Raw genomic sequence first — 65,144 nt, 5'->3', positions numbered from 1 at the left:
AGGGGACGAGCGCGGGGCGCCGCGGCCCCGCCCGGCCCCAGGTGCGCTGAGCCCGGCCGCTCCTCGCCTCCGCCCGCCCCTGCTCGCCTTCCCCAGGGCTGCCGAGCCCCAACGACCCCCGGGAGAGCTCCTCGCCTTCCTCCTGAGCCCCACGGGTGGGAGAGCTGCGAAAGTCAAGGTCTCGTGGAACGGGACCGGGGCACGGCACCCCCGGCACGGTCCAGCGCCGGTAACTGAGCCTCAGGGACTCCACGGAGCGCTGCCCGGGAGCTGCTTTCCAACCCAAAACCCAGTGCCAGCGCTGACGCTCCTCCAATCTCCTCGCTCCCTAGGCCCTAACGTGTCCCTCTCCATCCCTCTGTCCCGCGGTTCCGGGGCCTTGGGACAGGAGAGGGAGCTCTCGCTGCACCAGCCTGAGGAAGAGCGGCAGCCCAAGAGCGGAGTTCCCACGAACCGGGAAAAGCAAACCCAAGGCGACTGCAAAGCCGAGGTGACAGAACAAATGCCATCTGCCATTGCACAGACACGTCAAGGAATGATTCCTCTGATCCCTGCTGGAGAAAACCCAGGCACGCCAGGATCCCAGATGTGTTTCAGAGGGGAATTCTTTGCCCCAGCAATAAATGAAAAGCCTCAATGTAGGTAGTTTGAAGAACATTTTCTCGCCACTACACCTGGTTTACACACACAAATACTGCTTAGATTTTTATCTTGTGTGAAACTGACACTCATTTTGATGTCTTCTCTTAAAAACATAGTCACTCAGCAGCTTTTTGATAAATTCAGATTATCTTTAATAATGGCTAACACTGCGAGATGCGGCTACTTTTGCCTACTTAAATCTATCCTAAACCAGCACTGTCTCATTTTTGTGGAGAGGCAGAACAAACCTAGAAGAAGAACAAACAGTTTTTGGCAAATTAGACAAAGATGAGACTCTAGGACAGGGGTCACTTCCCAAGGAAATTATGAGCTAGGAACTATGAGAAGGAACTCACTAGAAAGTACATTAAAGTGGAATGGTTTGTGTTTTGTTTGTTTGCTTGCTTCTTTGGAGTTTGTTTGTTTGTTTTTGAGACAAACTGAACCAGGCAAAGAAAAAAATCTGGTAACTCCAAATTGTTCTCCAGTTTCTTGCTATTCTCAGCTACAAACACAGAACCCTGCCTGCCTCAGTGCTTCCCTGTTCTGCAGAGCAGCCGTGTTGATCCAGCCTCTCCTCAGGGTGACACTTCAAGGCATGTTGGGATCCTTTGATTAAAGATTAAAGGAGGCAAAATGAAAAAGAAGCACCTTTGCTGTTCTCATAGCATGGCAGAGATCAGGTATGTTTGGGCTGAAACAGCATCATGCTTTCAAAAATATTAATTCTTTAATTACCTCTACACCCCATAGCTTTCTAAAGCAAACCACAAATGGTTCATTACAGACTCAAACATGAGGTCTATGGGGAATCTACCAAAAAAACCAAAAAATGCTACTAAACACCCATCCTGTCAACCACAGGAAAGAGCTTTGGAAAAGCTCTGAGTAAGGGCTTTGAACAAGCAACAGGATTCAGCGATGGACTGATGAATGCAGCAAAGTGCAGTGCTAAAATGGAGCTCCACTCTCCTCAGAATAAGACATAAATGTGTATTTCTACATCTCAAAAAGCACAGATAGAAATCACCATTATGTAAAGTCCAGCCCTTTTGAATTGCTCACTCTTTTAAAGGAGAGATGTCTTCTAAAGTGAAGATTTTCCATTTGATATTTACTGACTACAAGAAATCTCAGGCAATTACAGCCTCTGTAGACTGCAAACCATCTTCTAATTATGAAGGTATGTGCAATCCTGTAAATAAGCCTGGAATCAAATTGGTCTGGGAAAAAAAAAAAAAAAAGGAGGCTTTAGATATAATTTCAAACTATTTACTTACTGAAATGGAATTTTCTGTGCTTGCCAAAATGAATCCCATTCAGTGTGATGCAACAGGTGTTGGAATTCCAGCAGCCGCCTGCAACCCACATCTGGTAATGGTTAGGAGTTAAAAGGAAGTTCTGTAAGAACTGCTCATGTATAAAAACTATTCATCAGTCAGATCTATGGGCCATATTCACCCACCCGCTTGCACTGTGCATAGTTCAGATTTTTATTTCGTTTACAGAAAACGTAATTCTGCTCCTCATAAAGTCTTAGGAATCTCAGGCACTTGAGAGCATGTGGGGGATTGGTGTTGGCCATGCTGGTGGCAGAAAGATGAGGGAGGGACAGGGGTTTAGAGAACAAGGTGTGAATACATCTGTATTGGTTCTGACCAGCTCTAATTCACACCCTGATCACTTGTACAGCCTCACCATCACTCTGCAGGAGAAGAAATCCTCCCCCGTGTCCCAAATACCTCATAAAAACTGTGCAATGTGAAAATTATCAGACAGGGATTTGTCAAGCAAAAAATAATAATTCTCAAGTACTGCCACTCTCAGCTTTTCCCCCCACCTCAATTGCCAGATTGAAATCAGTAAGACAACTCACAGGAAACAAGTGCTAGGACCATGCCATCAATAATTAGCCCTTGATAAGTGTGTGTCACTAATGTGTTACTCAGATGATCAGATCCAAAGGTATAAAAGGTAATTCTCACTTGTTTAAAGATTTTAATACGTGTAAACTGTGCACATAAAAGATATGGTACTAAACCCAAGGCTATTAATCATTGAGCTTTGTGTTAAGTCCTGTACACACTAGATTTCAGTAGAAGGTGGGTGAAAAAGAATAAAACTCATCAATTTCCAGAATATTTTCTCCTCCTTTCCCAATTGAAAAACATTCATCTCAGGCATTACACACCATTAGACAAGAACAAGGCCTTAGTTAATTTTTGCAGCATTATATTCACAGTAATTTTTATCATATTCTGGTAAAAAACCCACACCTATTCTTTAACTCTTGAGTTTTGTTCTCCCTTCATGTTTCTGTGACAGCCAAACAGAGATAGCAAAAGCAGAAAGTGATAACAGCAAAATAAGTGTCCAGGCTTTGCCACACTCCTGCACCTCACTAGCACTGAGGGAAATAGTTTAACAGAAACTACATCAGTCCAGACAGAGTGGCAGAAACCAGACTGATCCTGCCCCCCAGGAATACAAACATCTCTAAAAGAAATTATAAGGAAAGGATAATTAAAGAGCACTTTTCAGCTAGGACCGTAATAGCATATAACAGGATAATGATATTGAGAACATAATTATTAAATAGTTCTGTCAAAAATGGTTACTATTCATCCATAGAGCAGGAGAGAGTGATCTTTCACAGTAATATAACATTTTAATTCTGGACAAAGTGACTGAAATAGTACTGGGAAAGCATTCAAATGGAGGATTTTGAATGATTTAGAAGCAAGAGTGCTGTGCTTATGAGAAGGGGCTGTCATTCACACATTTAGTCAGAAATAATTTCCCAATTCTCTTCTTAGCTCCTACATGACTGGTGAAATACAATTTGTGCATAGTCTGATGGAACTTTAGGGCCACCTCCCATATGCAAGAGATATTAAAAAAAAGAAATTAAGTTTTTGTATCCTGCAGGCCATCTCCAAACATACATTGTCTGTATAAACTAAAAAATTAGTTCTATCTGAAGGGGCAATCAAAACATAGAAAATTGAAGATCTTGAATTAGCAAGACACTCGGTTGTTGCACATACATCATCAGAGAAATATTTTAAAAGAAACTGTTCAGAGGCTTTTGAGCCCACTCTGCAAACCTCATGCTTGCTGTACAGACCACACACAAATGCAGCGGAAGAAACAACCTAAAATAATTTCTGTGAGTTGAACAGGAATGCTCACATAATCACTGGAAATGCTCTTAATTGGTGTGGCTCAGTGGTGCATTTCAGAGCTGTTAGATCTTCTGCCGCTCTGGAACTCTTTTCATGTCCTGGCAATCCCAGCCCAGCCAGCAGTTTGTTTATCATATTCAGTATGAATTTCCGGATCTCCAACAAAGTGGTATTTACTCCGAGGCAGGGAAGACTGCAGTAATCCAATAAGTTCTCATTAGCCTAAAATGCAGAAACATCTGCTGGGGTCATGAGCTGCTTTGCTGGCTGTTGATGAGCACAGGCTCAGCTTCGTCTGCAGCTCCTGTGAACAAAGAGTTGGGGGTTTTGGGTTTGGGGTGTGGGGAGGGGACAAACGAACCTCGGTGATGTCCAGAGCTGCAGCTCCACTCCCAGAGCACCCGGGACAGGAGGGATCCTGCCTTACCTTGACCCCGGAGCCCCCATTGAAAGCAGCACAGGAATTACAGCAAAAAATGCCTTGGCTCAGCCCTCCCGAGCTGGTGGTCAGGGTCTGGCACTGAGAATGTGGCCCCAGCTCCCCCAGGCACACCAGCACCCAGGCAGGGCAAGCTGCAGGGCAAAGCCAGACCTAAAGCTTGGCCAATCTGTTCTTAAACAACCAAGGGTTTTGCAAGGGACAAATACTTCCATTTCTGAGCTCCCCCTTCCTCCCAGGCCTCACCCACCTGGCTCAATTCACAAATGCTTTCAGTTTTTGGAGGAAGAAAAAAAAATCCCTTTCCCCACAAAAGCACCTTAACACACAGGAATATTAACAACTGGTCAAGAAGGACTTCTGGCCTAAAAGATTAATAAATAGGTAGTAAGTACTGCACAAGTTCAGGCAAAACAAAACTAAATCTACGCCGATACAAGTTACAGCAGGGAGAATATTATTAATTCCACAGGAGAAAAAAAGACACAAAACCTGAATAAAAAGAGCCCTTAATTTGTTTAGGATTCCAACTGATTTAGAGCATGTGACATTATCAGAAAATAAGTGGAAAAGACAAAACAAGTGGTGTCACATCTGTTTAGCTCCTGCTCCAGTGATTCTGCAGTTCTTTGTTGTTGTTTGTACAGTGTTAAATGACAGCAGCCAATGCTGTGGCTATTTCAAGGTGGAGGAGCCAAAAAACACTTCTGCAAAGAGCCAAAACAGGTCCACTTAGGAAAAAACATTCACGAAAATCAAGAAGAAAAAAAATCTCTGCTCAAACTAGTTTAAAACCCTTTCCTGGAGAGGCTGAGCTGCTTTAGCTAACACTTGTTGTACCGTGTGTACAAAGAATTACACAAGTGCTCAGTTTAAAGAATGGCCAGAATGCTCAAATGAATGCCTCTGATTCTTCTGAAACAATGAGTGCACACCCCCGGGCACAGAATTGTTCTGTAGCAGCAGTTTGGCTTCAGCCCCAGGACTCCCCTTTGCCTCGTGGGAGGACGAGTGCAGCGAGTGCCGCCTGCAGCAGCGGGGCTGAACTACTGCCCCCGCAAGATTTACAGCCTGTCATTGTGCTCACAGCAAGCACCTCCCCGGGGGGAGAACCAGCAGCATTCCACTGCTTTTCGCAGGGAAAATTTGCATTGCTGGCTGTTGCTTAAGTAACGTTTGGGTGTAGGTACACGTATCCAATAACATCTCAAGGGCAGAAAGTCACTTGACTGAAAAGGATGGGTTTAATTTAAAAGTATTCCTTAAAAGAAAAGTACTTTTTCAGCTCATCAGTGAGGTGTACCATTAATGAATCCTAGGAAAGACATTCTGATATCCCTGTGCAGAGACATTATTATCAAGACACCACAATACTGATTTCAATTTCATCCCTCCCCTCTCCAATGAAAGGGAAGATGACCCTTCCCAACTTTCAGTCTTAGAACTGACACACTGATGATAAAGAGGTTAAAAGTGTGAGGACACACAGCCCCGCAATAATCCAAACCAGTTTCATCAGATTGAAGCCTTTCTGTCCACATCTCCATCCACCAAAACTAAGCAGCTCACACATTTACAGCCAAGCTGACTTTGGTGGGCGAAGTTCCCCATCCAGCGGCCAAATGTATGGATGCAGCTCATGCTCCTGCCCCAGAGCTTGATCCAGCACCTATTGCTGATGTGCTGGATTGAACTACCAGGTGCAGATCATGTGAGGAAAAAGAAATAACAGATGGATATCCTGAAATAACACTGGTTCACAGAGAAGCTGCTACTAAAAAAAATTGCACTGTGTATGCAAAGGAAGGTCTGAACAGTTTGTTTTATGGGTGTGGGACATCTACTGATCCAGTCACTTAATTTACTTCTAATTTTAAAGAAAAGGAGACAAGAAGCTAGATAGACCTTTAGAAGTGCCAGGAAGAAAGCTTGAATGGCACCTGAAGGAGTGCAAGGACAATACTCCAGGTATCTTAGGAGTAGGCCAAAAAGCCCTATAGACACAGCTTAAACTAGAACTGTGAAAAACCATCACAGAACAAGGTTCCACAGGTTAAAACTGCAGGTTACAGCACGTCTTCAGAGAAACATGCATTTTTTGTAAGAAAAGGAAAGGATGCTGAAGAAACATTTGCAAGATGTGGCTTGGATGTTCCTAGCACAGCACATGCACTCAGTAATCAGGTTTGTGGTTTCTTTCCCCATTCCCAATCCTTTGGCCTCAGCACTTGGGGTGCTCATGGCTGACCACTGGGACCACTTGGTGTGTACAAGTGCATCACTGGGCTATGCAGTATTAGCCCTAAGTAAGCCCAGATGGAAACAAAAGCTGCTGTAGGAGATCAGTGGACATTCAAACTTGAAGGCTACTGCTAAAGCAATGGAAAATAGTCTTTATTATTAACAAGAACAAAATCCTTAAAGAGGAGTCAGGTTTATACAAAAGCATTTGTCATTTCAATAATTTATTTACAACTCAATTAGGCAACCAGTTACCAAAACTTCTCACTTGCTCAAAGTGATCAGGCTTCTTCCAAGTACTTAATACCCACCCAGCACACCCAGAAATACGGGACAAATCAAGAGTTCCTGCAGAAGTTGTTCAGTGAGCAACCTCAGGCTGTGGATTACCACACAGGTCAGATTTGGCAGGAATAGCACTTCTGATCATTTACCTTTCAGTACTGTCAAGGCAGAAAGTGATAGAAAACCTGTCACAGAAATCCCCTTTTAAATCGAGCAGCCATGTCTCCCTGTGGGACAGCCTGCAGAACAACTCTCCAATTCCTGCATCAGTGAGCACCCCTGCTGCTGGCTTCACTGGAAAACTGGGCAAGTTGTATGTCCACACAAGAAGTAAAAGGCTAACATGTCTTCTGGCTTTGAGTTAGTACCTACTCAGTAGTAAAACAATGTAGAAACTCAGTTGAAATACCAGCGTTTCACAACATCTGCTCCATGTTTCTCTTCACACACGTTTTGGTTATGCAGAGAAACTTCTTTACAGGCTTCAAAGGACAGATTCTGCACATCTGTGAAACTCCTGGAACACACGAAGCTGAATCAGTGACTCTGAAGGACAGTAATTCTGCTTTAGTCCAAAGACTACATGCCTGGACATCTGCATCTTTCTCCAACTTTGGCCCCACCAGAAGAAAACAAATGTAAAATGTGAATTTTCTTCTCAAAAGCAAGAACTGGGAGGAGAGATGGGGCAGTTTTCAGGAGTGGGGGATTAGTGGCTTAATGGTCTATCAGTCTTAAAAGATTTTAACTCCAATCTCTTCTGGGGCAATGAAGGAAGAGAAGGACATTAGCCATACTTTATCTCTTCCTCCTCCTCCCAGTGATGCTTTGTATTTGCCATCACAATGGTTGAGGAGAAAACCCTTATCTGTGCTCCTTGTGCCTTCTCAAGGATGACACATTTGCAGGGCTTTATTTAAAACAGTTTACAGCTCACTTTTCTGTCTCCTGGGTTTCTCTACTCCTACATACTCAAATTTACCAAGTCTAATCTTGCTCAGTAAAATTCTCAGCTGAAGTGTCAGAGAATGGCACACTGAAGAGGCTCACCTGGAGTACAAACCTAACCCCAAACATCCTACTGTGACTGTAGGCAGGGCAGGGACAGAAATATAGATGACTGCTACAAAGAGAATTACCCTTAGTGCTACAAAACCCTCAGTTAACCCTTCTCCAGTCTGAGTTCTGGATATATTCTGGCAAGGGCTATAGGTTTTCCTCCAAATACTTAGTCAACAAATCTTTCCACCCAACTGTTGTGATTACCTTTGAAGACCTTTACTCAGTTGCTGAGACACTTCTTTAAGTTCTTTCACTGCACCAAGTACTTTTGCAGTATCCTCTGAGTGTTTTGGCATAACTTCTGTCAGAAGCTCCTGTGTGATCATTAATTGCTTTCCCAATTCATCTGCAAGATGAGAAGTTAAAGGTACTATTAAAAATGAGAGTGGCACCAGTTAATATAAGATATTAACAGCTGGAGTAACCCAGAGACAGCTGAACTAGACAAAAAATATTTTTCAGCTTTCATAAAAACACCATGAAACGGTGAAAGCCAAATTATTTTTCATTGCTGTGACTAGCACTGGCAACAGGCTATTAAAATTTCTCATCAGGCTCTCATTTAGAGTATGTCAAAGATTTTTAAGAGAAATGTAAGAGAAAAAACAAGTTTTAGACACCCAAAATTCCCTGACCAGTTTCATGTACTTCTGTTGGTGAAATGTATTCAATCATTTCCTTCAACATTCACAAACAAGAAAATGGAGTTACTCCTTTCTAGTCTTCTTACAAGAATTCTAAGCTCTTCAATAAACATTTTCCATTTGTCTTAAAGTGCAAGATTATTGTAAATGATTTAAGAATCTTGCTTCTTGCAGACCAGCAGTTAAAAAATGTAACTTTTTGTCCAGACTTCAATATAAAATGCATGTACTGATTTATTAAACATTCTCTGGGTCAAGACACAACACAATAATATTTAAGCTCCAGTTCTGCAAAGAAACATGAGCAAGTCTGCCCAAGTGACTCTGTCCCTCAAACACAGAAACAAGAAAGACCACAGCATTCCTACAACTTGTTTACACAGTAGGAAAAATTAAAGGGGAGGAATGCCATGAATACAGCTAAAATACATAGAAACCTGCTAAAGAAGGTGTATATGAAGACTGAGCTAACTTATAAAGCTGATTTCTTCTCTGCTGCGAGGTAAAACACTGTGTAGTTACATGTTTAAACAGAGATAAGAATTACACACAGGACAACATGTGATTTCTGCTGTAGCCCAGTGTCCACACGGGCTCTAAGAGCACACAAAGTTCCTCTAGTGGCCACAGAGAGATACAGCAGTAACAACGTGAGAAGCTTTTTCAGCATAAACCCATTGTAACTGAAAGCAAATTTGATAAAATTGAATTTTCATACCAAGGTAGGTTTTCTTATCTCCTTCTATGTGAATATTCTTTATGGGTAATTCGTGTCTTGTAGCATCCAGGGAAGATGCAAAGCTTTTGTATTGCTCTTTAAACTGCTCACAGACAGCAATGAGGGGAGTCAGCACTTCTATCTGAAAGAGACACACACTGAACAACACTTCTCCAAAAGCACATCCTCTGTCATTACACACCCAGCTCACTACAAAAAACTCCCTTATGATAAAACCAAATATTGATCTGAAATGCTCATTGAGAGAGGAATTCAAGAAGCCTGAGGAACAATAATCCTATCCAACTGTTTATTATGTTTTTCTCTATGTCCTTAGTACCAGTTCCTTTGTTTCTGTAGCTCAGAGATATTGGCAACATAGCCAGCAAAGGGTTTTAGATCAGATCCTTTGACTGGAATTAACAAGCCTGTTCTCCAAAAGCCTTGTTCAATTTTTGTGATGTGTATTTGTTAAAAAGCAAAGAGATTCAGTTTTGAAAATTCATTATTCAAACATTAACTATCCATCAGAAACCTGTCTTCTTACAATTAGGCCAGAACTACTTGTGGCTAACACATACAAACAACAGATGATGTTCACTTCTCTCTAAAGGGGGCATCTCAGCTCTAACCATAACTGGAGTTGCCCAAGTGCAGGATGTTCACGTGCCTTTGGGTACTTTCACCTCCTGTGCAACACCCAGACCCTGCCCTGGCAGCCACTGCAATCTCTGCCCTTGCCCAAGAGCTCCAGCTTCTCCTTCCTGCCTGTCCATGAGAGGCAACTCAACAGTGACAAAGGCACCTGCTCAGGTGCTGCAGGCCTCAACAGGAAGGAGAAATTAGTTTGCTTTAAGATGCACAAAACTGTAGCCCTGGTGGCCACGGAGGCAGACAAATGTCCCCGGGGCAAAGGACTATTTCATAAATGAGTTTGTGTAACTGTCAGAGAAGCATTAATCCTATTAAAACTTGCCTGCTTGTCTAAAGTTTCGTTGAGCTTCTGCTCTCGCTCCTTAAGCAGAATTTCACGTTTCAGCTCCCAGAGCTTCTCCTGTTGTCTCCGCTTTTCTTCACACAACATTAGCAGGTTTTCTTCTGCTTTTTCCTTCATCTTGGCAACCTTTTTTTCTGTCTATTACATCCCAAAAATATTCACAATTAAAGCAATGCTACATCTGAGCAATTAACATGCTCTGAAGAAAGAAATGCAAGCCTCAGACCACAGCAAGAAGTTACAATTAATGAACAGGAGACCTCACACAGTAAGCACAGAAAATCAGAGTTCAAGACCCTCTCAAGACTCTTGCCCCACCCCTGCTTCTATTTGCAAAGGAAAATACACACACGGAGCACTGAGGGAACAAAGTCACTGCCACAACCTTCAACTCCAGACAGACTCACAGCTCTCCCAAAACTTCTGCATCCCCCTAATTCCTAAGAACCAGCACTAGCTTAATCAACTGTCACTGAGTCCATGCTAGGAGTTTCCATAGCAAGTATTACAGTTTTATAAATTATAAACATATACAGTCACAAAAATCTAACTTTTACAGGTCAGGAAACATTTAAGAAATTGTACAACTCCTCAATATCAAGTTCTATCTGAAACATCAAATACTTGACCAACTCTCACCTTTATTCTTAGGTAAGTTAAAAGTAGTGTCTCAGATTCCAGCTCTGCCATCAGATCCTGAGAATCAGTTTCCTTCAGAAAAGAAAAGAAAAGAACATTCTACATCAAGTTTGGTATTTAAACAGTTGCTTTTTCAGTGGTCAAATTAATTACCAACAATCCAATTTGTGCCTGGAGTCATCAAAGCCTAAACGTGAATTACAACAAAAAGCCCAATGAGAGAAGTTTGTTTTTTAAACACTCATGTTCATGAAATACCATTCATTAAATTAATTTGTTCCACCACCTTTTATAATACTTTCAGCAGATTTTCATAATTCTGGTAGAGAATTAGAAGTTACAGTGCTACACTGAATGAAATCCCCAAATAAATCACTTTATATTATATTGAATCAGTGTTAGTTCTCAGATCAAAAATGCCAGGAAATACTTAAAGATAATGTGATATAATTAAAGAATATGGGCAGGAATGCAAGAACAAACCACCTGAGGAGATGCAATGATAGGAACAGATTCTTCATCATGAAAAAAGGAAGGAAAGTTCTGGTCAGTGTCCAGATATCTGATCAACACACCAAACACTGCAGCAGTAGAACTGACTGTGCAAGGAGGCTTTACATCCTCCCAGGACCTCCGCTGTAATTCAGATTAAAAATCAAGAGAAAATCTTCATTTCAAAATAAATATCCTTACCAATGTAAGCAGTGAGACTCACCTCATCAGTCACTGTGCTTATTTCCTTTGTCTTTGAATCTCCTCCTGAAGCAGATTCTGAGTAAGAACTCTTCTTGGGACCACTTTTATCTGTATCCCAACAACAAAGTTAGTGTGCTCTTCTGTTGAGGTCTACAGAATAGACCACCAGCTTCTTTAAAGGCACAGATAATTTCAAAATTATTGTGTGTACCAGTAAAAAAGATCTGTGCTCCCTTTCTGGCTCTGATATACTCACAAGCAGATATGGATCACGTGAGCACTTAGCTTTTAGAGACAAACAAATGTGATCCACTTTTCAGAAGGTCTCACACCCATCCCTTATAGGAACAAAGACTCAAGAGTACCTCATTCTTCACTTTTTGACTTTAAACAAAAACAGAGCACCCAAAAGATACTACAAATTGAGAGGTTAATTTAAATTCCAAAGCTCTTAGTACCTCTGCTTTAAATCCTCTTGTGAATATACAAGGATACAACAATTTCTTATCCGCAAGTTTCAGCACATACATTAAAAAAAAAACAAAAACAAAAACAAAAAAACACCACAGAAATTGCATATGAGTAGAAATATACCAGTAATAGCAGAAATATCAAGGTCTGGTAGCTTCATTTTTTCTTCATCTAATAACGTGGACTGCAAGTCATCCTTCTCAAAACCACTCTGGTTTAATGTGCTGTAGTCAGCACCTGTAGAAAGAAGCTGTTATCAGACTAAAATAAGAATGAGGCTCAGCACAAGGTCATAATTCCAAGCTGTAGAGGCCCAGGGAAGCTGATCTGGTCACATCCCTCCTCTCACATCCCACTATGACCTGAGAAATGCTCCTCAGCTGTCAGCCTTGATGAACTGAACCTGGACAAGGCCCCCTCTTGAGCTTATCAGAAACACTCTCTCTTCCCAGGAATGTCTAATGAGCACCTGTTTTCTAATAACCAGCCTCAAAAGCTTGCTTTTCTTGAACCTCTGAAGAAATCTACCAACTGGAATTGTGCCCAGAATGGAAAATTATTATGGCTAAAGCCCACTCTCTAACAACCCCATAAAGTGAAACCTTCTGGGGTCCCAGTTCACAGAAAACAAGGGAATAATTTGTGTCAGTAACTGGGTATCTGTAGAGACAACCAAGGACTGTTAGTAATACCAGACAGGAATCATTGGTAATAACAAAAAAAAAAAAAAAAAAATAAATATGGACTATTTTGCAGACAAAGATTTTCAGTCACTGATGTTTGGTTTAACAGAAGGATCAAATTTAAAAGAAGCAGAGTAATGGTGACAATATAGAAAAAGAACCATTCAAAACCTTGTGCATAAGGATGGAAAGACCAAATCACTCAACTCCAGAAGGACCTGATTTGTCTCAGTCCCACATAAAGTTTCTTAATTTCCTTTGCATACAAATAATAGCTGCCAGTGATACAAGTCATTAAAAAGATCAATATCTTAAGAGTCTTTAAAAGTTTCATGGGCTGGAAATACAAAACAATAGCTTTTAAACACTGGCAAAACCTACCAGCATGAGTTTCACGTTTCTGAGAGAGAACCGATGGTGCTTTAGCTCTAGAAGATTGCAGAGAAGTATTTGATGAAGAGGAACTTGATGAAGCATCCTGAAAATACAGAAATAGCTAAGAGAGAACATAAAGAGCCATATCTTACCTTCAACTTAAATGCTGACAATAAGCAACTAAATCTCAAGCCACCTTGGTGTTTTGCAAGTTACCCGAGTTCAGTCCCAAGCTCCTACCAAGGAAAACATCACAATCCCCACAGACCCGAGCAGAGCCGGGATTCCCCCAGGTCCCGCTGCCCCTCGCACCTTTTCTGCCTTCCGCTGAGCGACGCCTGAGCTCGGCTTCGGTACCTTCTTGCCGTCTTTCTTATCGAACTGCAGGTAGCGAGACTGCACGATTCTTCCTCCTGAGAGAGGGGCAAAGAGAGCTCAGCCGAGCCCACCGCGGGGCTTCCCGCCTCAGCTCGCATCCCCCCCTCAGCCGGGCCGGGCTCCTGCCTCAGCCGGCGCGGCTCCGCCCTCACCCCACGCTACCTTTCCGCTTGGCTTTAGGCGTTTGTCCGGCCGCCACCACGTCGTCGCTGCCCTCCGAGGACATGGTGCCGAGGCAGCGGCAGGCGGGCGAGGGGCAGGGCAGGGCGGGGCGGGGATCGCTGCCCTCATCCCCGAGCCGCTCCAGCCGCCATCGCGTTTGAATCACCGCGCGTGCGCGCGCTGAGGCGGGAGCGGTGGGGGGGTGGGAGCGCTCCCCCTGGCGGCGCGGAGGAATGAAACGATCGCGGGTCCCGAGGCTCAGCCCGGGGGGCTGCGCTGCCTTTTAGATAAAGAGATTAAGGGAGGGTTTGGCAACTCCTGCAGCACGGCTGGCCCTAAAAGTGCTCCTTGCCTCAGGCCTTTAGTGGGAGACGGCTTCGGCTAGTGAAGCCTATTCTGGGCTCCTCAGTTCAAGAAAGACAAGGAACTACTGGAGAGAAGCCAGTGGAGACCACAGAGATGATGAGGAGTCTGGAGCATCTCTGTGATGAGAGACTGCGGGAGCTGGGCCTGGTTAGTGCAGAGAAGAGAGGGCTGAGAGATGATGCCATCAATATAAATATACTAATATCTCCAGGGCTGTCCAGAGGATGGTGCCACTGCTCAGTGGCGCCCAGTGACAGGACGAGGAGTAATGGGCACAAACTGAAGCACAAGACAAACACCTCAACATGAGCAAGAAGTTCTTTACGTTGAGGGCAGCCGAGCGCTGGAACAGCTGCCCAGGGAGGACGTGGAGTCTCCCTGTCCGGAGACATCCCAAACCCACCTGGACGTGTTCCCGTGTCACCTGCTCCAGGTCACCCTGCCTTGGCTGGGGGGCAGGACTGGTGATGTCCAGAGGTCCCTTCCAAGCCAAGCAATTCTGTGATTCTGTGAACCACAGCGCCCCAGCGCTCTGACAGACCGAGCACCAGCCACCCCACCACCACCGCAACGGCGGGCGGGGACTCCCCCGAGGTTCTTCGGTTTTGACAAGAATCCACCCCCGCTGCCTCAGCCAGCCAGCACCTGGCTGCTGCCGCCGCCCAGCCGTGCCGGGAGCTGCGGCGGGGGCGAGGAGCGGGCTCGGGTCTCGAACTCGTGTCACCCGGGTCACGCCGGTCCCCTCCCGCCGCTCCCCCTCCGTTCCCGCGGCCCGCGGGCGCCTCTCCTGCCCCGCCGCGGGATGGCGCATGCGCAGAGCGCGTGCGGCGCTGAATGGGCGCGCCCCGGTCCCCCTCCACCCGGAAGTGGCGCGCGCGGGGCCTGTGGCGGCCGCGGGGTCGGGCGGCCGCGCTTCGACACCGGCGCAGGTAACGGGCCCCGCGCTCCTCTTCGCCCTGTTCCACATCCCTCCCGCTCCCCCTGCCTCCTGCTCCTTCGCTATGGGCGACGCAGCGCTGTGGTGGCGGTGCCTTGCAGGGACCGGGTGTCGCACCGAGCGCTGAGGGGCGTGTGGGGCAGTTCTGAGGGGGTGTGTGGGGGTCGGCTCTGAGGGGGTGTCTGGGGGTCAGCTCTGAGGGGATCCCTCAGGAGCTCGGGGCTGGAGCGGCTCCCCGGGACGCCCTCGGGTGTGCTTGGGGCCGGGGGCCGTGGCCGGCTCCGGGCTGTGCCGGGCGCGGGGCAGATGCGGTGCTGCTGACTTTGTGCCAGCTGTGCCCCAGGAGCTGGACGTGCCCAGGGGAGGGGAAGTGTCCGACGCCCGGCTGTGCCTCCCGTCTCTCGGGCAGAGCCTGAGCAGGGCTCGGTGTTTGTTACTTCCAGCTCCTGTTCTTTTCCGTCTCCTGCTTGTGATTTTTCAGTCACACAGTGTTCTGCTTTCTCGTGTGATGTCTCAGACTCTCGGTATGAACAGCCTGTAATCTTTCAGAAGAGTATCTCACGATCTTTCAAAAAACTCGTTAAAACTCTCAGGGTTCTTTTGTTTCTGTGTTATTTTGGGGCAGCTCTTGGCGGTTGGTGCTGCTGCTGTGCTGAGGTCGTGCTTTGTCGTGATGTCTGTCACTGCCCAATTGAATCGCGCCTCTTGCTGTGTGGATGTCGATAGTGCTGTCTTTTTGGCAAGCTTGGTTTTGCAATCTCTGGGATGCAAAACTTTTGCAAGCTAGGAACATCCTTTGTTACATGTTTCTAGACTAAAAGTATCGGACTCGTATCCTGACTCATGACGAGTCTGACCATAGGTCTGATACAGGTATGTCTGATCCTGGTGGAAGATGAATTCCCAGTATCATTTTAACTTTGTTTTCTGTTGCTCTGTAAGTATTTTGGCAAATTTCTTGCCCAGTTTTATGTGCAATTCGTGTTTGTGAAAAGCGAAGAAGCACTTTGGATGCAAATGAGCTCAGCATTCTTTGATTTCACCTTCTGGAAATGGGTGGCAGTGGAGCAAAGGGCTGGAGATGATCTCAAGCTCCCGGCAGATGCAATTAGCCTTTCAAAGATGTCATCAGCATCCTCCCACGGTGCTCCTAGAGGTGGATCAGTATCGGTTCGTCTGCCAAGCTGTTTGCAAATAAGTTTGTCATGGGTAATTAGGAGCTCTTTGATTTCAGGCCTGTTAGCTGGAATCCAGGGCTGAAGAACTTGCCCTAAAGTAACAGCGTGGAGCAGCCTTACATTCCAGTTTAGGATGTTGGTGTCACACCCAGCAAGTTTTAGGGAGCCCTGGGTGTCTTTAAGGCAGAATCTTGTCAGGAACAAATCCATTAAATGTAGGGGAAACAGCTTGGGGTGCTTTTAATGTGTACTTATATTAGTTCCAAGATTCATTGTGACTTTTATTTTTTAAAGAGTTCATCTTGCGTTTTTTTTTTTGTCTTTGCACTGCTGTGGGGTTTTCTGCCTGCCCTACATCTGAATAACACTGTGCTTTTCAGGATGATGCATCCGAGGCCACTTCCTCAATCTTTAATCCTTAATTATTCACATAAAACTCGGGAATTACTGCAGTAATGCAACGTGTTTTGTAGAACTGTACAGTTTTGGTGGGGTTTTTTGGTTGGTTGGGTTTTTTTTTGCTGTTGCTGTTGTTATTGTGCTTGAATGTTTGTTTCAACAAAAAGCTTTTTCACAAGTTGAATGTTGTAGCTCCTACAGTGACAGCTGCCTGCACAAACTGTGCATTCCCAGTGAGAAGACTCCCAGGTCTGGGCTTTTCTGTGGAACCCAAAACGCCCATGAAACTGAATAATTTAGGAAGAGTAAATGCAACTGATGAAAAATTTAAACAAGGTTCACTTAGAAAAGAATACTCTGTGCAGACAGTTTTCTGACCCACAGTGATTCAAACATTAGACTTCTTGAATAATCCCTGTACATGAATAACATGTTTGACTCACACGCACACTGAGGCTAAATATGGCCTTTCCTCAGCTAGAAGGTCAAAGGGCAGGATTTGCATATCCTAGGCATTTAAGAAGGAAGAATTCCTAAAAATGCATCAGTATTGACTATCTCAACAGTCAAGGAAAAGAGTGAAAGATGCTAATTCAATGAAACGTTTTGGCTTTTTTTGTGAATTTGAAGGCTGAAGGTGTTTATCACATTTCTAACAAACAAGGCCTGTTTATGCTAATATCAAGGAGAAGTAAAGCCCGAGATGCTGATAAGGGTTTATTTTTCTGATAGGAAGGACTAGAAATGTCTTTATTTCACAAAATGAAAATTCAAAGGTTTTGTCTGTAGAATATTGTGTTTTCTTGGCGTATCAAGTGACTTAAGCGTGGCTTGTGGAGTTGGTTTTATCAAGGCTTATTGTGTTGTGTGTCTCTGATTACCAAATGAAACTAAATTCAGATTCCATAAAAATCTACCCTTTCAGTGAAGACCATTGATATTAAACAAGAGAAGTGTTTTTAAAGCTGTTTTTGATATGTGTACATTCTATTCACACAAATGTTCAGCCTGAAGTTTCTTTAAGAAGTTTCTCATCAGTGTAAGTGCAACATTAGAGCAGTGAAACTTTTATTTCCTTTGTTGACAGCTGTAGAGCTGTTAAGAAAAAAATAAGAAAACTACAAAAGGTGGTGGAATGAACCCCAAGGTTCTTCTGGCTTGCATTCTTTACCTCTGACCCTTTCAGTTGCTTTGCCCTGATTCCTCAGCTGGGCCACATTTTCTGAATTGTACTCTGGTGCATCTGTAACTCTGTGACATCACACTTTTAATAAGGTAATAGCATTGAACATCACTGTAAAGCCTGATAAGGTATCTGTGTTTTGAGGTGAGATTGTGCGTTTGAGTCATTCAGAGGAAGTGGAGGCTGCATCAGGGGTGGTTTGGGTCAGGGATTGGGATCAGGCTCCCAGGAACAGGTAGCTGAGAAGGAACTGCCTGCAACAAAAGTGATTTCTTTGACTTTTTCCTGTGTTACACCACGTTGCAGCCCAGCTTCTCCTTTGTCAGGCACTCTGGGGCAGTAACTTCCCTGCAGGGTTGATTGCAGAGAGTAGTAAGAAATGTGTTGTAATGTTGTGTGGTCCATTCAGAACTCCTCCTTTTGGAGCAGAAAATCCAAGAGTTTTAGTTGAATAAAACCAAGGATCTAAAATTGCTTAGTCCAGCTGAATTTTTTACAGCCAAGGAAAACACTGAAGTGTGACTAGAACATGAAGTAATTTTCAGGTAATCTACAAATATCTGGAATACTGAGAAAAATTAAAATTAATTATGCTCAATTAACAGCACCTGTCTTTATGACATGAGGTAGGACAGGTATCTTTACCTTACCTGTTAATTGCACAGTTAATTGTGGAAACTTTAAGGTGTCTCTGTAGCCTGATTTGCTGGAATTTCCTTGCTTTGGAAATCAAGGTCAGTAATAGCTGAATGCTTTTGAAATTGCTGAATGTTTTTAATTTGAGCAGATGGATTGGTCTCGTTTGGAGATGGTCACCGGCAGTTCTGGGGTTTAAGAATATCAGAGCTCAAGTACCTGTGTTACATTTCCACTTTTGTGTTGAGAATTGCTTCATGAGCAGTGGGAGAAGCTGGAATTTTTCCCTTTGAGGAATGCAGTGGAAATGCACATGAAAATGCAAGGAACTGGGATATTATACTGTTCATCCTCAACAATTTTACTGTAATGGTAGCTTTCCCTTTTTAGCTCCACTATGATTCATTGACTAAATATGTGACTTCACATTATGGCCTTATTTAAACTAAAGAGATGCCCTGCACTGATTGGGGCAAAGCTCTCTTCACTCTGCTACTATGTGGACACTGTTGGCTTTAATGCCTATTAAAAAATTAATTGGCATAATGGAGTCTAGAAAAGCCTTACAAAATACCATCAAAATTACCATCTAGAATTTGAATTTTTTGGGTTTGTTACTGAAATTGTCTGAGCAAAAAGTAAAGTTACAGATGTTTTTCCTCTTCCATATATTGAAAAGTGATTTGTTATAAGAAAGGGTATTGAAAGAACTTGAGGTAACTGCAGAATTTCCATATCCAGACAGAACGCAGCAGTAGTGGTTGGGCTGCAGGGTTTGCATGCTGACCTGTAGGGTTTCAGTGTTACCTTCTTTCTTGAATACTTCCAGTATTCTCTGCATCTGAATTCAGGCTTGTCCTTCCTTAATGAGCCAAATCACAATAAATATTTAAATTGCTTAAAAATAGTCTAAATAATTTGAGATCATAAAATGAGAAGGAATCATTGCAATCATCTCTTCAGACTGCTCTTGACATAAATAAGAGGGTGGTACCTAATTAACTCTTCTAATTGCCAGGCAACTTGGTTGCTGGGGACTGGCTGATTTTCTAAAAAGAGGTTTGGCAAGCAGGACTTGTTGGTGTCAGTTAAGTTTTTGCAGTGCAGTTTAACGTTCTGGTGATGTCTTATGTTTGCCTGGGTTTGTTTAGCTGTGAATTCCAGCCTCTGCCTTGTGTTGTGGCTTTGTCCTCCAGCCTGGTGATTGTACCCAAGTGCAGGTCCTGTGCAAGGCCTGCACTGATAACAGTGTCCTCTGTGTGCTCCTTGCAGACAAAGCTTGCAGAGTGTTTGGCTCTAAGGGGGGTATTTTCTAACAGATTTGGGTTTGTTCTTGTTGTTGCTGCCCTTAGCTCCTTAATTGAAATTTGGATTTATTCTAGATGCTGTGTTGGTCATGTATCTTCTGAGCACAAGGGTAATATGCCTGCCTAACAAAATATTAATTCATGTTTATCTGGAGATTGCATTTACTGTCATGCTTGTGGGGCTATGAGAGAATACTGTGTTCAAATAATTCCTTGCTATGCTTTCAGACCTATTTCAGGATAGCTCCCCTTCCATCCCTCTGATATAGATCAGTTCTTGGATAAAGCTGAAGTTTTATATATCTGTAAACTCAGCTGAAATTTGTTTAGCAGTTGTTTTCTTGCCCCTATATTACTGAATTACAGAATTAATTTAACTTCTTGCTCACTTGCTGCTTTCTCAGTCTCTCTATGATATGTTCTTTATCAGTAACTCTTTTTTTTTTTTTTTCTTTTAGAACCACCATGAAAATGTTTACTTTGATGCCAGGAATCCAACTTCACTAGGAACTTATCCTCCAGTTGCTTGAAGATACCTGTCCTTAGTTCAATACTGGGACTCATTAGGTAACCAATATATAATCTGTCTAGTGAATGCTATTGTGCTTTTATGTTCTAATTTGTGGCTTGAAAAATTGTTTAGTGGGAAGCCAGAGGTCTGTCTCTTTCAGAGCAGTATTGTCATCAAATAAATTTGATATCTTTTCTAAGAAAATTACAAGTAGTAGGAGACCAGCAGGTTTTCCTCAAACCTCTGCAATATTTGGACATTCTCAGATGGAAAAATTCAATTTTCCAGTGGTACACACCTGAGCAGACCCTGCTGGGTTTGTCACTTGTAGAGAAGTGGCATCTGCACTCTGATTTCTCCTTTGGAAAGTGTGAGCTGGGATCTTGAGCAATGTCCCAAATTTTGGTGGCTGACATAAGACAAGGTTAGGAAATGTGTGTCAGTAAAGTCACAGGTCAGCACAGAAGTTCAGTTCTTCTGTGTTGGCAAAAAGCTGGTGCAATGTTTTTTAGGGGAGCTGTTTTGGCCAAAGTGCTTACTGAGTGGACTTCCTCTAACTCAGCAGACTTTCAGACAGTTTCAGTGTGTCTGAAACAAATTGCTGGGGGGTGAAAAAAGGAAGTGTGCAAAAGGCTGTGTCCCTTGAACTGAGTAGCTGGAGAGGAAAACAGTCCCTGTTGTTCTTTTTTTCTGTCTGTGCTCAGATGGATCTTCCCCATGAGCAGCAGTCTGCTGTACATTCTACTTTGTGCCAAGGTCTGAGCTTGTATATATTAAGAATGCTTAACACTTGCTTAATTACTTCCAAGGTGTTTCAGACTCCTTTACTGGTCAGTGATAATTACAGGAAGTGAAGAGGGTGCTTGGAGCTCACTGCTCCAGCCTTTTGTATGGCCAGGTTCTTGGAACCAGCCCTCTTTAATAAATGAAGAATGGCATTTAATGGGGAAAAACATCCTTGGGTGGCTCATACAATTTGATCAGAGATGTATTGTGGTGTGTCTTGCCATCTGTGGCTTATTCAGCCTTCCTTTTGATGAGTAGCCACTACAAATGATCCAGCTTGTGTGGCAGTGTCTGTGTAAGCTGCCTTGCAGAGTCCCTGAAAGCACAGCTCCCTCCTCAGAGGCTGTTCATGAGCCACAGCTCTGTCATATGTTTTGTGAAGTGATTCATTACTTGCACTGAAAGTGGCAGCTAAAAGCCTCCAACTCTACTGATTTTAATTTGAAATGATTACTCTCTGTGGCCTTGTGCAAGTTCCTGTGCAGTCGTGTAGTGGCAAAAAGTAACTTCTTTGGCATTTCTCTGCCTCTTTCCTCTTTTTTAAAAAATGTATTTGGCATGTCAGTGTATAATTAGAACACTTTGTTCTTGAAGCAAAAATTGAACTGCTATTCTCAGTATGAAGTTCTACAGACTGCTAAAACAAAGGGGTACTTCATTATCCTTCTCCTTTTAGTGCCCCTTGATAAGCAAAGGAACTGTGGAGCTAAAGCAGCAGGGGCAAACTTAGTTCTGGTGTCCTGGGGGCACCAAACTGCAGATGAGAGGAAGGGCACAGGCACAGATGGTAACGGAGTCTAGAGACTTTTAACTTGGCAGTGAGGAAGAGGTTGGCTTCTGAGGTTGTTGGTAGACTGGAGTTATGTGTCTGGCCTGCACCAAGGCTGAAGGGGGGGAAAAAATAATGAATGAATTTTTGGAGATGTGTGAATGAGGTTCCCAAACCCAGTGAGGAGGGAGTCGATGTGATGGGTATAAAGGTTTGCGAATGAAGTGGGGTATTTAGGATCTTGTTTGCTGCTGAAAAGTAGCTTCAATAAGACTTAACTTTGTTGCCTAAGATGGAAGATAAAAGTCACGTTCAAACCCTCTGTAGCAAGGATGTGGCTCACTCAAGTGGAATGAGCAGTCTCTTGGCTGTATAAATGACCAGTGTTGAAGAAACCCCTGTGGTGTGTTAGAGGGAGCCAACAGCAGTGTCTGCTTCAGGCAGCTGGGGGCTCTGCTTCCTGAGAGCTCCGTGGGGTACATGCTGTACCTGTCTTGTACCTCTCATGGAAGGAGCTTGGGGGGAAAAAAAGTGGTTTTCAATGTCAGAACCATTTTCCTCCTTGTGTCTGTGTGCACTGTTCTGCCCCTGCCATAGCTCATGGCTGCTCTAAACTGTCATTGCTGAATTAAGAGGTGGCCATGCCCTGTTTCTGCCTCAAGCTGCTGGTGCAACTTTAAGGAAGAGTTTCTGTGGAAGGGTGGACAAGTGTTTATGTGAACCAGGTCAAGGAAAGCATCTGGGCTAAAACTAACCTGGGGAAACAAGGAAGTTTTAGTCTGGACATTGATCCTGGTTTGTTTTGCTTTGGCTGTATGGAAAGGGCAGCATGGGAATAGAAGGAAAAGTGAAAGGAGGCTGGGTGCTGTGGCAGCTCTCCACTTCACTCCATAGGGTATCCCAAACAGGTTCTTGATATAATATCACTGATAGTATATTATTAAAGAACAAATGCACTATATATTAACTGTATTCTCATCCCGCAGAAAATAGCACCCTGCCCTAATGCCTGTTGTACACACTTTTTACATCTGATTTTTTTCCATTTTTCTTTTTTTTTTTTTTTTTTTTTCAGACAATGGGCACTGCACATTGAGCAGGGGTGGCAGACTGAAGCCCATCTGGGGACAGAATGAGTTTAAAAGATGCTGACAGTGCAGTTTGCCAGGCAAAGGCAGCCTATAATCTTCATATTTACCCCCAACTCTCAACAGAAAGTGCTCCCTGCTGTAAAGTGACAGCAACCAAGGACAGCACGTCATCAGATGTCATCAAGGATGTGATTAATATCTTGAACTTGGATGTCTCCAAACATTATGTGCTCGTGGAGGTGAAAGAATCAGGTGGAGAAGAATGGGTACTTGACATAAACGATTCTCCTGTGCACAGGGTTTTGCTGTGGCCTCGGCGTGCTCAGGACGAGCACCCTCAGCAGGATGGGTACTACTTCCTCCTGCAGGAGAGGAACACTGATGGCACCATTAAGTACGTGCAGATGCAGCTGCTCTCCAAGGAGACGGATGCTCGGCGCTTGGTGGAGAGGGGGTTTCTGCCCTGGCACCAGGAGGACTTCGATGACCTTTGCAATCTGCCCAACCTGACGGAGACAACGCTCCTGGAGAATCTCAAGTGCCGCTTCCTAAAGCACAGAATCTACACTTACGCAGGAAGTATCCTGATTGCAATTAACCCCTTCAAGTTCCTGCCCATTTATAACCCCAAGTATGTTAAGATGTATGAGAACCATCAGCTTGGGAAGTTGGAGCCTCATATTTTTGCCATTGCTGATGTGGCCTATCACACAATGCTTAAAAAACATGTAAATCAGTGCATCGTTATATCAGGTGAAAGTGGGTCTGGGAAAACCCAAAGCACAAACTTCTTAATTCACTGCCTCACTGCACTGAGCCAGAAAGGGTACGCCAGTGGTGTGGAGAGAACCATTCTGGGAGCTGGACCAGTTCTGGAGGTAAATTCATGCTCAAGTTATCTTCTGTGCAAATTGTTTTTTTAAAAATTCAAGTAACTGCTGTTAGATGCTACTTTTGAGTCACCTGCTTGGTTTAGGCTTAAAATGTCACTGGTTTAGGCTTGTCACTTGGTGTGGGTTTGATTGTCACTGGGCTGAAGTGGTGCTTGGCAGCATTACCCGACTGCTTCTAATTGGTTTTCCTTATTGTGTTCACTTGACTTCCTGTTGCTTGTAATTTGTATATGACTTAACTTTGCACCACTAAGCACCAATAATTCGGGGCAGATGTTACCTGTGCTTTCCATCTGAAAGTTTTGGTGGCGTTTGAAGCAAATCATAAGCAAATTTTTCATAAATATTGTTCCACTGAAACATCAACTGCCTGGTGTGATCCTGCCTTTGTGTGTGAGCATTTTACTGAACTCATTTTTTGAGGGAGTTATTTCTACAACTGTCGTGGAAGAGAGCACCATTTTTAGTTGAAGAGGAAGTGGGAGTCAGTTTTGGCTTTTAATTATTACAGCATTTCTAACAGAAAGCAAAACTAATCATGTGAGAAGGAGGGGTACAGCTGGCCTTGCGTTAGGTAATGTCAGGATAAACTTAAACTGATCTGTTAGGCCCTTTTGCTCTCTTAAAGGAAAACCTCTGCAAGTGTGGATGGATGTAATGCTCACCCATAACAAAGTCTTCAACAGCAGAGAGCTTGAACACCACCATTGTAATTTTTAGGTTTAGTTTCAAATGTAGTAACACCTTCATAAAAATAAGTTCAAGGTTTTTTTAAAGCTTTTTTATAAAGAATGAGGAATATATGCAAGTTCTTTTTTGTGTTGCTTTCAGCTGCTTGAAAGAAGAAGTAAAATTGAGGCTTGATGGTTGCTGGAGTTGAAGTTTGCAGTTCTAAACAGAAAACAGGAAGGGGTCACAGTGGAAAGCCCTGTTTGATCAGCTGATCTCTCTGCCTTTGATAAATTTAAGTGTTTCATATCCTCGTCTACAGACCTGGTACAGCTGTGTCAGACCAGGCAGAGAGTTAAAGTCCTGTGTGCCTGTTTGTCTGCTGAGTGACAAATGCATCTATTCCTGGGCTCAGAACTAAAATTCATAACTTTGCTGGAGTCACAGGCTGTTGTGTAAATCTGGGTATGTTCATAATGAGGTATTTGTGGTTTTCTATGCTAGGACTGGCTGTCTTAAGTACCACAATTTCCTCAGACTTCCACTGAGCATTTAGTAGTACTTTTCATGAGAGAATAGTCTTTGAGAATGTAATAGATGTTCCTGTAAATTCAATGTGCATTAAAAAGGTAGGCTTAGAACACAAAAGGTGAAATCCAGTTATCCTGCTTTGATGTATCAGATTCAGCTGACAGGGAAGCTTCCATGTTCCCCAATTTCAGTCACTAAGCATAATTTAAAAAAAAAATAAAATCAACTCTTGGTCCTGGGGAGGGATGCACAGAAAGCTTATGTTGCTTTGTGGAAGTTAAACTGATTGCAGGCTCCTCTTAGAGCTGGTCACTTCTAAATCCATCCGTGGTGACTCATTTTGGGTTTTTACTGAAGGGAACTGAAGTGCTACAAGGGAATTTTTCTGAAGTGGATGTTTCTGGGGATTTTTTGCACAAACAGTTTTAGCGTGCCCAGACTATTTGTGAATGTTCTGTTGAACTTTGAAGTTTTATTCTGAATCTTCATCAAATCTGAAAATGTATTCTTGACTAAAAACTTCCATGATGTAGAAATGGGTTGCATTCTGGGTCGGAACTTCCTCATTTTAGTGATCTTTTATTTTCCTTCTACCTAAGTAAAATGGGGCTGTTTGTAGGCTGACTTTCTATAAAAGTTCAAGGGGTTAAAGCAGCTGTTTCTAGCACAGAGTGGTGAGCATAGTTAGGGTGTTATGGAGGTAGATTTATAATTTTATCTTTTCATGTTTAGGAAATTGGAAACTTCCTACTGAGTCCTGTTTCTGAGTTGGTTGATTAATCTGAGTTCAAATCTCTAAATAGTTTACAGATAAACTGTTGTTAATGTTTGTGCTACTTGATTGCAATTTCTGGACTGAAGAATGGAGTTACAGCTAGACCATGAAAGATTTGGTGTTAAATGTTACTTGATGTTGCCTTGTCAAGCATCTGAGAGATGCAAGCCCTGATGCTGAGACAGTGTAGTTAAAAATTAACCGTGGTATCAGCACAACTGCTGTCACATGGGCTATGAGGGGAGAGTGGTCATGGGGCAGCTCTGAACCTCAGACACTTCCTGCTCCATCCCAGCACCCATTTCAGCTGCTTAAAAGGTTCCTTGTAGAGGAGCTCACAAGCAGAGATCAATTGTAATAATTCTGATTATGTTTGGCACTTCTTGCAGCTTTCCAGAGAAAAAGGATCAGGAAGGGAGGCTAAACATGGACAGTGGTGCCTAAAGCTGAGCTTTGTGCTGGTCTTTTACAGTTCATTTAGTTACCTTCAGTTGCCTTTGGTATACAGGAATTGCCCTCAGATTATGGTTTGCTGGTTTTTTTTGTTCTAATTGTATCTCCATGCTAAGGGAGATCATCTCTAGTGAGGAGCAGTTTCTTTAAAACTGGTGGGAAGATAAATATAAGCTCTGTTTTAAGGTACTCCTGACTTTTTCAACCTTTTCTAATTTTAGAAATTAAAATATAGCTCGCTGACTTGAAGCTTTGCCTTCTTGTGTTGACTAAGTTCAAGTTACTTATTGATTGAAATCCTAAGAAGGAATTTACACTTGGGAATTATTTGGGTTCAAATTTGGAATAGGGGATCAAACCTTGGGGAAATATTATTTGGGTCAAATTGGGAATATTGAATCAAACCTTTGTTTATTTTTAGGCTCAAACAAGATAATTAAACCCTTTCATACACACTGAAGAAGTTTCCAATAAATTTGTATTTTCCTTTCATCATGGTTCAGCTATAGAATGCACAGCATGCGGTATAAGACTGAATTTGTTTTGGAAACATAAAGTTAACTTATTCTTCAAGCCAGTTAATTTAGTAAAGTGGCAGAAAATTGAGTTAGGGGATGGGAGCATGTGGTGAGAGAGCAGAGGGAATGGGAGCTTTGTTTCTGACAGCAGAACTCCCCTTGGCTTTCTGTCTGTTGTTAAATTGTAACCCTCAGTGTACCCCATTTAATACAGAATTTCAGTTACTCTGAGTGGGCTGAAAGTTCATTTCCCTCTGAAATGGGAGGTGGGGAGAGTTGTGACGGCTGAAAATATTTGGGGTGTCATAATTCTTCATGTATTATTTTGAAAATCATTGTTTATTCCCATTTGGATGTGTTCTTGATTTCTCAGTGATGCTGAACCAGTCTTTGGAAATAATTAAGGCCAAATAAAATGGCAATTCCAACAGGAAGCTTTTATTAATTTGTCTTCTAAAGAGAATTATTATTGACAGCACAGTCAGGTGGGAGGAGTCAGACTTTCTAGAACTTACCACATTTAAAAACTTGTAAAGTTTAATCATAGCAAGTCTTATGCTTTACAATTCTGTGGAGAAGAGCAGAGCAATTTGCTGCCAGCTCTGTTTCCCTCATGACAAGCCCTCTGTGCTCATGGCTTTGGGATGAGGTGGGCTGGAGCTTCAGCTCTGGTTTTCATTTCTATTTGCCATCAAAGCCTGCACATGCACCTCGTGGGTGTAGCCTGCTCTGTTCCAGGGAAAGTGCTTGTTTTGAGGCCATTATCTGCATGGGTTTGCTTTAAGAATTGTAATCAAAGGAGGAATGGAACTTCCTTTTGCCATTTGCTTGCATGGTGCTGATTTTCCTGGTAGAAATGTGATGTTGTCTGCTTTTCCTGCTACACACAACTCTTGGGGGAAAAAAACACCTTGTTGTTCATTCAGTCCTGCCGAGCGGATTGCTTGGAGTTCCCAGGACATCCCCCAGCAGGAGGAGTTGCAGAATTACCCTGAACATTGCAGTTTCCTGTTGGTGAGTGGATACTTCACAGCATGGTTGTAAGGACCACTGATAAACCAAGCTGAGCTCTGAAGGAGTCATTTCCTCTGCCGGGGTGTGAATTCGAGTCTCCCCTGTCCTTTGGCACTTTAGGAGCTGGGTCTGTGTGCGGTGGTGGTTCTGCCATGGAGCTGAGTGAAAACTCCCAGTAGCTTTTTCAGATTCTGGCAATTCTTATGGAACAATTAAATGAGATTTTTGTTGTGTTCCTAAGGTACATGCTGGGAGCATGTGTGTGGGGGTTGGGGTTTTTTTAACAAATAAAAGGAGAATTTGGTGACTTTCTGCATCCTTTTATATCTATCCCTGTTGTAAGAGTTTTAAGTGACAGGCTCCAGTTTCTGCCTCCTGCATTCCAAGGTAAGAGGATGGGTTGAATGACTTCCTGCTTCCCACAATAGGCTATCCCAGCTCTGATTCCTGCTGCCATTGCTCTGCTATTTCTGACTCACCCTGTTTTATACAGCTGGTGTTGTGCATTGGAGTGATTTAGTTTTAGTTTTTTGGTTTTATTTGCCTTCTCATGGACTCACAAGGGAAAACAGTGAATGGGTTTGGTTATATAAAGGATTAATTATCTTTAGCTGAAATTTTCTTGTCCCCTCAGGTCTTCTGAATTTATTTTGTACTCTTCAAAGTATTTTGAAGAACATGGTAACAGTCATTAAAGTTAAATGTTACGAAAAATATACCCACCCAAAATGTTACCTGACTTGGAATGTTCTTCAAAAAGCTGTAGATGTTAAAGGCTCTTCTGAGGAAACCAGTACATTAAAAGTTTCCTAAAAACTGTTAATATTAGATCAGCTTTTAAGAATTTGCTGTATGCTTTGACTAAATACCAGACACATGAGATCATAAGAGCCTTCAGTTTTAAACTGTATTCATTGCTTACATGAGTAATCACTAAGAAAAGTTTTTCAGGAAGCCTAAGTTATGGGATTTCTTAACTCTGTAATGCCAAAAATATTTATTAATAAAAAATAATGTTGCAAATGTGTCTGTACTGTGCTTTGGCTCCTTGGACGTGACTGGTGACCTGATAGCTCACTGGTGGCTTCAGTTGGAAAACTTGACAAAAATGTTTTCTGGGATCGTTTTGTAAGTCCATTGCTCTGTAGCCTGCAAAGTTCACTGCAGCAGATTTCCCAAAGGCCAGAATGGGAAGTTGGATGGTGTTTTGCACAGAGCAGGAGCTGAGCCACTGTCCCGGAGAGGAAGAGGGGTTTGGTGTATTGACATTTCACTGTGCTGATGTCACAGGACTTTCGCTGCTGGTTTGGCAACTGCAAGGAGCTGACCTGGATTTTATGCATCTATTAATTTGCATATGCATGCAAAATGGGCTCTGAAAAAAGGAAATCCGGGTGATACATTGGTGGATAAATGCTGCAAAGAGATATCGGTGGCTGGGCAATGCTTGCTTTGAAAAACTGGAGTGGGGATGCTGTTGGCTCTTTAACATGTGTGGTGTGGTCTTGGAAAATCCAAAGCTGGAGCTCAGCCTCAGCCATGTGTGAGCACTTCTGGATCCAAATCCTCTCCTTTCAGCCATGTGTGAGCACTTCTGGACACAGACTCTCTCCCTGCTGAAGCCTGTTGATTCTTCTGAAGTTGCACAGAAAAAGCTCCTTACTCTGCACAGGAAAAGCTCCTTGAGCTTATTCCTTTAGGTCAGGAATAACAGTTGCCTGAAGAATTATGGACATTCTCCCAGTTTATAGGAATTTTTTCAGATTCTCTGAATGCGGATAGTGGTGGAAATCTGCTTGTGGGAGAGCTTGGAGAAGCTGGTCTAGAATTAGTGGCCCAAAAGTTCCACTGTAGCACTGCTAATACCTTTAAGGTACTTTGATTAAAAAAAAAAAACAAAACCAGAAGAGAAGGGAAGACTTTCAGCATACAGATAATGATAATGGCAGTGTTTTCCATGGACATAGCCCTAACTGGATGTGCACAGCATGGCTGGGTGTGCACACAGCTCTGTGCAGTGCACTCACACATCTGTTGTGCTCCAGATGTGTGTGAGTGTGTCTGTGTGGTGGGGGAAGAGATTACGCAGCTCTGTGCAATCGTTTTACAAATCATTTCACAAGGGTTCTGGATTAGGGAGGATGATTTCCTAATGGTGGACTTAATTGCTTGGAGCTTTAAGAGGAAATAAATATCTGTGGCAGAAGATGCTGAGATAGTCTACCCTGAGTAGGGTTTTTTTACAAGTAATTGCATTTTGCTGATGTTTCCTTCTTTAGATGCTGTGTGGTAGAAGCATGACAAGTTTCCCATTCCCTTGGAACACATAGTGAAGAGTTGATAAAGTTAAAGACATTCCCAATAACTAATGGTACTGGAGTTTTACATGGAATAAGTTTCCTTTGTAGTTCTCAACCATGGCTCCTGCACAGGATTTTGTGTTATGTCAGCTGTCAGAGGACTCATGATCTGATAGAAGAATTATAGATGCACAGTTAGAGTTTGTGCCATATGTATTTTTTCTTTCCTAACACCTCATCATAAAACTCAAATTTTCAGTGTTGTGTAGCAGAGTAGCTGCCCAATGAGTTGTTCTGTAAACCAAAATTTTTCTGTTTGTCCTTTTCCTGTTTTTTTTTTAATACACAAATTTGAAAACTCCTGGGCTAACTTTATAAAGGAGATATGAATGTTCCGTCTCTCTTGAAGAAAAGTTGTGTTTAAGGGGAATATTTTTCAGTGGTAGCAATGCATGGGGGCATAGGATGTGGTTTGTGACTTTTGTATGGAAGAGGTGATTTCATGGTGGTTGTGCTGTTTTCACACTGCTGAATGTCTTCTCCGAGGTCCTAATTGTTACTGATTAAGGCTGATTTGTACTCTCTACCTGTGGTTACCTGTCCTGTACCCCTGAAAATATCTAAAAGTGTTATTTCCTTCCCTCAGTCCCATAGACATTACTGCACGGGTGAAATAATAAACACATATAGTTCTGTGAGGAACATGTGGGCTTCCTAGGCTGCCTTTTTAGTGTTTGTGTGCTGTAGTTCCCCCAGTATTCTGATTTATTCTGGAAGCTACCAGGAATCTGAACAATGAACAGAAGAGCTTGGGAAGCTGTTCATTGACGTATTTAGTTTGATTGAAAATTAACTCATTTTGCTTTATTGCAGGCATTTGGAAATGCAAAAACAGCACATAACAATAACTCCAGTCGTTTTGGGAAGTTCATTCAAGTCAACTATTTAGAGAATGGTATTGTCCGGGGGTAAGTACAGGGTGAGCTGATCTGGGGGAGATCTCTGTGCTTTTAGGAACTGGGAAGCTTCTGTTGTACATGAAATGCTGCCTTGTTGAAGCTCTGCTCATATGAGAATAGGTCGATGCTGTGGTGTTTAAAATTCTGTAACTGAGCTTTGTGGAATTGTAAGGTGATGCACAATATTCTGACTTTGCTGTACAGCTGGCTCAGGTTAAGATTCTGCTGCTGTATTTTTACCTTCATGCTAAATGAAGGCTTTTGCATAACCCTCCTGCCCTTTCCATTTTGCATTTAAAACCAGAAGATCTGAATTTTTGAGAGAAGTGAAATAGATTTGGGGAAGCCATTTTAAAGAAACAGTTTAAACATCAGTTAGAGAGATAAAGAAAGCAATAAAATTACTTAAATGTGTCTGCTTATGTCTGAAGGTCTTAAAACATGAGATACTTAATGCCTGCATTTGCTGGTTCTGAGGGACTGTGGAGTGTCATGAGCAGTCCCTGACCTTTATACTCCAGTGTTTCTTTTCTTTGGATTTCTTCTCATTTGCAATAACATGAGTTACTGGGAACTCTGTGCCACATGTGCCTTGAGTGTTATTCTGAAAGAATTGAACTTATTTTCAGACTCAGTCACGCTAACTCAGGAGATTGGTACAATTTGAATATACTTGTTTTGTCTTCAGGCTGAGAAAAAGGGGCTCAAACTTTGTCCTCAATCATTGTACCCCTTGCCAAGGACTTGGAATTATTGTTTAGGTTACTTTGTCACCCTGTAGGGGTTTTCTGGCTGGGCTGACATCTTCACTGACAGAAAAATCCAGCAGATTTGCTGGGATGAGAATCAGACAGATATCTGGGGTATTTCTGGGGTCTTGCCTCGTCCTGCCTTGTCAGATAAGTTTTAATCTTCCAGGGTAACACATTGTTACCACTCTGTGGGTCTTGTTTCTGGTGGCAACTTTCATCAGCACTTTGCTTGCTTGCTCTGCCTGTTTTAAGTTATCTGCACTAAACCCAAGCAGGGCAGAGAGGTGTTCCTTGGGTATTTCTTTGTTTCAGTCACAATGTAGGGCCTACTGAAATACTTGGTAAATTTAAGGTAGTGTCTAAGCTCTTCTCTTCGGTACTTTAGTGCAGATCTCGTTTGAACTCTCTTGGCAGTTGCTGTCTGATGTTTCCTGAGGTCTTTTCTTTTTGCCTTCATGCTTGTTTCATTTTCTCCTTAGGGCTGTGGTTGAAAAATACCTGCTTGAAAAATCTCGTCTGGTTTCTCAAGAGAAAGATGAAAGGTAAGGGAGGAATATAGTTTTCCAACAGAACTAAAACCAATGCTGCAATTTAAGAGCATCTGAATTATACAGAATAAAAGAAAATCCACTGTATTTTCATGAGAGAAATTCATTGACTTTGCAGGAACTACCATGTCTTTTATTATTTGCTACTTGGAGTCAATGAGGAAGAGCGTAAAGAATTTCACCTCAAGCAACCTGAAGATTATTTCTACCTCAACCAGGTAATCTGTGATTTACCAATGCATTGGTAAGGATTGTCTGTGTGCTGTGTCAAAGATGAAAGGAAGGAGAATAGATTATACTGGGCCTTTTGTGATGTTTGGGTTTCTCTCTTTGCCTTTTTTTGGATTTCTCTTTGAAGCATAACTTGAAAATTGAAGATGGAGAAGATCTCCGACATGAATTCGAGAGATTAAAACAAGCCATGGAGATGGTTGGCTTCCTTTCAGCAACAAAGAAACAGTAAGTGGGATTCTCTGAGCTTTTGTTACTGGCAGTTATTGTTCATGGGTTGCAATAAGCAGCTGGGATCACATGTAGTTCTGTAGGGGACAAGGAGAGCTGATTGTTTGAGGACTTACAGACTAATTCTTGAGGCAGAATTAGGTCTGCTAACCTTTTATAGTGAACTCCCTTAAGAAGAATTCTGACATAATTCAATTTTTCTTCCTTAGGATCTTTTCAATACTTTCAGCTATTCTGTATTTGGGCAATGTCACATACAAGAAGAAAGCCACAGGTCGGGATGAAGGCTTGGACGTGGGACCTCCTGAAGTGTTGGACATTCTTTCCCAGCTGTTGAAAGTAGAGTATTTCTCTTTAGCATTAATGTGTGACACACCTGTTTGTCATGTTCTACCTCAGCATTTCACTCAGACATCCCAGTTGCTGTATCTAAATCTCCTTTATGATACTTCCACAAAATTTATCTTGTGGGAGGGAAAACATGAAATTAGTGAGATGATTTGGGTTAGAGATGGAATATAACCTATAGCATGGAAATAGAATCTGTTGACTCACCAATCACAGAGATGAGCAAGAATAGATTCAGTGTAGGTGTGTTCTTTGGCACCACAGGCAAACATCTGAATGAATGTAATCAAGATAATTTTAAAAAGTTGTAGGACTTGTAAAGCTACTGATGGATGATAAATGGCTGTTGTCAGAGAGCTTCTCTGAAGAAGTTGTATGTTCACTGCTGCAGTCAAATCATTGAGGAGCTTGATGGTGACAGCAACTCTTGTTCTCTCTTGTTTTGAAGGTTAAACGGGAAATCCTGGTAGAAGTGCTAACAAAAAGAAAAACTGTGACTGCTAATGATAAACTTATTTTGCCATATAGTCTCAATGAGGTGAGCAAAAGAGCACTTTTAGAGTGATTTTAAATAACTGAAACTTGCTGTTTTGGATTAAAAAAGCTATTATGGTACACTTCCACATTTTGTGAAGGGTGGTTGGGAAGTTAGAAGCTTGAATTAAAGGCGAATTGTGGTTTTACTTATCTCTGCTGGGGCTGTAACCTGTGAGTGACACTGGTTTGAAACAGAAATGATTATTTTTTAAACAAAATTCTGAAGATTGTTTGATCTGCAGGCAATAACAGCTCGTGATTCCATGGCAAAGTCCTTGTACAGTGCTCTGTTTGATTGGATTGTTCTGAGAATCAATCATGCACTCCTTAACAAGAAGGACATGGAGGAATCTGTTACAGTAAGTCTCTCACAAAACCAAGTCTTTGCAGGCAGTTGTGTGTTTGGCCCTAACAGTCAATGCTAGAGATGATGTGTTGTGATATCTGGGATAAATTTTGGTACTTCTCAAGTCCATGGTAAATATCCTGGTAATATTAAATCATCTCTGTTTTCACAGTAGACAGAGCTATTAAATATTTAAAATCTTCCAGCACAGACTGCAGTGCTTTCTGGACTGTTTATCTGTTGGAGGTTAAGGCACTGACAGGCTGGTAACTAGATTTCCCCATCTTCTTTTAGTGTCTGTCCATTGGTGTACTTGATATTTTTGGATTTGAAGATTTTGAAACCAACAGTTTCGAGCAGTTCTGTATAAATTATGCAAATGAGCAACTTCAGTATTATTTCAATCAGCACATTTTCAAATTGGAGCAGGTAAGAAACAAGAGTGGCTGAAGTGAAGCCTGTTTTTATCCAGTGTTTATGTATTGTGCAAACGTAGCCTTTACTCTACAAAACCCCATGGCAAAATTGCTTGACTCTTTCTGTAAGTCTTTACTATTAAAGTTTCTTCTTTCACTATTGCTGTTCTTGTACTAACGGGGTCTTTCTTCAGAGGGCTGGCACTAAGTTTCTGCTTGACTACAAAAACTACGAGAACATTCAGGTGATCCCAGACAGAAGTCAGCTAAAACTGTGAACTTTGGTATTGGAAGTGTGTAGGTGAGGGGTTGGATTCAGGTGTTTTTATTTTAATGGTTGGGAAACAGCTTCTGTTATTTTTGTCAGTCTGTAAGTGTTTTATAACCAGTCTTTGCTTCTTCTCCCACCCAACTGCATTAGGGGATACAGCTGTGCTCTGATCCTGGCAGTGGTTCTGAAATCCTGGTATTACTGGCATGCGTTGATTGACTTGTTTGCAGATGGTGTCATCTGACAGAGCACTGAGTGCTGTGGGAGCCAAGAGATCCTGCTCCTGCTCTGGGTTTTGGAGGGGGGTTTGCTCCAGACTTGGTTTTTTTCTGCTTTGTGCAGAAGTGTGGTTCTCAGGTCACTGCTGAATGGAGTCATTCTCTAGTATGTGATACTTTGTCAACAACTTTGGGCAAGCATTTTAAAGAAAATAAAATTACCAAACATCCAAACTTTGTGTGTAAACATAATGTTGAGGTGCCTGTTTTGTAACTTAGGACAGAATTGGCTGTCCAGGCTGGCCAGAGTAAATAGTTACATTGTCTTCTCTTTTTTTTCTAATGCCATTTTTCCAAACAAGCTTAATCCTTGAACAACCCATTTCCTGTATCTCTTGCAGCCTGAGGGCCCTCAGGGGGATCTCTATATCTTTTTAAAGAAAGGCTTTTTTGTCTGTAGAAAATGGCATTTCAGTTCTGTAACACGGTGTGCACTGTGTTGGGCAGACTGAATTCCACCTACTTAAAAGTAATGCATTTATCATCATCTCATCTAGAACATGAGAGGTGCTCTTTGTCCTTTGTTGAACATAAAACTTATTTTTCTATGTGATTCTTTTTTTACTTCATCATTTTTTTACTTTATTACCTTTCATTAACTTTTTCCTGTGGGTATTTGCAGCATTAAAAAAAACCTGGCATTTTGCTTCTGTATCTTAGTGGAAGCTTGTCTTGTCAAGCACTTGAGGGATTGTCACTTCAGCAGAAGAGCTTCATGTTATCTTGTCAGGGAGCTCCAAAAAAATGCAAAAATTATGGAAGAGAAAATAGACTTGAACTCCTTTATGTCTGCCCAGTTTTACTGGAGTGCTGTGGATGTAATGTCTGACTCCAGGGTCATAGGCTGCTGATTGCTGGGAAGGCAGAGCACAGCAGAACATTCCTTTCACAGCTTTGGTTTTGAAATAGTTTTACCCCAAACAGACCCTGCTGAGTGACGTGCCTGAAGACCTTTGATCTGTGCCACTATGCTTGTTCTTCTGTTCTTATTTATAAATTCTTATTTTTGTCTCAGCTGCCTGAACTAACAAACTCCACTTGCTGTAGCTGTCCAAGGCTGTTTTAAGCATTTAGACCACAGGACATCAAAGGTCAGGGCACTGTACTGATAAGAGAATTTTCTTGAGCTACACAGGAGGAGTATAAGAGTGAAGGGATCACTTGGCACAATATTGACTATACTGATAATGTGGCCTGCATTCACTTAATCAGCAAGAAGCCCACTGGCCTCTTCTATCTTCTGGATGAAGAAAGCAAGTAAGCAACAAACCTCTTCTGAAAAAACATGTGTGGCAGGGTGGAGGAAAGGACTGTGAAAGAGAACAGAAATACAGCCCTTGAAAAAGAAGAGGAATGTTGTGGGAAGCAAAGGGCTATTTATGGCAACGATTTACACTGGAGTTTGCTGCTAATGACTCCAGTATGGTGGTAAAATACGTTGATGCTAAAACTGAACTTTGGCTTATGCAAACTTAGGAACTTCCATGTTTGTGGCTTACCATGGAGCTGCAATTAAAGTCAAATGCATGTCTGCAAGTCTTTGGAGCATTAAGTAGCAAGTGTGGTAAATGGTTAATGTGGTGTTAACTAAATTTGGCGGTGAAGGGGGAGGAAAGATTGACATAGACTTGAAACCTCAGAATATTCTACTGTGTGTGGAGCTGCTTGGTTTAGGTCCAAGAAGTTGAGCCCACCTTTAAAATTCAAAGCAGTTGTAGAGATCTTGGGACAATTAATACTTTCCACAAAGAGCACTAAGTGTTTGCTCTGTCACCATAATAAACATACCTGTATTTGAGAAATAGCTGACCTTTTTTGTCTTGTATTCCCAGTTTTCCACATGCCACCAACCAAACTCTACTGGCAAAATTCAAACAGCAGCATGAGGAGAACAAGTTTTTTGTCGGAACCCCAGTGATGGAGCCTGCTTTTATTATTCGCCACTTTGCTGGCAAAGTGAAATACCAGATCAAAGTAGGTGATAGATCTGATGGGCACAAAAAAAAAAAATTCCTTGCCTTTCCTGGGAGTTTATTGTCAAGGTGTAGAAAAGTTCCTGGGAACAGGCTGGATCCAGAAGGGTTCTCAGAGGTACTTTGGGTTTGCTTTTGGGTGGTTGTGTTGGCCAGAGGGCAACCCTCACTATTGCTCTGAAAAAACAAAACACAGGGAGCTTTGCCGAGAGCTCGCGGTTCCACGTGCCCATTTTGCAGGATTTCAGGGAGAAAAACATGGATTACATGAGACCTGACATCGTGGCCCTGCTGCGCAGCAGCGACAGCGCCTTCGTGCGGGAGCTGATCGGGATGGACCCGGTGGCCGTGTTCCGATGGGCCGTGCTGCGAGCGGCCGTCCGGGCCATGGCCGTGTTCGCCCAGGCCGGCCGCGACAGGGCTCAGAAAACGGCAGGTGGGGCTGGGAACGGGAACGGCGGGATGGGAACGGGAATGGGAACGGCGGGGATGGGAACGGGAATGGTGGGGATGGGAATGGGAATGGGAACGGGAACGGGAACGGCGGGGATGGGAACGGGAACGGGAACGGCAGGAATGGGAACGGGAACGGCGGGAATGGGAACGGGAACGGCAGGAATGGGAACGGGAACGGCGGGGATGGGAACGGGAACGGGAATGGTGGGGATGGGAATGGGAATGGGAACGGGAATGGGAACGGCGGGGATGGGAACGGGAATGGGAACGGCGGGGATGGGAACGGGAACGGCAGGGATGGGAACGGGAACGGGAACGGCGGGGATGGGAACGGGAACGGCGGGGATGGGAACGGGAACGGTGGGAATGGGAACGGGAACGGCGGGGATGGGAACGGGAATGGGAACGGCGGGGATGGGAATGGGAACGGGAATGGTGGGGATGGGAATGGGAATGGGAACGGGAACGGGAACGGCGGGGATGGGAACGGGAACGGCGGGGATGGGAACGGGAATGGGAACGGCAACAGCAGGGATGGGAACGGGAACGGCGGGGATGGGAACGGGAATGGGAACGGCGGGGATGGGAACGGGAATGGGAACGGCGGGGATGGGAACAGGGATGGGAACGGCAGGGATGGGAACGGGAATGGGAACAGGGGGGATGGGAACGGGAATGGGAACGGCGGGGATGGGAACAGGGATGGGAACGGCAGGGATGGGAACGGGAATGGGAACAGGGGGGATGGGAACAGGGATGGGAACGGCGGGGATGGGAACGGGAACGGCGGGGATGGGAACGGGAATGGGAATGGCAGGAATGGGAACAGGAACGGCGGGGATGGGAATGGGAACAGCAGGGATGGGAACGGGAATGGGAACGGCGGGGATGGGAACGGGAATGGGAATGGCAGGAATGGGAACAGGAACGGCGGGGATGGGAATGGGAACAGCAGGGATGGGAACGGCGGGGGTGGGGATGGGAACGGGAACGGCGGGGACGGGAATGGCGGGGATGGGAATGGGAACAGGAATGGGAACAGCAGCGGCGGGGATGGGGATGGGAACGGCAGGGATGGGAACGGGAACAGGAGCAGCGGGGACGGGAACGGGGATGGAAACGGGAATGGGAACGGCAACAGCAACGGCAGGGATGGGAACGGGAACAGGGGGGATGGGAACAGGAACAGGGGGGATGGGAACGGGAACAGGGGGTATGGGGCCGGGAACGGGAACAGCAGGGATGGGACAGGGAATGGCAGGGATGGGGGTGGGGATGGGACGGGGAATGGCAGGTGGGGCTTGAAAAAGCACCGGTTTGGGATGGAGAAGTGCATGTATGGCATGGGAAATGCAGGTAGGGCACAGAAAATTGCAGGTAGGGCATGGGAAAGTGCAGGTAAGGCTCAGAAAGTGCAGATATGGCTGGGGAATAGCAAGTAGGGCTCAGAAAATGGCAGGGAAGGCATGGGAAACTACAGATAAGGGTTGGAAAGGGCAGGTAGGCTGGGAAACTGCAGGTATGGAACAGAAAACTGCTCTGAAAGTGCTTAATATTCTACAATTGCTCTGCTGACAGAATGAGTTTGTGGCAAAACCTCATCAACCAGGCACCATCTTTGGTGCTGAAAACTCACTGAGTGTGGAAATGGTTGAATATTCACACATGGAGGAGATTGTCACTGTTCTTACCTGAGATCATTCAGTTTTCCTCCTCCAGTCAGTGCAGCATTTCCAGCAGGCTGGGACAGACTTAAAGGCCTGTTCATGAATGTTGGGGGTGATAGTTCTGGTATTCTCATCACTACTTTTGGTCTTCTTAGACCTCTGTGAAGTATCAAATGAGTTTTCAGGTTTAACTACTAAATTTGAGCAGCTGTAACTTCCTTTCTAATAGAAGGGAATTTTAGCAGCAAAGTACTGTAGCCTGACAAAGGACTGGATAAAAACTCCAGGCCTTTGGTGGAAACTTGGCTTGCTAAAGTTGTTGGTTTGTTTGGGGCTTTCTGCCTGCTCATATCTTTGTCAAAATGCAATTTTTTGGTAATTTCCTAACAGGAGTGGTACGTCAAGGACCCAGAGTTCCTCTTGGAGAACTCCAGAGATCGAATACGCCGGTAGAAAAAGTTTATCGGTGAGAAACACATCCTTAACCCCTACAGGGAAAAGCTGAATTGCTGAGGTGGATTTTCATATATCAAATCTCAACTAGATATTTCCACAAGGAAAGCAAGTTTTATTTCTTCTGTCTTGTTTTCTTTGGCCTTTTTAATGCCACCAAAACAACACTCTAGCTTATTTTATGTAAGAGCCAATACCACCACATGCTGGGGACAGCCTCAGTTCTATTTACAACTGAGTTTTTGAGTTCTCTGTGGTTGGTGTGTGCAGCTTTTAGCATTGTGTGCTCCTCTGCAGCCATTCTGGGTCACTGAAGGGGGTAGAGGCAGGGCCAGGCTTACAGAACTGTATCTCTCTAGGGAGATTTGCCTTTCCATGGATTTTTAGGCTTTGTACATGTTCCTTTTGCAGCCGCTCAGTGCTCGATTTCTCATTTGATTGTTCTGAGGATTTCGATATAAATGCTTTTCAAGACATCATTTCTTTTTGTGAGAACAAGAAGTAAGTAGCAAAAGGCCTGAACTCCCAGGCCAGGGAGGCACATTTCCAGGACACAGTGACTTTCTCAGTGTGCTCTGGGTGACAGCGAAGCCATGGTGCACTTAAAGTAGTGACTTAATGCTGCTTCCCTAATTACTGCATCCTGGAAAGCCTCTGTCACCTGGGGAAACAAAGAACTAAATAGCCAATTTGGATGAAAGGAATTGGTCACAGCTTGCCAGATCTCTTTCCTTGGGATATCTTAAATCTTGATACTCAAAAAAGTTCAGAGGTACCCAGGGAAGCAACAAACCTGTGTAATAATGTTGCTGCCTCTGTGAGCAGCTCAGAGTGGGGAGAGCATCTCAGAATCAGAAGTGATTCTTACACTTCTGTTATTTTTGGTTTGTGCCTCTCTGGAGAGTAAAGAAGGTAAGTTCTATGCCAGGACACAGCACTTCACAAGCACAGTGCATGCTTGAAGAATGGAACATGCCACAAATTAAGGACTATCCCAGGCTTACTTTGAAAAGCTAAACATGAATAAATTTGAAATGGAAATGAGACCCAACATTTCTTCAAGTATCTGTCTTAACATCTTGTTTATAACTTACCTTTCTGATGTCAGTCTGTTTAAATAGCCTCATTTTAGTAGTCAAATCTCTCTATAAAAGTCTTTACTGTTGGTTATAAAGAAGCTTATATCTACTTAAAAGGTTCCTTGGCTTAACCAGAAGAGTTCCCTGCCCATTAAGTGCATTTTGCCAAATTTCCCACCATTTTCTGAATTCATGGCTCAAGAATTTACATTAAAAGGTAGAAATCAGAAAGACCCAGCAATTAAATCGTAGAGCACTGATGGAGTAGAAAGTTCTGACTTGTCATGAAAATAACTCATGTTTAGAAAATAGTAGCCTGGGATTGACCTGCTACATTTTGGAGCACATTTGGTTGATGGAACCTTTTGGGGTTTTAACTCCTTTTTTCCCCCCTCTCTCATGGCTGTGTATCTGTTTGCCACCTGTGTTTTGCTGTGGATCATTTTAGAGACATGCATGAACAAATCATCGCCAGTATTAAAGGACTGCCCTGGCAGGGTGATGATCCCTGTGAGCTGCTTCGGTCCCTCAGTCAGCTTCAACACTGCTCCCACCTCCTGTGAGTGCTCTGGGTATTGCTTTGAAAGTGCAACAAGAACCAAGCAGTTACTCCAGTCCCTAAAAATTACGCTTGTCCCAAATTTGTCTTTTGAAAAACACTAAACAAGACAATTAAAAATAAAACATTCTGTCTGCAAATAGGCTGTAGAGAACACCTTGTTGCTTCATTGCATTAGCTGAAAGTTAAACCTACATCTCATGTGAACTTGCTTTAAAAACCCCAAGTATGTACTATGAGCTTGTTGCAAAATATTCAATAGTGAGATCTCCCACAAGGTGTGACAAATGTTTCCTGAAATTCAGGGTGCTGGTGCTGGATGCATTCCTGGGCTTAGAGTCTTTACATCTGCAGTTCTGTGTATGTGTAAGGAAATGAATCTGTGCTCTGCTGTATAATAAGCAAATGTAAACTGGGTGGTCAGAGCAGGAACCTGCCCTATATCACAGAGTTAATATGCTTAGAACCAGCAGGATGTGAACTGCAGCCTTCTCTCTGAGAGTTTCCACTTCTTCACCTTCTATGTGTGGATGAGAGCTGTGCCTGAGGTGTGTGTCCTGCTCAGACATTCTGGAGTTCCTGGTGCTAGGCCATGCATGGTCCTCCTGGGAGCACTTGGGTGCTTTCACAGAGGTTCTGGTGTCAGCAGCTGTAACTTCTGAATCGAGTATTTTTATTTGTGTAGTGCCTTTGTGTTATAATGAGTTTAATGACCATAGAGTTCTTAAAGAGTAACTCATGCCCCAACAGTTTGTACAACAGAGTAGTTTTGGATAGCTTTGACTTCAGAGAAAATGTTTCACTTTTGAAAGCTTCCAATACCCACAGAGTTTATTTAAGAAAAAAAATTATTCTTGTTGCAAAGCAGTTTGCATTCCGTGCATTAATCACTTGTGAGATGTGCATGAACACACTCTGGTGCTGTTGTGCTCATTTTCTTCTGTCCTTCACTTTGCCTCATAAATTGCACCAACTTATGGCTTGCTGAAATAATCAAAAATAATTTGTAATTTTTTTCTTAAACGATCTTTAATATTTTAACAGGAAAAGCAGAGGTGTCAAGCAAAAGCAGATAATTCCCAAGGTAATCAGAAAATTTGGATTTCTCTTGGGTTTGGGCATTTTTTCACTGTGAATTTCATTTTGATTGACAGAACTCACTTCAGAACTGTTTTATATTGTAGGAAAGTTGTGTAATTTATCCTGACAAGCTAAAAAATAGGTGAACATTCACTTTAATAACAATTACTTAATTAGACAGATTTGGAGATGGCATAATTACAAAAAGTCACTTCCAAGTCAGGGAAGGCAAATGCAGTGATTATGTGATTCCCCTTGTTCACCTTACACTCTGGGCACAGGGCAGTGAAACAATTTCACTCTTAAGAAATGCTTTGGCCCAAAATAGAAATAATCATGAAATATAACACGCCGTTGAATGTGGAACTCTGGGTAGCTGGTGTCATTCTGACTAATTTCAGACAAAATATTTCCCTTTTAGTTGAAAGACTTGCACTTTGTTGATTATGAAAATTTTCTTGTAGAACTTGCTGGATTCCAAATCTCTGAAGCTCATCATGAGCATGACCCTGCATGATCGGACTACGAAATCCCTTTTGCACTTGCACAAGAAGAAGAAACCCCCCAGCATAAGTGCCCAGTTCCAGGTAGGTGACACACCTCAGGGCACAGGCCCTCCTGTGATGATCAAGGCTGCTCTTGCTTGGGAAACAAAGTGGGTTTTATTCTTGTGGGTTATTTCGAAGTGGGGTTTATTACTTGGTTAAAATCAGAGTACATTTTGAGGTGCCATTTATGCCATGAAATGTGTCAGTTCTCTGTACTGATCATTCTTGTGTACAGATCCAGTGCTACTGTGAGAGCATATTCAAACCCTGCTTTAAATTCTCTTCAGAAAAGCTAAAAGCAAATGCCAAATACAGGGATGTGCTGAGCAATATGGGAGAATCTGTTTGGATTTTGTATAGCCATGAGACCTGAAACAACCCGATTCCTGAGGCAGAAGCTGTCCTGTTGTTAAACACCACTCAAAATGCTGATACCTGAAGAAAAACCTTTGTGACTGTTTCATTTCAGGCTTCACTTAACAAGTTGCTGGAGACACTGGGCAGAGCTGAGCCATTCTTCATCCGCTGCATCCGCTCCAATGCAGAGAAGGTGAGGCTGAGCTGCCTGCTGAGATCAGGGCTCGAGCCTTGCAATCTCTTTAATTCAACTTACTCTCTATCACTCTGTGTGCAGGTGAAAGGCAACCAAGGTGTGGGAAGAAATCTGCTGTCCCTACGACAGCAGCTGGGCTCCTCAGGCTCTCACTGGCTGTTTTCTGCTGATCTTTTACAGAAGGAGATGCTCTTTGATGAGAGCTTGGTGCTGCAGCAGTTACGGTACACGGGCATGCTGGAAACCGTGCGGATCAGGAGGTCTGGCTACAGTGCCAAATACACATTCCAGGTATGGTGGGAACTGCAAGTGGATTGTGCTTTCAGGAATATCTGCTCTCTTGGGAAAACATATCTTGTGTGTCCCTTCATGTGAGGCTCATGACCGCTTGGGATGAGCTGTAAAAATGTAGTTTTGAGAGAGCTTGCATGGTAAAAAGTCATAGTTAACCTGTTGTGAGTCATCTGCCGATAAATTCTTCCTGGTTGTGTGAAGGAAAACATTGTGAGTGCAGTCAGTGCCTGTGCAGTGCTGTCTCCGTGTGGGAATTAGTGTTCTGTAAAACACTGTGTAGGTTTAGAGATCACATCCAGGTGATCTTTCCTATTAACATGAGGCTGACTGTAGTCTGCATTTTATATGGAAAAGTAGTTCCGTTTGGACTGAGAGGTAAGTATTTTCAGATCCCTGTAGCTTAAGTGTCTTGAATAGATTTCTATTATAGAGTTAAAATTCTAAACCTGGGAGTTGCCTTCTAACTTTGGTCTCTTGCTGTTTCTGCTTTTTACAGGAATTCATTGACCAGTTTCAGGTGTTACTACCCAAAAATGCCAAAGCCTCCAAGGAAGACATTTGTGCTTATTTGAATAAACTAAAACTGAATGAAAACTACTATCAAATAGGGAAGACCAAGGTGTGTGAAACTTTATGTAAAGGCAGTAAGAAACACTGCTGTACACTGCAAAATTCAGCACAGTTCATTTACAGTTGTTACTCTGCTCTGCTTTTTTACCTAAATTGGCTATTTTAACTCTTGCAAGTGGTGACACAAAGGTTGTACTTGACCCCTTGGTTTTGATGCCTACCTGGTTTCTTGACTACAATATAAATCCATGTTATATAGATAGTTTGAGAGATCGTTGCTATTGGCATTTGTCAAACAGGTCAGTGTTAGCATTTTAGAAGGGTTCTGTGATTTAAAGGCTGTTAGGACAGGTGTAAGTTTTAGAATCCAAACTCTGAAATGTAAAAGGGCTTTTATTTTTTGGGCAAGCAGTAAGGTTTGGTGCAGTCATCCCAAACCATTACCTTATCTGTTATTGTATAGCTCCAGTGGGGGCTGAAAGGCTCCTGTTAACTGCTTCTTGATGAACTTTTCTTTAACTGAACAGGTTTTTATGAAAGAGGCTGAACGGCAGATACTACAGGATACACTACACAGAGAAGTGATCAGGAAAATCATCCTCCTTCAGAGCTGGCTCAGGATGGTTTTGGAAAGGAGACGCTTTCTCAGGCTGCGGCAGGCAGCCGTTGTTCTACAGGTACCTTTGAGAATTGCCAGCCTTATTTTTCTAATAACAAACAAGCTCTGTCATGTAGCACTCCCCACCTCGAGGCAGCCCTCCCTCATTTCAGCACCCTGTGTTTGCAGGCGTGCTGGCGCTCCCGCTGTGTCAGGATGGCCCTGCAGAGGAACAACGCTGCCACCGAGATCCAGGCGGCCTGGAGGCGGCACCGGCAGCGCAAACGCTTCCTGCAGCTCAGGAGCAGAGTTTGTCTCCTGCAGGCCCTGCTCAGGGGGCACCTGCAGCGTCAGAGGTACAGGGGAAGGAGCAACGTGGCATGAAAACCTCTGTTTAATCACCTGGCTTCACTTGCCGAGCTCAGTTTGTGTGTTGGGGTGACCTAGTAAACAGCTTGGTAAATTGTTGCCCAAGGAAGTTGTGCAGGACCCCTGGAAGTGTCTAAGGTTGGGTGGGACTTGGAACACCCTGGGATAGTGGTAGGTGTGTCATCCCCACGGCAGGGGGATGGGAATGAGATGATCTTTAAGGTTCCTCCCAACCCAACACATTCTGGGATTGTATGAACTTTAAGGTAGTTACTGCCATGTGATATTTCAGTCAGTATTAAGTGGGCAGTGGAGTGTGGACACTGGGTAAGTGCTCAGGACTTGAGCTTTGTTCAGCTGAGCTGCATTGGTGCTGCCAGTCCTGACAAGCAGACACCTCCTTGTAGTTCCACTGGGACCATAGATGTAATTTGTGTCTGTATTGCTATTTGGGCTGCATTTAAGCAGTTGGTGGGGTTTTTTTAACCCTTGGGCATTAAGAATTTGTGGTTTTGTGTGTATATATATATATATATATATATATATATATATAAAAAATTCTTAACAGGTACCAGAAAATGGTCCTGGAAAAGCAGAAAGCTGAAGAAAAGCAGAGAGAAATGCAGGAAGATGAAGACAGAGAGGATGATACGAGCAAGGCTGAGCAGAGTGAGCCAGCAACAGATGAACTGCCTGTGAAACATGAGTCAGAGCCAGATCAAGCTGTTGAGGATGAAGATCAAGCTCAAAATGAGCAAGCTGAAAACCTGAGCTCATCTGAGAAGGCCACATTACCCCAGAAACACACGATGGAGGGCTCAGAGAAAGTAACCAACAGCCGGGAAAAGCGGGAATCCCGTCGGCAGAGGGGGCTGGAACACAATGACTTGCAGAACAAGCATGTGCTCCTGTCCTTTGAGGGACCATCTGTGCTGTGCCACGAGGAGCAAACTGTTTCCAGAGAGGCCCTGGAAACTGATCCAGAGCCAGAGAAATCCACAGCACAAGCAGATAATGTCCTTCAGGAAAGCAGTGAGGGAGAGAAAAGTCCAAGTGAACAAAAAACTCTTTCAGCCATTCCATCATCAAGTGAGATAAAAGAAAGTGATTCTGTTCCTGAGCAACCACCTGAATCAGAAGCAGAGGACACAGCAGCTGATAGGATGAAAACACAAGGGAATCAAAGTAACCAAATAAAAGGCAGCCAAAGCTTTACCTGCCCTGAAAGGCCAAAAGATCTTGCACTGAATGTTTGTAACACACTGTCTGCTACTGGCAGCTTTCAGGGCCCTGCTGACTGCTGGGCAGATAAAAGCAGGCAGCAGAGGGCAACCAAAGAGTTGGACAGCCCCACTTCTGCAATCCAGAGATATGTGGATGACCCAGAGAAGCTAAAGTACAAGAGAGAGAAGTGGAAAGGAAAGAGACAGTCTGATACTGGCCAGAATGATGTGCTGAGTCAGTCTTTGGATGGAAGGATACGTGTGGATAAGTCTCCTCAGGATCAGCTAGAGTAAGGGCAGCTTCCTTTTTTCACTTCACAGAAAACAGGCATCTGTAATGTTTAAAAATCGATGGAGGAGAACTGAGAGCCTGTACATTTGGGCCATGTTATGGGAGCAAATGGAGTTGTGAACAACTCCTGCTTTTCCTTGGCTCCCAGTCCTGCAGTGAATCTTTATGGGCAGAATGTTTTTAGAAGCTCACAAAAGATGCAAAGCCTGCCTGGCTTTGTTAAAAGGGACAGTCAGGCCACTAGTTGAAATAGTGTCTGGAGTTTATTTTCATGTGTCTTTTGCCCATAGAAATCAAGGTTTTAGTGACCTGCAGCTTGCAAGCATCATCCCTCTGATATGGCAGGAAATCTGACATTCCCACGCTTTTTCACTTCTCCAGTACATTTTGCATTTAAAAGTAAATTGCAAGAGCTGATTGGGGTTCTGACTCAGATGTAGTGTTGATATGTGGGTTATTTAAAAGATGTGAAGAGGCCACAGACTTTATTAAAATATGTATTCTGAAACTCATCTTACTACAGGAAGAAGGGGAGTTCAGCTTCATTAAGTGATCTCTCAACATTGGCTCAGACTGTTGCCATGAACCAGGTACTGATTGTGTATATTTATACTTAATTGTTTATAAATATTAAAGACTTGTAAATAATTGTCCGTAGTGTGTTTCTGTGTTCCTTCAGGTTATTTTTCTTTTGATACCCATGTAAAAACAGTCATCGGGAAATATTATACAGTAATTTGAAAACCTAATTTTTATTAAATGGATCCTTGATCAAAGCATTAAATATTCTTGGCTCTTGTATTAGGAAGCTAATATCTATTGGGTAAAATGTTTTGTCTTAATGAACCAAACTTCACCATTCTAGCTTTTAAAACCATTTAAAGAATCTGTGTTACTCAAAATGCAGTTTTTGACTCCTCCTCTCTCCTGCAGCCATCACCTGATCCAATTGAAGAAGAAAAAGGCAACAAGAAATACCCTGTGCAGAAGAAGCCCAGTGACCACTTCCCTACCTCGGACTCGGCCATTCCCGTGCAGCCAGCGAGTCAGCAAGGGGATGCCAAGTATGGCTTGTGTGTGTTACTGGCCTGTCCTTGGGAAAATAAAAAAAAAAAGGAGATTTTCCATTGGTGTTTGAGCTGGGCACCTTGAGACTGTGATTGTGGAGAGGCACAAGTTGGCATCAGCTGCACGAGTGGCTGTGTCACTGTTTCATGTGTTGCTCTGAGCATGATATCTGACCCTGCTGAGGAACAGGTTCTCTGCTTCTTGCATAACACTTTCTGTGAACTGGTTCTTTTTAAAATAAGAACCAACTTACAGCTGGGATTAAAGGTTCATGTAGTGTAATACAACACCAAGAGAAAAGCTGGAGAACCCAGCAAACATGTAATGCTGCTTCCCTGGTCTGTTCCAGTCTCTGGCATTCTGCAGCCCAGGACTTCCCGAGCCAGAAGTGATGGTTTGGATATGTGAGGTGCTCTCTGTGTGTGCTGAATGTTGTGCTCTGATCTTGTAAATACCAGAAAGTCCAGGTGTGCTTCCACATTGTCTTTCCTTTTTTTGTGCTGCTCTGTTTTTCTGCAGGTTGGGCCTTAAATATTCCCTACAGTTGTGAATCCTGTTGTGGGTTATTGTTAAGAGCCTGTTCTTGTGGCAGAGCCAGCTTCCATTACTAATGGGACAGACTTGTATCTGCTTTTGTATTCAGGTCTGCTTTCAAAAGCCCTTTGCGTAGACTTTTGGGGAAAAAGCCAGACAAGAAAATTGCAAAGGAGAACTCTGATGTGATTGAGGAAGGAGACGGCCTCTCCCTCGTGTCTTGTGTCCTCTTCACAGACATAGGAGGAACCCAGAAAGTTTTAGAAGGTGAGTTTGGTGATTTAACCCTCAGCACAGTGGATCTTTTCTGCGTGGAAACCAGTGCTGCAGAATTCCCTCACCCTGTTTGAATGTACAGATCCATTTCTTTGGCAGGTTCTTCAGGGCAGCCAGGCCGCCCCCAGGCTGGGAAGGAGAGCAGCAAAGCAAAGAAGAACAGAACCATAAAGATCAGCAAGATCTCCAGCGTGTCCCAGAACTGGCGTGCATCCATGGTCCGGGAGATTGCAAACGCCAATGAGCTGAAACACCTGGATGAGTTCCTCCTAAACAAGGTGAAAGGCTCCCAGCCATGATACAATTCAAGTCTTTGTTCACTGTTTGTGTAGAATTCTAAACCCTGCTGCTCTCAGTGCAAGTTTGTGGTGTAATTTAAAGCAAAAGGGAATTGATTGGATGGTTTGAGTTCGGTGTGCATTAGGGCCCTTCCTATTCTTTTCCTCAAGTTGCTGAATGCATAATATTGAATTAAATACAATACAGGGCATTTGTGTTAGTTCTTTGTTTACAAATGAGGGGGCAGCAAAACTCATATTAAAAAAAAGTGAGAGCTGTAAGTAAAGAGAGAGTTCTTTAAAGTCCAACTACCTGACTACCCTGTTTTGTATCATCAGCACAGTGCATTTAAAAATGTTGTTTTGAATAATTGGAATGGTCACAACTAAGCCCAGCCACTGAATCTTAACTCTGTTCAGATGTTCTTTTTTTAACAAAATCTGATGCAGATGTATTTTTTTCTAGATCAATGACTTACGCTCCCAGAAGTCTGGTGTTGAATGTTTGTTTTTTGAAGCCACAGAGAAGTTCAGAGGAAACATCAAGACCATGTACTCTGCTCCTGTAAGTAGTAAGTCTCAATAAAGGAAAGTTGGCAGGCAATAAATGAGTTGGGTGTGTAGGTTTAAGGCTTGGCCTGCAGCTCTTCAACAAAGCAGTTCAGCAATTCTCAGCATAGAATTCAGAGCTGAATGTTAGACTCATTTTACAGTTCTGTTGTAATTTCAAGCAGCCTGCTTTGTTTTCCTTTTCTCATTCACTCAGCCATAAATTTATTTTTAGAAATGGATGGATTTTGCTGTCTTCAGCCTCTTAATGCTGCTGTGTTTGAACACCAAAGAGAAGAGCCAACAGCTTTTCCAATATTCTTCTGACACTGCTTTGTGTCAGCCAAGTGCTGTTGGACAGTGCAGGAGGGAAGAGTGTTAACTTGTTTCTGTCATGGGTTGTTATCTTTGACTTTGATCATGGCTGTGCTTTTTCACCTCTGAACTTAAGTACATGAAAATATGAAACTGTCTCAAAAGTACCAAAAAGGAATGTTTGACAAGTATTTTTCCTTCTTTAGAATGGACAAATCCATGTTGGCTATAAAGATCTGGTGGAAAATTACCAGCTCCTAGTTACAAATCTAGCCAAAAAAAGGGAAGAGAAAGAAGTCAAGCTGGTTTTGAATCTCTTTCTATCCCTTCTGGATGAATTCATCAGAGGATATACAAAGAAAGAAGAATCTGAGCAGCCCAAGGTATGAAAGTTATTCTGTTACTGGTTTATGGGGTGTTGAAACACAGGTTAGTTACCTCAGAAACCTTTTCCATGGCATTCTTTTTTTTTTGGGAAACACTAGCCATACACACATCATGTGTGTAACAAATTCTGATTGCTGATACACCTTTATGGAATTGCTAATTTTTTAACTTAATAGTTTCAGAATCTGAAAGTGTGCATTTTCTTTGGTGAAAACATAGGAGTTCTCTGGAGGTTTGAGAGATGGAGTTGCTTTGTCATCAGGCAGTGAGCTCAGTTGTTTTTTAGGAAGTTGATAGTGTGAGCTCAGACAACCCTCAAACCAAGCTGAAGCTTCAGGATAGTGTCTCGAATGTCTGGAGGTGAAGTAAAGTCTGGGAAACTCAATAGGGGAGGAAAAAAAAGGAATGGAATGTCGGAATTTCAAAGACTAAGGCCAGTCTTGTTTCCCACTACAGCAAACCAAAGCCCAGAAGAAGAAACGGAAACAAGATCGTGCAGTAAGTGCTTTCTTTTTGCAATAATCCAAGTCCTCAGGTGCACTCACAGAACACAAACACCCTTTGAAGAGCTTGATTTTGTACTGACATTCTGATTCGTTTTGCATACTCATTCACTTACCTCTTTTATGAAGATGTGACAATATAAAACTGGTTTTCACAAAGCAGAGATCTTGTTCATGCAGTGACAGATGGTACTCAGTATTTTCTTGCTTGTCCATAGCTTCTTTTAGAGTCTAAAGGCTTTCTCGAGCATGGGCTGTTTAAAAGAAAACAACTACTAGATATTAATAACAAAACTGTAGTGCTTGTATTGTACTGGTGAACTTTAAGGCAGCAAGTCAACTATGAAATATTCCCGCAAACCTAACTGCCTTAAGGTAGGGTGAAATTTGCTTTCAGGGTGAAAGCTTTCAGCTGTAATTGTAAAATAAAAGGTGAAAATCTGAGATAGGGTAGATGGTTTTATTAAATATTATAATAATAATTTTAAAAAGGCAAAAAGAGTTCACTGGTTCCTTTCTGTCTCTCACCAGATTGAAGAGCACAATGGCCACGTGTTCACAAACTACCAAGTGAGCATCCGGCAGTCGTGCGAGCACTGCTCCTCCTACATCTGGCCCATGGAGAAGGCCTGTCTGTGCAGTGGTGAGTGAACACACCTCAGGGGTGCAGACTGCTTGTACCTGCCTGCTGCAGGTGGGCACTGGGAGCAGGCCATAGAAAGTGGCTAATTCAAGATGCAAAGTGTTTCAGTGTGATTTAGATGCTTGTAACAATTTCTCCTTTCTCTAGTTTGCAAGCTGACTTGTCACAAGAAGTGCATGTCCAAAATCCAGAGCAGCTGTACCTCCTGTGGGAAAAAGGTTAGGCCTGTGGATCTGGGATGGGGCTCTGTGGTACCAAAAGTGGTGCATGCAAAATGCTGCCTTTATTTCTCAATAAATGAACAGGGAATGTCCAGGCACTGAATAAAAAATGCTTAAACAGTTCTCTTCTCTGCATGTAGTCAGAGAGGGGCCCTGCTCTTGCAGAAACAGAGCATTCTAGGAGGTGATGCTTGAGCTAATTTAGGAACCCTTCTCAGAGAGTGTGTGTGCAGCGTTGGCCAAACTGATAAAGAAACCCTGCAATGTGAACCATAAAAGCTCTTTATTGCTGCAGCTCAGCAGATCTGCCTTATGACCAAAGGCAAGCCAGAACAGAACACTCAGCTCTAGTTTCTGCAATCATGAGGTAGTTGTAGCAGGAAGCCATGGCATTTTCTAGCTTGGGAAGGGGAACTGACAGTGGGATCACACCTCTGTCGACCCCAGGGCGAGCAGGACGCGGAGCCCCGGCACTTTGGGGTGTGTGTGAGTGCCCTGACCAGCGACAGGAACTCAGTCCCTGTGGTCATGGAGAAGCTGCTGGAGTACGTGGAGATGCACGGGCTCTACACAGAAGGCATCTACAGGAAATCAGGATCAGCAAATCGGATGAAGGAGCTGAAGCAGTTGCTGCAAGAAGGTCAGGCAGTGTTGTCCACCCTTTGCACTTCATTGCATGATATCAGTTTTCCCTGCAGTTCTCTTCTATGTGAAAGTGTCTGTCACTTCTTAGCATTTAAAAAACAGCTTTTTGTTGACTGTGCATTATTTTTGTTGGCTGCCAAAAGCTGTTTAGTACCTTTAAATTGCTATCTTTTGCCTATTTTTAACTTCTAAATTGCTATTTGGATTCTATGAACAGTTTTGAATGTTTCTGATTTTATTTCTATGGGGTCTCATTGTATACATCAAAGGATTCAACTGCTCTAAATAAAACATTTCTTTTTAGACCCAAACTCAGTGAAACTGGAGAATTACCCTATTCACACCATCACAGGGATCCTTAAGCAGTGGCTGAGGGAATTGCCAGACCCACTGATGACCTCGGCACAGTACAATGATTTTCTCAGAGCTGTAGGTAGGTTTTTAAACCATTCTTTAAACATTTCTTCTTTAACTTACTGTGTCCTTGGGAAAAGAAATTCTTAAGCTGCTCATGGTGGCTAAACAGTTCCTTCCAGTGTACTTACAACAATGATTTCAAACATCTTACGTAAAACACTTTCCAGAGAATTTCTCCTCTACCTTATTTGATCTTGCTTCAGGGTTCTTTTTTTATTTTTAATGTGTCACTTGCAGCTGCTCTTTCTCAAAACTATATAAGCATGTGAATAAGTTTCCTTTCAGGCAGGATTTTTCTTCTTGTTATTCTGGACCAGATCTGGATATACAGATACTTTAAATCCCTAGATTCTTTTAACTTCAGTGGGATTAAGGCACTCAAGGCAGTGTTTTAGGTCTTAGTGTGTCACCTGATGATTGCTAACAGCAGCAGCATCTAAAAATGCAGGATAATTGCAGTGCCATGAGGGGTACTTCAACGTTCAGTTATAACAGTTGCAAAATTAAATGACAGTAAGACTTAGCAGAATTTAGGAATTTTTAGCTTTCCACTAGCCCTGCACAGCAATTAATATCTTGTGTTTTCTCCCTTTGTGCAGAACTGCCAGAGAAACAGGAGCAACTCTGTGCCATTTACAGTGTCCTGGAACAGCTCCCACAAGCAAATCACAATACCTTGGAACGACTCATCTTCCATCTTGTCAAGTAATGAGTTTAACTTCTTCATTTGTAGAGAAACTGTGATTCTAAATGCTTCTTGGAAGCTTTCTAAAGTGTTAAACACCTTCAGTGTCCGTGTGAGGATTGTGCTGCTAGTTTAGAAATGAAAGAATTGAAGCTGGTATTTGTGCTCATGAACAGGTGTGTGGTTACTGCTACCACCTGGTATATGTGGATCAAACCAGGTAAGAACAACTTTGAAGACAAGGTGGATCTCAAAGCCTTGGTCAGTCATCTGAGCACAAGGATTTAGACAGAGCGGCTTGTAGTGAACTGAGGATAGACATATGCCAGTCCCAGGAACAGGGATAAACATTGCTGGTAAAGGCACTGCCCTTACCCAAGGAACCTGAGAATTTTCCAAGCAGCCCTCTGAACATGGGCAAAATGGATTTTTGAAGAGAAGACACTGAACCACCAGACATGCTTTTGAGTAGCTACCAGACTGTCTTAACCTGGGTGACTCCCTGATCCTTTGATACGTGAAATCTTGTCTACTTAGTAGGTATGAAATAATTGTAAAGCTTCTTTGGACTGCTATACATACCAAGTGTCCAATAGGCCTCCTTTCATCTTGTTAGGGAACTCTGGCAAGGTGTGATCAGTGTCTTTGTATTCTGGAACAGGCTTAAAAAGGTTTAAAAATCTCTTTTCCTGCATGTTGAATTTCAGAGTGGCTTTGATAGAAGATGTGAACCGCATGTCCCCAAATGCCTTGGCCATCGTGTTTGCTCCGTGCCTCTTGCGCTGTCCTGATACTTCTGACCCCTTGACCAGCATGAAGGATGTTTCAAAAACAACCATGTAAGTTTTGCCAGTCTGCTGAGAAGCAGTGCTGTGGAATGGGGAGGAAGGTCAGTACCACTACCTGTATTTGTTACAACTTCATTCGTATCAAGCTGAGGTTCAAGAATTGTTGAATTCTAGCTCTGCCAGTGCTGCCAATTCATACACCCCTCTCAGACCTTCCACCTGTCTCCATTTTACTAAGCATAAAGTAGGGTGATCTATGTCTTAACTGTCAGGTTTGTGTTTTACATCAAGATAATTTATCTTTTCGGGGGCTTGTACCCTGATCATCTATTTTGCTGAGATGCAAGGCATAATAAACAATATGATATAGAATTAAACTGTCTCCTGCATACTTGAAACCCCCTGATGATTTCTTCTGCATTGTTCTTTGAATTGAAGAAGGCTCTGTCCTTGACCCTCTCTGTTCTCCTCACCCTTCAGCAACTCTGGCTGTGAGAGCCCCTCACCATCCTCACTGCATGGCTGGCCTTGAAAACAGAGTTTGAAAAATCACAGCTTTATGTAACTTCTTACTGACCCCTGGGGCCATAGAGGTGGAGAAGGGCAGTTGCAGGCTCATTGTGTCTCTGCCAGCCTGTGCCTGCACAGGGACAACAGGTAGAAGCAGCTAGAGCTGTTAGCAGCCATGGTAATGTCTGTCTGCTCACCACTGTGTACAGCCAGCGTGGGAGGCTCTGGTGGTCCCAGCAGGAACACGTGCCATTACCTGTCACCATTTCCTGTGCTGTTGTGCCTGCTGTGTTGGCCTCTTCACCCGTTACCATGCAGTGCTGCTGTGAGGGATGGGCTGGGACGCTGTGGTCATGCTCCAGCCACGTGTGTGTGACGAACACCCCCAGGCCAGGAGCAGCATCCCATCCCACCATGGTTGTTTTAGAACCTTCATGGGATGAGGCAGCTCAATATGCTCTTGCCTTACTCACAGGTGTGTAGAGATGCTCATAAAGGAGCAGATAAGGAAGTACAAGATAAAAATGGAAGAAATCAATCAGCTGGAAGCAGCAGAGAGCTTCGCATTCCGACGGCTCTCGTTGCTTCGGCAGAACACGGTAAGTGTTGAAATAAAACACTAACTTCTTGGGGAGGGAGTGCTACTTCTGTCCATCCATTCAGTGAGTCAAAAATCAGTTGGAAAAGAACAACTGCCCAAAGCTGTAGGTAGGAGCTAAATATAAAGCTACACTGAAGTTCTGATAAATGAAGGGTGCAGGGGTGGGAATCTGCTTTTGTGCTGGTCAAAATCTATTCTCATGTAATTCTGTCAGTGGAACTAAAATTGAGTGTCTGACATGGCAAAAGAGTTCCTTTATTCCAGAGATGGCTGGTGTGCAAAAATATGCTGCATTCGAGGAGGGAAAATACATTTACTCTTTGGGGTTTTTTGTACTGATTAAGACAAACCAAACTGTGTCTGATCAGAGGCTGCATATAGTGAATTTGGTTTCCATCTCTCTCTAGCTCTGGCCTATAAAACTTGGGTTCTCTTCCCCTTATGAGGGGAAGCTGGTATGTACAACTGCCTGGCTCCAGTGCATGGGTTTTTCTTATGGTACTCTTGCATGACTAAAATACTTACACGGATTGTAACTCAGTTTTGAACACTCTTTTGAACAATCAGGACTGCATGTACTGGTGCAGCTTCCTCTCCAGACTGCATGCAGGGCTGCTGGCTTGTTCTGTCATCACCTGGTATTTTATAGACACTGTATGTAACTTACATTGGATGTAATAATATTACTCATTAAATGACTACTAAAACTGAGCTGAGCCTGACAGATGAAAAAAAGATAACAAAATCCTGGAAATCAGGTGAATAGGAAATTTTCTCTTACTTTTTGAAACATTTGTATGGATAACTAACAACTCTTCATTCAGTTCCATCATCCTCTCCTTTGACCTACTCATTTGTCTTCCACTCTGAAACTTGCAGACAGGTGTAGGTGCTTGACTGACAAGTGTTATGTGTGAATCTGTCTTGCAGAGTAAAAGCTCTCAGGTCAAAGGAAATGACAGTGGCACCTCAGAGCTGGACTCGGTGCATGAAGAGGAGGACGTTTCTGAAGCCAACAACCGGGAGAAGGAGATTCTCATCGATCGCATACAGTCAATAAAAGAAGAAAAGTAAGTCCCCCTTTACCTGGTCAGGCCATGCCCTTTGCACTTGGAGGCAACACAGATAGTAAAGCAGGATATCCTTTGTCCAAAAGGATCTAACTCTGTTCTTCAGGCCTTTACGAGGGGGAATTGGAAAACACAAAGCACCAGCTGAGAGAAAATACCACGGGCATTAATAGTTAATGACTACATGCTCTACCTCTGAACATGAGCTGCATAAAAGATGCTTGTGCCTGTGTTTGATGCAGGGAGGACATCACTTACCGCTTACCTGAGCTCGACCAGCGAGGCTCTGATGAGGAAAACGTGGACTCAGAGACCTCTGCCAGCACAGAGAGCCTGCTGGAGGACAAACCAGGCCGGATGGATACCGAAGGTCAGTATTAAGGTAGTAAGTGCTTTTTTTTATTCTACACCTTTCACTGCATACAGCCAGGTGACCAAACACTAACTGGTCATAGTGGCTCATATCGAGTTACATTTTAGGCCTGCTATCAGTCTCTAAGTATCTTATTTCTTTAAAGCAATTATTGGATTACACTGCTGTGCTCAGAGCTCCAGCGTGCCTGCCAAAGACATTTGCAAAGTGCCTTCTCTCCCGCAAACCTCTTCAAATTCTTACTCTGCATCCCTGGCTTCAAGGCGCAGATACTCCTTAACACTGTCCAAGATTAAAGTGCCCCGTCGAACTCCAGTGATGCCAACAGCAAACATAAAACTTCCTCCCGGGCTGTTAATATGTACAGAATCCCAGGATAAGGTTTTGGCTAAGGAAGAGTCTCAGATGGTGCAGCGGAGGGAGCAGCCAGCGAGGCGGACTGACAGCATCCACTCGGTGTACATTGCACAAGGCTCTGCCCTGGCCCACGCTCAGGAACTCGGGGATGAATACGAGCCCACAGCAAAACTCAAACGCAGGTTCTCGGACCCTTACTCTCACATTCCCTGTGTGGAGAAGTGAAATTCTTCTTCAGCTCTCTGGACTCTTCTTGAAGTTGACCACAGCTTTGGCTTTAACCCTTTGAAGGCTGTGAACTTGTTCATGGTCTTTTAAGTGGCTGCAGGGAAGGCAGCCCAGAAATGTACAGTACTGTAAGGGTTAAGCAAGGTTGTTTTAAGCAAATATTCTCCACTTTAAATTAAAACCTTGCAAAGAAAATGAAGCTTAACGTTGAATAAAATACATGGGTTGAGTGTACAGAAAACAAAGTCCCCCTATTCCGCTGCTGTGCCTTTTCCATTTGCCTTACAATGGACTCTCATGGGACCAACAGTGAGTTTAGGTCAATGGGTGTTGCCTTAATGTTTTGTATGATGTTATGACAATTTTCTCTGTGGTTTACAGAACTGTTAATGCGGTAATAGCCTTAACTGAGACCAACATGTATAAAAACGTTTATTAAAACATTGCACTTTTAAAAAATACATGTGGTAGTTTATCGGTGTCTGTCTAACAAGCAATTTATTCCGAAGGAAGCCTTTAATCCGGTTACTGTTTTTATGGAGTATTGATAAAGGACGGGGAAACAGGAAGCACTAACGCGGCTGTGTTGTCACAAGAGGAGGATTTTGGTGCCCCTGGAGCGAAGGCGGAGCTCCCACGCTGGGTGTGCTGTGCGGAGCCGCCTCCTCTCAGTGCAGGGCCACACCTGAGGGCAAGCTGCACTCCCCCATCGGCACCTTGAAGCCGCGGCCGTGCCCCGGCCCCTCACGGCGCTGCGCCATGTTGGAGTGAGGGAAGAGCTCAGCTCGCCCACAGCGCTGCCCCAGCTGCCTCTGTGCCCGTGTGCGGGCGTTGGATTCGCGGGAAGTTTTTTGGTTTTGTTTTTTCGTTTTTTTTTTTTTTTTTTTTTTTTAATAAATCAGGGCGGTCACGGCCCGCCCGGCGCTTCCCGCCCCACCCCGCGCCCCGCCCTAAGATGGCGCCCGGCGCTGAGGCGAGTTCCGGTGCCAGCATGGCCGCGACGCGGCTGGAACTGAACTTGATGCGGCTCCTGAGCCGGTGCGAGGCGCTGGCGGCGGAGCGGCGGGACCCCGAGGAGTGGCGGCTGGAGAAGGTGAGGCCGTCCCGCCCCTCTGCCCCGCAGCAACACGTCCGGCCCTCAGTAACCGAGACGGGGAGCGCTGTGGTGATAAACTCGGCCTTGGCCGGACAGGGCATTTCTCCTTAATGCTGTCGCTTAAAGTGTTGTTTTTGCCCTCAGTATGTGGCTGCTCTGGAGGACATGCTCCGGGAGCTGAAGAAGCAGGCCAGGTGAGCGCTCTGAGCCCCTGGGTGCCCGCTGTGGGGTTTGTACTTCAGGGAAAACACCTTCGAGGATACCCGGAAAAATTCCTTCAGTGAAAGTGGTAAAACACTGGAACGGGCTACTCAGGGATGTGGTCGAGTCACCACTCCTGGAAGTGTTCAAAAGAGAGCAGATGTGGCACTTTGCAATATGGGCTAGTGGGAATGGGGCATTCAGTCGAAGGTTGGATTTGGTGGTCTTGGAGGTCTTTTGTGATATTAATGATGCTGTGATTCGATAATATCTTACCTGGAAGTCAGCCATAGCCCACAAACACCATGGCAGTGTGTGCTTCCCTGTGGAAACACCTGAGCCCTAAATCCTCCCTGCCTTGGAAAAGGTGATTTGCAGAGGGTTGTAAGTGTATTCCCAACCTGAGGATATTTCTGCTTCTTTGAAGAATCACGTGGTTTTTAAGTTTTTATTATTATTTCGTTTGGAAAGTAGAATACTAGAAAATGCTGTTAACTTTTGGTTTTCATATTAGTATCTTTAAATTCTAACAGCAAGCCAGCCCCTGAACTGCTGAACGAATACACTCGTAAAGTGGACTTCCTGAAGGGACTCCTAGAAGCTGAAAAATTGGTAAGATCTACTAGTTTCAGCTTGAAAAGCCTCCAGTATTCTGTGTTTATATTCACCTGTTGTCTGGTTCCTACGCTTACTTCTATCTTGCATCTCAAAATAAGTTGTCAAAGCCTTATTAGGCATTCACTATAAAATCCTGAATAAATATATCGGATTCATGTTTTGTTAAAAGGAGGTATTGTATGAAACTTCTTTTCAAAAGCAAAGTATATGTTGCGTTCATCTTTCTCGCTCCTTTGTTGGGAGATGCAAGTGCAGGTACTGTCCTTCTCTGGGGTGGTCCCAGGTGCACCTGGAGAGCTGTGAAATTTCAATAAGCTGGGTTTTGGTCAGTGAGGTGCAGTCAGTGCTGCTGTTCAGGCTGACTTCATGTTGGGATTGCACCCCCACCCTCGTGGGTCACACCGCAGGTGCCTCACACTGCGGAGTGCCATATCCATGACTGTTCCCTGCTTCTCCCCACTCCCAGTCTTCATCGACAGAAAAGGCTCTGGCAAACCAGCTGCTGGCTCCTGGGCGCACCCCGACGACGGCCAAGGAGAGAATCCCGGCCACCAAAACCGTCCACCTGCAGACCAAGGCGCGCTGCACGGGCCAGATGAGGAGCGAGCTGCTTGGCACAGTACGTCCAGTGCTGCTGCTGCTGTGCTGCTGCCTTACAGCTTGTCCTGCTTGTGTTCAGCTGCCTTGGGTGGCTGTGTCTCAGAGCTGTCGTGGGCTGGGTGGGGAGTCACCTCTTTATCTTGAAATCCTGTACTCTGCCAGGCCTGCAAGGCTGTCCTTTATCACTGGCCCTATGTAATCTGCAGTTTTGGTTCTCATTGTCCTTCCAGGACCCCCTGGCTGCTGATGGTAAGTTTGATCTGTTTTTTTTCCTCTTAACTGTAGTCAACCTGAGTCTTACAGGGAGGGGAAGAGGGAGGTCAGGTGTTCAAGATTTCCCAAAGTGTACTTTTAATTTAGTGCCTCACTTCTTTTCAAAACAGCAGATTTTAAAAACAAACTAAACCAAAAACACTGACAGATGAAGGCAGAAGTGTTGTTATCAATGGTGGCAGGGACTTGCAGGAAGCTCTTTTTGTAGCATTCATGCAGAAACAGACATTCTAATTACAGAATTAGCAGGGGCAATTTGTTTTGTGCCTGTTCCCTTCTGCTCTCAGTAAACCATGTGATCTTGGGTGCTTTGAGTAGGTGTTGTTCAGTTCCTCTGGAATACACAGCCATGTTATTCACGTAGGGAACTGGGAGGAATTAATTTGAGGTTTCTATGGCTACCGTTAGAGCGGCTGGAGCTGGGCCAATCTAACGTGTCCTGAAAGAACACTGAGACACACGGGCTGAAACTCTGCCCTCAGGGATGTGATTCAGCTGGGGTTTTTCCCCCTCTTTTCATGTTGGGTGTCCTCTTTTCCCTGCAGAAAGCAGGTAGGCATTTGACACCCATGGGGTAGTGCCTATGTAGGGTTTGGATATCCAAAAATCCCTTACTTGTTTCTTCAACCTGTGATTCCATGGGAATTTATAAGATGCTAAACGCTTTTTTTATTTTTCCAGATTCTGAGGAGTTGAACATAAGGAAGAGAAAGTAAGTCAAAATTTCTCATTCAAGTTCTCAGTGTTTTGGGAACTGTTTTCCCAATGACCATTAAATCCCAGAGAGGCTTTAAATTAGGTGAAGTGTCTGCTCATAGAAACCAAAATATAATGGCTTCAGCTGGCTCAGTGGGCCTTGCTGTCTTGTAGAGATGTAAAATCCAAGGAAACTTGTGAGATTGACCCACAAGGAAGTGTAAATCCCTCTTTTTCCCTTGTGCTCTTGCAGAGGCTTTACATCAGATGAGAAGCAGTCAGCAGTGGAGCTGGATGCTGTGCTTCAGCACCACCAGGACATGCAGGAGAAGCTGGCTGAGGAAATGCTCAGCTTGGCTCGCAGCCTCAAGAACAACACTCTGGCTGCCCAGAACGTGATCAAACAGGACAACCAGGTAGCGCATGTTGAGCTGTGACCCCTCAGTTTTGCAACCCACAAGGTTCAAGGGCTGATACGTGAAATCCTGTAGCCTGATTCCAGGTGGCATTGGAGTGGGGAGACTGGGGGCAACACCTGCCTGCAGCTGAATCTTTTCTCTCTTGGAGGAAGCTGACGCTGCTTGTTCTCTTTGCTCCACAGACACTGACACACTCCCTCAGGATGGCAGACCAGAACTTTGAGAAGCTCAAGGACGAGTCTGACCGCCTGGAACAGCACGCCAAGAAATCTGTCAACTGGCTGCTGTGGATAATGCTCATTGTCGTTTGTTTTATATTCATCAGCATGATTCTCTTCATCAGGATTTTCCCCAAACTGAAATGATTCTGTTTCATTGTATTTAAAGCTGCCTGCAGTGCAGTGGGAAAGCTCAGCTGGTGTGAGAACTGTCACAGTCAGAGTCCTTAAAGAGGACATAGATAGGCCTGTCCAAGGCCTGCCTTGGATGTCCTCCCCGTGCAGGCAGTGGAAGGTTTCCTGGGGAAGGCTTTCCACACTTGGATCCTTGTTTACTTGGTGGCTGTTGTTGCCTCTTGAGGGGAGAGCTGAGGTAACAATGAGAATTTACACTGAACTGCTAACAAGTTCTTTAGTGGATAAATGCAATCGTTTTTAATGTGGTTGTGACAAATGTTATGACTCCTAAAAGGTGTTTAGTCAATACAAATTTAAATAACAATTGAAGTCTTAACTTTTTCCTGTCTTTACAGCTTTTCTGTATTGACCTAGGAGCTTGCTGCCAACAGGATATTTAATTTCAGTTCTGTACACACACAGCTGCAGGTGTAGGAAGAGAATTCTGCTGTTCAGGTGCTTGCCTGGCTCAGATTCAGAGTATCAACAGGTAAAAGTCTTCTCAGGCTCACCTTTTGCCCAGATGAGTATTTGGGACTTTGGACTTTACCATCTTCTCCAGTTGAGACTTAATACAGGAGTTCTGTGCAGTGTTTACTTCCCTTTTGTGCGTGCAAATGTTCTCACCTCTCATTGTTGTGCTGATGCTGTTGCATGAAGGAAACACAGTGACCCTGCCACCTTGGAATTGTACACACAGGTGGCACAGACCTCACCTGTGCAAACATGCTTGGGCTGGAAGATGATGGCAAAGGAAGGTAGTGTCTTCAAGATGGAAATAATTTAAAAAAAAATATTCAGCCTTTCTTTTCTGAGCAAATTATTTCTGTTAAGCATTGTGTTAAGAGTTCACTAAAATAAAACAGAAAAAATAAACTCACATTTTTAAAACACCGCTGCTTCTAGAAAAACTTGTAGACTGCAGTAAAGTGGGGTTTGTGTGACAGCCTGAGAGTCTCTGTAGGTGCTTGTGATAAGCTGAAATCAAACCCTTCTGCATCCCTGCAGGTCAGCGCTCAGCTGTGTCCCGTGGAGGAGGTGAGGGGCAGCACGTGGCCCCAGCTGTGCTTTGGTCTGGAACCAAACCATGGGGTGTTCCAGGCCTGGCTGCTGATCCCAACAGCCCCAGGACAGGGGATGGTGGGGGAAGAGCTGTTTGTCACAACTGGGTTCTTGGGAACACCCAGCTTTGCTTTGAACACATCCCAGAGCACAGGCTCTGTGTCAGAGCTGTGCTCTCTTCTGTACAAACCTGTCCCTGGTAATGAAGACACTTAGCACTTTTTACACGAAGTATTTCTGTTCATTTCACACGATGTTTGCAATGTAGTATTGCATGTTTGCAATGCCACTCACTTATGGATTATCAAATGAATAATTATATAATGAGGTACAGCTTTTAATTCCAGCTACTCTGATATCAGTGATACACTCCTGTTTTACTTACCTTGAATTTAGAGAAATTTATAGTTGTAGGACATTTCTTCATTTATGGACATTTCTGCTTTGCCCAGTTGTTTTCCTTCATCTGTATGTGATACTTGACATTTCACTGTGCTTCATTAGTTGGTGCTGTGTCACCAAATTATTTTTCAATTCTAATTGTTCACTACTTTCCCTGCAGGCATTTCAATGCCGAGCTCTTCTCTTAGAGGCTGAATGTGATGCTGGCGTGATTTTTTTTTTTGTGTGTGTGAGATTTTGGGGTGCAACCTTAATCCTTCATCATACATAACATTGTCCTCCTCAGTGCTTGAAAGAATTTACTTTTTTCCTAGCTTGAAAAAGATTCAGTGCATCATTGCAGACAAGTTTAAAACTGAATTTTGCTATCAGCAAAATGGGTTGCCTATAACTTTTTGGCACTTTATAAACTAGGAAATTTTTGATTGGAAAGACATGAAAGGGAGCTGCTAGTGATAGCTTGTCTCCCAAGTCACAGATACTGATTTACAAAGAAACCTGCATGGAGGGAGTTCAGAAACCACTTATCTTCTGACCATTGACATTTCATGGCTGTTTGTTACTTTGAATGAACGGCCAGGAGTGAACCCTGTAACACTTTTTGTTATCTCCAGTGGCCGTTGAGCAGTGAGCCTCTGCTTCCTGGGGCTTCTCTCCCAGGTGGAAGGAATGCTCCCTTCTTCCCCCAGCCCAAGGGATCCAATGCCTCAGCAACCCCTGCACACAAAGTCTGGGTTGTTGTCTTTGCTTTTCCTGAGTTCATTTAGCAATTGGAATCATTCAGCACCACTTTGAAGATGGGAGCTGATGTTACTTAGAATAAACAATGACAGTGCTTTGTGACATCTCCCAGATGAATGAGTTTTTATTTTTGACTGTCCTGTGGGGAGTGGTGGATGCTCTGCTGCTCCAGCCCTCGGCTCCATTTCGTGGCACAGGGCTCTGTGCAGCTCTCCACAGAATAATACATATAGAATATGTATAGAAATAGCCTTCTGTGACAGTTGCTTAACTTTCCCAAAAGCTTGGGAAATCCAGATCGGGAGATGTTTATCAGGCACAGGGCTGGGCCTTGCTTGGCTTCTTGGCAGACTACCTGCTTTGAGACAGCAAGGAAAATTAAACCAAAACCCTTTTGGAGGCTTGGGTCATGTCAGGCCAGTGGATGCAGCAATTCAGAGTCTGGCAGCAGCAGTGACTGGGTCAGTCTCAGCTTTTGTGGCCAACACCCTTGGTGGCAGAGAGGCCGTTGTTACAGTGCTCAGTGTTTAGCAGTGTCCTCTCACAGGGAGATGGGATGTGCTGCAGGATCCTCCACAGGCTCTCGGTGAGGGTGCAGGAATGGCAGGAGCAGGACGCTGGACAATGACTCCTGTGAATGGGCAGTTCCAGATTTTGGGCACGTGTTCCCTTGGGTTTTCTATGCACTTTGTGCATCAGACTTAAGAGGCTGTGAGCAGCTTCCCCAAACTGTCAGCTATTCTGCCAAAAGGGAATACCCTGCAAAAAGTGAAAGGGAGGGAATGGGCAGAGCAGGGTTCTGCTCCTGACTGTTCCCTCTGTGACACCCAGTGTCACTTCCCTTCTCACTGTCTTCTGTAAACCTGCCATGAAACCTCAGAATTTAATCTTATGGTTTATAGTTGCAATTTAGTTTCTTTTACGAAAGAAATTGTTTTCTGTGAGGGTGGTGAGGCCCTGGCTGTGGCTGCCCCATTGCTGGAAGTGTTCCAAGCCAGGCTGGACATCAGGGTTCGGAGCAGCCTGGGACAGTGGAAGATGTCCCTGCCCATGGCAGGGGTGGGATGAGATGGGCTTTTAAGATCCTTCCAACCCAAACCATCCTGTGAATCATAAAAACTGTAATGACAGTGCTAAAGCAGCTCAGAGCAGATACTCAAATGTCGAGGTCTGCAGCACAATTCCCGACGTAATTCCTAAATCCCAGTGCCTGGCACGGGGCTTGCTGGGAGCTGCTGTCCTGACCTGCCCCACTGCTGGGAATCCGTGTGCACTCGCCGTGTGTCCCACTGAACGGGAGTGACATTAAAACCCAACGGCGCTGAATCAATACCACCTGTCACACGGTGCCACCGTGACATTTCTGGCATCAGCGCTCCCTCTAATAGGAGCTGGAAGTGGGAAGCAGCAGCAGTTAGTGAATAATGGATCAGATACGCCTGATCTGTAACATTTACAGAGGGAGGGCGTGTCTCCCAGCGACAGAACAAACCGGTTATCAAACGGGAACTGGGAGTTCTGGCTCGTCCAAAACGCAAACCCTGAGCAGCGCCGAGCACAGAGCCAGGGTTTGTGAGCCCCTGGTGCTGCCCAGAGCTCCAGCGCTCCCTCCAAATTAGACTCTGGATC

At 43.8% G+C, this 65,144-nt stretch overlaps 3 protein-coding genes across 4 annotated transcripts; 2 read left to right on the top strand and 1 right to left on the bottom strand.

The window, feature by feature from the left end:
* Positions 1-6,705: 6,705 nt before the first annotated feature.
* On the bottom strand, positions 6,706-13,702 carry HAUS8 (HAUS augmin like complex subunit 8). The gene is made up of 10 exons (XM_062510037.1): positions 13,618-13,702; positions 13,435-13,490; positions 13,084-13,180; positions 12,143-12,256; positions 11,568-11,656; positions 10,853-10,924; positions 10,193-10,351; positions 9,217-9,358; positions 8,059-8,200; positions 6,706-7,309 (listed from the first exon to the last, which is right to left on the bottom strand). The coding sequence occupies exons 1-10, from the start codon at positions 13,679-13,681 to the stop codon at positions 7,189-7,191; spliced, it is 1,056 nt and encodes a 351-aa protein (XP_062366021.1). The 5' UTR covers positions 13,682-13,702; the 3' UTR covers positions 6,706-7,188.
* Positions 13,703-19,641: 5,939 nt separating this feature from the next.
* Positions 19,642-57,463, top strand: MYO9B (myosin IXB). Its single transcript, XM_062509897.1, is given in 40 exon segments — positions 19,642-20,190; positions 22,765-23,658; positions 30,807-30,901; positions 32,124-32,186; positions 32,311-32,410; positions 32,551-32,651; positions 32,864-32,993; positions 33,451-33,540; positions 33,782-33,898; positions 34,180-34,314; positions 35,986-36,107; positions 36,683-36,824; positions 37,064-37,259; positions 39,337-39,412; positions 40,927-41,037; positions 42,082-42,121; positions 42,582-42,704; positions 43,135-43,215; positions 43,399-43,509; positions 44,009-44,131; positions 44,610-44,759; positions 44,870-45,036; positions 45,618-46,562; positions 47,088-47,154; positions 47,498-47,628; positions 48,276-48,433; positions 48,542-48,720; positions 49,187-49,285; positions 49,791-49,967; positions 50,428-50,469; positions 51,006-51,117; positions 51,265-51,335; positions 51,786-51,978; positions 52,288-52,416; positions 53,000-53,105; positions 53,793-53,924; positions 54,859-54,982; positions 55,915-56,054; positions 56,297-56,439; positions 56,573-57,463. Coding segments are annotated over 39 exon segments (6,495 nt in total). The 5' UTR covers positions 19,642-20,190; positions 22,765-22,821; the 3' UTR covers positions 57,010-57,463.
* Positions 57,464-57,921: 458 nt separating this feature from the next.
* USE1 (unconventional SNARE in the ER 1) lies at positions 57,922-62,139 on the top strand. Of its 2 annotated transcripts, XM_062509922.1 has the most exons (8): positions 57,922-58,105; positions 58,253-58,302; positions 58,843-58,921; positions 59,394-59,546; positions 59,758-59,776; positions 60,482-60,512; positions 60,750-60,912; positions 61,098-62,139. In XM_062509922.1, the coding sequence occupies exons 1-8, from the start codon at positions 57,968-57,970 to the stop codon at positions 61,278-61,280; spliced, it is 816 nt and encodes a 271-aa protein (XP_062365906.1). In that variant the 5' UTR covers positions 57,922-57,967; the 3' UTR covers positions 61,281-62,139. The 2 variants fall into 2 exon arrangements, with proteins under 2 accessions (XP_062365906.1, XP_062365908.1); XM_062509924.1 differs by lacking the exon at positions 59,758-59,776 and having other exon boundaries at positions 59,394-59,555; positions 60,490-60,512.
* The last annotated feature ends 3,005 nt before the right edge of the window (positions 62,140-65,144 follow it).

The sequence above is a fragment of the Cinclus cinclus genome, chromosome 28 (assembly GCF_963662255.1).
Source record: "Cinclus cinclus chromosome 28, bCinCin1.1, whole genome shotgun sequence".
NCBI lineage: Eukaryota > Metazoa > Chordata > Aves > Passeriformes > Cinclidae > Cinclus > Cinclus cinclus.
Note: the sequence above shows the minus strand (reverse complement) of the source record. Positions and strands in the feature narration are given on the sequence as shown.

Coding starts and splice junctions, on each gene's coding strand:
- HAUS8 (XM_062510037.1), bottom strand. CDS start 13,681: ATGTCCTCGGAGGGCAGCGACGACGTGGTGGCGGCCGGACAAACGCCT. Junction 13,491..13,617: donor GCCTAAAGCCAAGCGGAAAG/GTAGCGTGGGGT, acceptor CCCCTCTCTCAG/GAGGAAGAATCGTGCAGTCT. Junction 12,257..13,083: donor GAAACGTGAAACTCATGCTG/GTAGGTTTTGCC, acceptor TTCTTTCTACAG/GTGCTGACTACAGCACATTA.
- USE1 (XM_062509922.1), top strand. CDS start 57,968: ATGGCGCCCGGCGCTGAGGCGAGTTCCGGTGCCAGCATGGCCGCGACG. Junction 58,106..58,252: donor AGGAGTGGCGGCTGGAGAAG/GTGAGGCCGTCC, acceptor TTTTGCCCTCAG/TATGTGGCTGCTCTGGAGGA. Junction 58,303..58,842: donor GAGCTGAAGAAGCAGGCCAG/GTGAGCGCTCTG, acceptor AAATTCTAACAG/CAAGCCAGCCCCTGAACTGC.